The 60,948-nt window shown below is 34.7% G+C and overlaps 1 protein-coding gene across 1 annotated transcript; it reads left to right on the top strand.

Annotated features, from left to right (window-relative positions):
- Positions 1-7,219: 7,219 nt before the first annotated feature.
- On the top strand, positions 7,220-26,351 carry LOC149533159 (uncharacterized). Its single transcript, XM_089802985.1, has 12 exons — positions 7,220-7,326; positions 8,697-8,916; positions 19,598-19,798; positions 20,428-20,498; positions 20,610-20,772; positions 20,984-21,577; positions 22,122-22,502; positions 22,879-22,954; positions 23,130-23,193; positions 23,300-23,435; positions 25,500-25,613; positions 25,830-26,351. The coding sequence occupies exons 1-12, from the start codon at positions 7,220-7,222 to the stop codon at positions 25,893-25,895; spliced, it is 2,193 nt and encodes a 730-aa protein (XP_089659111.1). The 3' UTR covers positions 25,896-26,351.
- Positions 26,352-60,948: the final 34,597 nt, after the last annotated feature.

The following is a 60,948-nucleotide window of genomic DNA, read 5'->3' as shown; positions in this document are numbered from 1 at the left end:
TAGGAATATATTCTAATTATATATTTCTCTCTTAAAAATAATTTTTATTAACTCTAGTATTCCATCGATAATCTTGAAGCAATAATATAATGATGATCTTGATTATTGTATGGATAGGTGAAGGTACGTATATCAAAGAAGGATCACTTTCCACGTAATCCAAGGTCTCACTCTACCCTGTGATCTGATGCCACCTATACCAGTACTATTCGCATGTTGACTTGCAAATTTATTCCATTTTCATTCTTTTCTTTTACTTTGCTAAATTTGTATTAATCCTTACTGTTCGGTCTGGCGGTTTTGCACAGTTGACTTGGTGCCTTTTTGTTATTGCTTTTTTCCTCCATCCTCTATCCATCTGCTACGCCCGTATTCTTAAATAAGTGTATGGGGTGACGTGACCCTTGGTGATGTACTCCTTCGGGAGCTTAATGTATTTGATTAAAATATAATGTGGGTTTGGTTTTAGGCTTGTGCGTTGATCATGAGTTATTATTATTATTATTATTATGATTCGATTTGTCATTAGCCTATGTATGTTAAATGGTATAAGAGTTATATTTAATTAAGAGTATGTGATAGTTTTTTTAGTTCATTTTGTATTTTATTAAATTTATATTTAAATTGTCTCTATGTAAATCTCATCGGTTAGATATATATATTATTATGAATGATAATAAGTAAATTCATATATATATACATATATATATATATTGAATTCATATATATAATAATAAATAACTTTATATATATTATTATGAATGATAATTTATGTTATTATAAATAACTTATTATGAGTGGTAGATTATACTATTATGAACAATTAAGTAGAGTTATTATGATAATAATAATTTATATTATTAAAATTAGATCATAGATATTTATCTATATCAATATTATTTCTTTGGAAAATAATCGATAATAGTATATTAATTAGTATTAATCTTATCCAATTATAATTATAGGATTCTCTTTATGAGGGGTCATGACAGTTACTCAACATATACTAAATATCTCTTGCTTAGCATATACTAACTGACAACTTTTGCTCAACATGTATTACTTGTTCGACATGAACTAAGTAAATTACTTAAGAATATTGTCACTCATATGTCAAAACCAATTTGAGATTAACAATCTCTCCCTTTGACATGAGTGGAAAAATACTTGCTCATGCATGACTAACCTTAAGCCTTTCAAGCATAACTTAGATAATATCCACTGACATACAAAATTTCAAAACTTCAAAGTTTTACAAAAAACTTATGACTCATCAGTCATACCTCAAAATTCAATAACTCCCCATGAGTTAATTGTGTTTTCCTGTATTTGAACCAGAATCATTCCTCCTATTGAGTAGATTTGCATAAGCTGGTTTATGTGCTCTGTTTTTTTCATTAACTCCCCCTTTCCCAAAAATAGTAGCTCCCCCCAAAATATTATCTCCTTCATTATCATACTTCTTTTTCTCTTATTTCTCCTCCTTTTTGATACTTATGTCAAAGGGTTATACACTTATAGTGTCTTTGTCCAAAAATGTTTCATGGACCTTAAGCGTAATTTTTAAAGCAACATTCTAATTGTCACAAGCTACCTCCAATGATTTGATTTAGATGGCCAACTTGGCAGCAAGGTGTACTAAGCCGTCATGAGTAGAAAGATGCAGATCTTTCTTCATGAGTGTTTCATAAAAGGCTAATTCCTACTACAGTATCTCCATATGTGGAGTTAGTTAAGACTGAATGCTAATCAATTTAGCCCTTATGTTTGCTTCATCTGCATGTAGTACTGCTAACTCACTCTAGGAGTTTAGGAAATTCTTGAAATGTTTCTCACTTTGGATTGGAGATCTTGGTAGAGTTATGGCAATTGACTGCATATGACTCTCCAAATATATTATGTGGCTCCTGACTTCCTATGTGAAAAGTGTTGGATTGCACAATTTGGTGTATAAAGAGAAAATTTTTGCAATACCTTCTTCACATTATCAACTTTGGTCACTAACTCAACCTGTAATAGTGCAATAGCACTTGATATCTTTTCAATAACCTTATTTCGAAACTTTGTTTCAGACCATTCAAGTAATTTCACATTTGAATCTAGGTCTGTGTCATTAACCTTCTCAGCTAAGTTGGTTAACTACTCTATGATAGGCTTTGTTTCTTTTGGTGCTGTTAGGCTAAATGCATCAAGACAATTTTCCTTGATATCTAGCAAAGCTTGCTTCTGTCAATGATCCCTTCTAAGCAGTCCTTGGTTTTTCTTCTTTGCAACAGCATCCTGTAGTATGCTCATCTATTCAATAGTGATAGTTGAAGATCAAACTTTGGCAACTCAATCACTTTATCCAAGTTCACATCACCAAATGATGTAACTTCATCTACCTTGGATATGCTTGGACTCGGCCATTTAGGCTTGGATCTGTACTCATATGCTCTATGTCCATACTTTTGAAAACTATAGCAATATCCACCAAATCTTTGTGTGCTTGTAGTCTTGTTTCTACATTCACGTGCTTGATGTCCTTGTTTGTTGCATTTGTGGTGATGACCCATGAACTTCTGCATAGGATTCTAATTTTTAGTCTTGCTCCTGCAAACATTGGCAAGATGACATATCTTACCATAATTATGACAAGTAGGTTTGGAGTTCTTACCTTTGTTACTTTTTTCTTCACCACTTTTGGATGTTTCTCCTTCTTCAATACTAGTGTAACCCAATCCAGAAGTATCACTATTGGATCTAAGAGATCTCATCAATTGCTCAAAGTACTTGATAGCTTTACTAGGTCTATTGAAGCTTTCAACAAACTCTTTTTCTCTTTTCAGATCATTTCTCAGTTGTTCATTCTACAACATTAGTTTTGTGATCTCAATATCTTTTCCATTCACTTCATGATTTGCAATCATCATTTGATTCAATGTTTGCAATTGTATGTGAGCAATCCTATTTACCTCTAATGTTTTCTCTTCTAGTCTATTAGTCAATATCCTTTTGTCATCTTCAATCATGACTTTTTCCTCTTCAACCTTCTTCTTTTGCTCAATCACCTCACACAACAATATTGATTGGACTTCTTGTTTTCTCTTGAGATTTTTGACCTCTTCAATTAGGGCTCTATTCTTTACCATCAAATCTGCAACTGTTGCATCAAATTCACTTGTGTTTCCATTTACAAACAATTTAGTAGTGTCAATCTCTTGGTAATGTGTGTCATTCTCTTCAATAGTTATTTCCTTCCTTCTCTCCAGTGATCTCTTTAACTCATTTCTTGCTTCATTTAGCTAATGTAGGGAAAGTTGTATTTCAATCTTTTGGTTCTCAATAGTCTTTTCCAACTTGTAGACTTCCATCTCCAAGATCTTTCCTCAAAGTTGCAAACCTTTACTTTTAGAGAACTAGGTTATGATACCAATTGTTGGAAATACAATAGGGAAAGTAGACTTTGAGAGGGGGGTGGGGTGAATCAACACTTAAAACTTCAACCTCAAAATAATTCACCACACATCCATCTCACAATCTATATATGTAAACTCAAATACCAAATTAACCATATACATCCATAGCATGAAAGTAAAAATATTCAACACATGTATGACACAAGATATTTGGTTACCCACAAACCCTCTAAGGAGAAGGCAAAATTGGGATGGGGATGAAACCCACAAACCTCCACTACTATTGTAATAAAGTGTATCCAATGATAGTTACAATGTTTTGATCATAAAACATGATCTACCTTGTGAAAGGTATGCACTGTTAAAGGCTTACAAGATTGTTAGATCTTACCCTATTAAAGAATTTCAACACCCTGTTAGAAGTGTGCTTGGTAAAAGGACTTTAACTTACAATGAAACTTAAGCACCCTATTAAAGGATTTACAACAACCCTTTAAGACTACTTTGCTAAGAGATTAAACTAATTCACCTATTAGAATGTCTCATTAATGATCCTTAGGTCAGCACTCTATTGCTTGATGATAGATCACCTCTTTCCTGATGTGTACTTGATCCTTTTTTATCAGATGTCTCTGTTGTCTTCTAATTCCTTTCCTTTGTTCCCTAATTGATTCTGCTATGTATCACAACTTAGTCACCATGAATGCTCTGTTTATGCATGCAAACTTCTCTCTTTTCTCATTACTACATTCATAAAAAGTTTAGGGTTTGTCCTCCTTAAGAAGACCTAGGTAACTTTGGGTTCGATATGAATCAACGATTGTGATTCACCCATATTGTCACTTAATCCTTCCCTTTTTCCAATTTGTTATATGTAATGCATAGTGATTCACAATAAAGATTCATTCTTATCATCTAAGATCGCAAAACAATCCTTCTCGGCTCAAAAATGGTTTACATCAAAGTTTGTGCCATTACAAACAACTATGTCTAAACTGTATTACTCAGCACTTGATGTCCCTGATTCTTAGCATCAACTGCAACTTCAATGTTGTAACTTGGCCTTTGAATGACTCAGCATCCATTAATCACTCAACATTTGAATAACTCAGCACATACTATCTGCTTGGCACTTGAGTGACTCGACACTTACTAGTTACTTGGCACATACTAAATATCTCTCACTCGACATATACTATCTGACAACTTATGTTCGTCATGCATTACTTGTTTGGCATGAACTAAGTAAATGAATTAAGTATATTGTCACTTATATGTCAAAACCAATTTGAGATTAATATTTACTTTTACATAGATATAATGCAATCATGTTATGGCTAGTACGACAATTTAATTTTACTAAGCATATTGCAATTTCATTTAGGCTCGTTAATAGGCCTGTTAAATGACCCAAAGTCTTGAGTTGATATTTTCCCTCTATTTTTATTGCTTTAGAAAAAAATTCATCTTCTAAGATCAATTCTCGTCTTTGACTTTATTAGGTTTGCAAATGGTGAAGTAGGTATCTCTAAAATTACCACCATAATCTCACACGTTTTCTTACCTTTCTAACCATATAATTTTTTTATAATTCTTGGACAACATTAGCATTGTGAAGTTAATTTTTCTATATCAGTGTCTTCATAGTCCTCTTAGACATACGTCTATACAGTCATCTCAAACATACGTTTACCATTTTCCTTAAAAAAATTGATCTACATAACAAAATAAAAAATAAGTTGCATATAATTTTTCTACACTTAAAAAAAGGTGTTGATTTTAGATTATTTTGATGCAAGTTATGCCCAACACATGAAGAGGTACCAAAATTTTAGGATGGGGCCACTTAAAATAATTATAGATAAAATTACTTGTCAGAAAATTACAAAAAATACACAAATTCTCTTATCTATCATCCTAGCAAAGGGTTTTACAAAATACTAAATATAACTATATATTTTCTAGAGCACACAAAAATAACTATGTTATATTTTTTAGTAAACAATATAACAACTATGTTATGTTTTTCTGTATGTGCATAGTTTGACCCTTTAAATACTATCCATTTTTTTAAAAAAATACCTTTGTAGTTTAGAAACTAGATTTAGAGTTGTACAATTTTTGTATTTTACACATTTTCTCAGTTTGAGTGCATGACCCTCAAATGATTTTTCTAAAATCAAGTTTACTTGATTCCAGAAAAAAGGTGTCCACCTATAGCCCCCTTTTTGAATACCATCTTGGTGCACTGACATGCCTCATTCAACTTAACAATGGCCTCTAGCTACTAACAAATTCCTCAAATGGAAATGCCTTTTTATCAAAGACATTCAAATTTTTTGAGACCTCTAGAACCTAATTGGATTTAATTGAAAAAAATGGCATGATCTCAATTCTCAATTCAAGTTGCCCCTTAAACCTCCTATTACTCAAATCCAAGGATTAGATACATCAAAATTATTCTCTTTATTGTCTACCCCTTGCCATGACAAATCTCTTATGGACTGGAAATGGCCTAACAATTACAATTTTTTGTGCTTTCCAGCCACTTATAGTTGTTTACAGACAATTCCTGCCAACCTTTCCTCTATCTATCCACCTTAATCACAAGTAGAACTACAAGTTTAAGCACTCAAAGTGGAATAAGCTTAGCATTTAGATTTGTAATCCAAAGCCAAGCCCAAAACCAACTTATTGCTTGCCATGTTTAGCTCCCCATTGAAGATTGTCTATCCTTCATTTCCCTTACTCTCCCTTGTCCTTTTTGTGCTAACAAAGAGACTGTAAAACATGCCTTTTGGTTTGGTCCCATGTCCTGCATTCACAAAGTTTTTTTTACCAATATTCTTGCCCCTTTACCACAAGCTTGTTCTTGCAAAAAAAATGCTTCTTGGCCTCTTCCCACACCTCAATACCATATGTCAAACCTTTAGACACATTTTTTTGAGAAACCTTTGGAATTTTTGTTGTCTTGCAATCTTTGATGATACCTTCTATTGTATACAAATGGAAGAGATGTTTATCATAATGAACATCTCCCCACACCCTTTCGAGGATTTCACTCCAATCAAACCTTGATCTTCTTATCGCTTTGGGAGAATTTCAAAGGTCAATGTTTTTGAGGCACAACTTATCAATGTTGGAGGCAAGATAAATTAAAATGTTGGTCTTTTCCTAGATTGTGGTCTTTGATGGTCGTGGTGAGACCTACTAGTTATGTGAGTTGGGATTGTAGTTGTGACTCAAACTTTATTTTCTTCCCTTGGACATACATGTAGAGTCACTCAAGGATTTGGTTCTTGCTACATATTTCATTTGAGAGATGGAAAAAGCTGATTTTGTCAATCCTCAAATGCATTTCAGTCTATGTTTTTTTATTTATGCAACCTCTTTATGAATGTTGCGTCTTCTATTAATTTTACTTCTTCAAGTATATTATAATTTAATTATTTTTTTCAATAAATTTTTTTTAGCTCTTAAATAATTTTTTAAAACCATTCCTATAAATTTTATAAAAATTAACTTAAAAAGAACCGCATTTTTTTCCAATTTACTTGTTAGTGAAAACTTAAAAATTTAATCGGACAATTTTTAAGAAATTCATTCCAATAAATAAAAAACTCTAGATAATATACAACTCCCTTTTTTTAGAGAGTATTTCTAAAAATAACTTAAAAGAGTGATATTCGTAAAGCTGTTGAGAGAGTATTTCTAAAAATAACTCAAACGAGTGATTTTCGTAAAGCTGTTTTATAACGAAGAATGGAAGTTTATATGAAGGGTGGTGCGTAAACAATCTGCACCAAACTTACCAGATCAATATGGGATCTTTGGCAGCGGAAGAGTTGCTGGTATATCCTGATGTGAGAAGGGATGAGTCTGTGGTCGACAATTATCATGGTGTAATTGTACCTGATCCCTATCGATGGTAAGTTAGACTTTCTTTGAAGGAAATGTTTTGCATGACTAGGAGCTCCTAATTTAATTAAGAAACAAGCCCAATAAAACTCGATGTAGATATGCTGTTAAGCTCGATCAGTTGAATCCTTGATTTGATTTGTTGAAGGAGAAGATCGTAGTTTTGGCATGGCATTATGCTACGTGATCCGGGGTGCCAGCAATGCTTTTATAATGCTTCCATGACCATCACAACATTTTTGTTAACTATAAGTGGCTAAGGCTTCTGTTGGATAGTATTCTTAAGACCAAAAGTGCAAGGAAGAATCTTCTACTGCATGTTTATTAATTCTGACTGCTGTTTTTTGCTATTTGGACAATAAAGTACGATGCCCTTTTCTTATTTTATGCTAACGTAAATCAAAAAAGTCATACCACCTTAGGGTCAATTAAAGCCAAACATGGCAGCTTAAACAAGCTTTCCAAATCAGAAAAACAGAAAAAAATAAGTGTTAGATGTACTGAAAATGATCATTAATTATATAAGTATCTATTCCTTGTTCCTCTGTTAGTTTGCCGGCCAGGGCTATTGTCCAGCCTGCTATGCTGTTGACAGGGAACATAATTTGTGCCCTGAATTCGGGCTGTTATGTTACCCAGGTGAATCAGGGACCCTATATCCTTATACATAGACAAATTATGTTCACTAGATCGATTGATGTAAAAAACCAACAATGGTGAAGCAATTTTCTTGGTTAAAATCTCCAGCATATACGATTTTCACATGTTAGAAGAATTTACTGTTTGGCTACTGGATCTTTGATCCGATAATATTGACCCACAACCATTCTTGTACATATATTTCTATCTTTTCGACCATGTCTGAGAATACGGGGAAAACTTCTGGTTCAGAATACTGTTTCTGCGGTAGCTCATTGAGCCACTATACTCACAGTTTTCAAAATTGTTTGATTCACATTCTTTTATCTCCAATTTGTGAAACATGCTAGAAAAGGATAATCATTTAACATTATTGTTTCAATATCCGGAATATTTTACTTCAAAGCCTAATGGCCTGAGAGTGGTGTAGCTGGATTTCGTTGCTAAACTTGCACTGACCTCGATAAAAATCTTGCTCAGGATTCCAGTTCAACACCATAATTTTTGAAATAATATTAATGATTGTTTTGTTTATTAATGGTGATAAGCATGTTTGTTGGTTATCTGAAATTAATTCGGTTATTCCTGTTTTAGGGTAAAATATGTATATATTCAGTATGTTTTTTGTCACACCATACCCAGTGCGTTTTTTTTCTGTCTTTTTTGTATTGGCATTCTCAAATCTGAACTGTTAACTTGGCCTTGTTTTGGTTCTGATAAGAATATGTTAACCTGTGACAGGCTGGAAGATCCAGATGCAGATGAAGTCAAGGATTTCGTTGAGAAGCAAGTGAAGTTGACTCAATCCTACCTACAGAATTGTGAGACAAGAGAAAAGTTTAAGGGATGTATGGCAGCCCTTTTTGATCACCCACGATATCATGTTCCATTCAAATATGGTGATAAATACTTCTACTTCTTCAATACTGGGCTACAAGACCAGGATGTTCTATATGTTCAGGTATGATGATCAAGTTTGAAGAATAGGCAGATTCAAATGATTATAAGAGCACAAGTATTTGTGATCAAGTATAACACATTACTATTGCTAGTGGAAATGCTTGATACTAATTGCTTGGTTTCTCTAGCTTTTCTTGATTCTTGTACCCCCATCCCATCTTCCTCCTTGTATTCTTCCTTGGTCTACATTCTTATCATTTTTCTCCTTGAACTCTATCATCCTGATGTTGGATCACACAGTGTGATCCGAAATGTTTATTAGATGCAAAAAAAAAAAAAAAGAAACACAATCTGCCCAGAAAACACAGCCAACATTGTAATAGGTTGTCGAAAACTACTATCTTCGATGCTTGATACATTCTATGTTTAACATCTCTGAGCTCTGACCCTACTCATTCCCCACCTCTTTCTGTTCCTGTTATCTACCACACTTCAGCTGTATACTCGTAAACATGCTGGAAGTTGTACCTTTACCAGTAAACATGCATCTGCTAGAGTAGACTATGGCTTTCTCTATAGGCACTTGATCCCCGAATTTCAGGGCAATTGTAGCAAAACTAATCCAATTTTTGAGACGGCCTGGTCAAGTTCTTGCACAATTTTTTTAATTTACTTTTAGCCAATCCGCCCCAATAGAGAATGGAAATGGTCACTATTTTAGGAGGTCTCACCCAAGCTAAAAGCTACTGTTGAAGAAAACGAAGACTGTATTGTGGCTTCCTAAGGAAAAGATGCTGATTTATAAATTTATAGGGTATTATTGGAAGCTCTCTGGTTTAGTATATCTCCTGATGATGGTAAAAGTGTATTTATGGCCATAACCTTCACTAGATAAGAGAGCAATCAGGGTTTCACCGGAGGACCTTTGTTAATGAAGTAGTCAGGTTTATTCACGAGACCTCAGCTGTCATCTTTCAATTCTACAAAGAATTGCTCGGTACTGCTCTAGTGTGTTAGAGAATAGTAGAAAGAACCCTTTCTTCAAAGGACTGGCAATGCAAATGGAAATCAAATCAACATTTGTATGCTTAACTATGCTGGGGTATTTGTTAAATATATATCATGAGCAATAATTTCCTGAGTTGACTATGCTATAAATGGGAGGAATTGAATAGGAACAACTTACTGATAATGAAATATGCCCTTTAGATTTGTATTTTATCATGAGCATGGGAACCTAGCAACAATCTGTGTCCCACAAAACTCTCATGATAACTATGGAAAGAGGAACAAATTAAAAGGAAACACTAGAGAAATAAAGTAGATCAAAGGAAGCTTAGTAAATCAGCACCACAAAGAGAATAAGGTGGAAGAAAAGCTGTAATGTTCTGATCCCTGTAGTGAAGATGTGAATCCTTTGTATACCCAAATTCATCTCATTTAGAGGGCATCAAACTGGAGACAATGTATGGCCTGGAGGGAGAGTGTTTGGACTGTACGGTAGTAGCTGCTAAACCGCATGGTGAAGGCTGAAGGGGCCGTATGGTTGAACTGGGAGGCCATATGGTTGAAAGTGGGAGGCTATACGGTTGGGATTAGGAAGCCATGCAGTTTATACTGAGGGCCATATGGTTAGGGTTGGGAAGACTGTATGGGGTGATTGGAAGGTCATACAATGGTGTTTGGGAGGCTGTACGGTGTAGAGTAGATGGCATATAGTGTTGGAAATGAGGCGAATGGTAAGGAGTAAGATCCATACAGTGACAAAGGTGGTGCAGTGTGTGGTGTTGTTCTTCTGATTCACTACATTTAAGTCCTCCAGAATGGAATTGACAACTTAAGAAAATTGTAAAAAGACACACCAGAGTATATTGAGATAAACACAGATAGATATATATATATTTCAGACTAAAATGGTGTTTTGGATTTGCCAGATCCGAAGCAAAGTAATACACCGACGGAATAGGGTGAGGGTTGAATCCCCACCGAAACTAGAGAAGCCAAGTAGGAAAAATCTTTCACTTCCGAAATGGCAAACAATGCTGAACTCCAATAGGAATTCGTAGTACAAAGAAATAATCCAAATTGCATACCAACTACTACCTACATGCCATGCTTAAATAAATTTTGGAGGTACTTTTCCAAAGGTTTACAAAGATAGCCAACAGTCACACCTACGAAAATAATTAAATAAAAATGGGTTTGAGATAGACTAAAATCAGTCAGCCCATACACAAAGGCTTGATTAATTATTTATTTTATGACATGAACATTATAGTCCTCCTATCCCAAAATTTTCTCATCCTCTAGCAAATGCAATGCCAGATGCTATAGAATGTGTTCACCTTTCCAAGTCGCGTCGTCCAACAGAAAGTGTTTCCAGCGTACCAAGTATTCCCTCAAGGTATGGTTCCGCAGAGTCTTCTCACATACATCAATGATCTTAGTCAATTCCAATACAAGCTTTCCTTCTTCATTGAGTAGTGGAAGATCCGTAGTTACTACGATGTTCTATCCCATGGCTTTCTTCAGGCAAGAGACATGGAAGACGTTATGGATGCGGCTTCCTTTTGGAAGTTCCAGTTCACAGGCAACTTCATTGATGCAGTGAGCTAGATGATAAGAATCATAAAAACATGGCTTCAATGTTTCTTTCCCTTTTGCCTTCAATGAGGATTGTCTGTATGGGTAGAGTTTGAGATAGACCAAGTCTCCCATTTTGAAACTTCTCTTGATCCGATGTTTTTCGACATACATCTTTTGTTGATTCTGGACCCTTTGTAAGTTCTCCTTTAAGAATCTTAGGATGTCTTGCCCTTCTTGAAGCTAGTCCCTCGCCCTTGGTGCGCAGCTATCACCCAGTACCATGTTGATAAATGTAAGGGTTTCATACCCATATAGTACTTTGAAGGGTGTCATCCCAATGGACATGTGATAAGTGGTATTGTAACAGTATTCCCCCATATGCATCCATTTGACCCATGCCCATTGTTGTGCTGAGACATAGTTCCGGAGGTAGCCTTCTAGCCACTTGTTCACAATCTTTGTCTCTCTATCTATCTGAGGGTGGTAGCAAGTACTTGGCATCAATTTTGTTCTTACCAACCAAAACAATTCTGTCCACAAAATATTGTTAAACTGACCATCCTTGTCGCTCACAATGTTTTAGGGTAACCCATGCAAACAAAAAACCTCTCTGAAAATAAGTTAGCTACCTATGCAACTTGGAAATCTGAGCAGATGGCGAAAAAGTGTGCATACTTCATTAGTCTATCAACCACCACAAAGATACAACCCTTCCCATTTACTTTAGGAAGTCCGGTGATGAAGTCCATGGAGATGCTTTCCCACTTCTGATCTAGTATAGACAAGGGTTGCAGTAACCCGACAGGTAAAGTGTGTTTGAATTTGTTTTGCTGATAGATTGCACATTTCCGTATGTACTGCAATACATTTTCTTTAAGTCCTTTCCACGAAAACTTCTCCTTGATCTGTCTATAGATTTTGAGAAACCTCGGGTGCCCGACCAAGGGTGAGGCATGTATTTTCTTTAGGATTTTCTGCTTTGATTTGGATTTAGGCACAAAGTATATCCGATCCTTATAGTAAATAATGTCATCCATCACCTTGTACCGTTCATCCTAAGTGTTGTCGTCCATTAGCTTACATGCAAATGTTTTTTTAGAATATTCTACCAATAAGTGTGATTTCCAGTTGATTGAAATCTGAGATAGTAGGCAGATGATGGGTTTTCTTGACAAAGCATCTGCAACCACATTGTTCTTTCCCTTCACATATTCAATGTCAAAATCAAAAGCTTGAATCTTACCCATTTTTGTTGCCTCTCATTCAGATCCCGTTGCTCCAGAAAATATCTCAAACTATTATGATCGGTATGAACGACAAACTTGGCACCTACTAGATATTGTCGAAATTTGGTTAGTGCATGCATGATGGCCAACATCTCTTTGTAATAAATGGAATATAAATGCTCTACTTGTGTAAGCTTTTGACTTTAATAGGCTATAGGGTGTCTATCTTGGATTAATACTGCATCAATGCCTTCTCCAGATGCGTCACGCTCTAGAATGAATGTTCGAGTGAAATCAAGTAAGGCGAGAACTAGGCAAGTGCTCATTGCTTCTTTTAACTTATCAAAAGTGTGTTGCACTCTTTCATTTCCATTGGAAGGAGCCTTTCTTCATGACATCTATTAAAGGTGGGTTGAGCTGAGAGAATCCTTTTACAAACCTCTGGTAATAATTGTACAATCCAAAGAACCCTTGCAACTAAGAGAGTGATTTTGGTGGAGGCCAATCAAGGATAGCTTGAATCTTCTCCTAATGAACTTGCACCCCAAATTTACTGACAATGTGCCCTAGGTACAATATTTCTATCATCTCAAATTCACACGTGGATTGCTTGGCAAACAAAGATTGAGCCTTCATGGTCCCTAGGACTTCATCTAGATGCTTTAGGTGTTCCTCCCAAATTATTCTATAAATAAGGATATCATCAAAGAATACTAGCAAGTACTTACACAATTGTTTGTTGAAGATGCGATTCATGCAAGACTTGGAGGTAGTTGGTGCATTTGTTATTCTGAACAACATGACGAGGAACTCATAATGCCCATAATGACAACAAAAAGCTTTCTTCTCCATGTCTTCTTCCCTCATGCAGATCTAATGGTATTTGGAATGGAGATCTATTTTAGAAAAATAAACCGTACCAATTCATCCACCAATTCATTGATCCTGGGAATAGGGTATTTGTTTTTTATTGTTTTCTTATTCAATGTACAGTAGTCCACACACATGCGTATCGTTTTGTCCTTTTTAACCAATACTACTAATGATGTAAAAGGGCTAGAGCTGGGACGGGTCCATCCTTTCTCAAGAAATTCCTAAATTGTCTTCTCGATCTCATCGTTGAATTTTTTTGGATGGCGGTATTTGTTCTCTAAAGCTTGGTTGTAATGTCATCCTTTATTTGGAGTTCAATTACTTGAAAAAGTCGATCCCTAAGTAAAACATTTGACAAACTACCTAAATGACTTGGTTTTTGACATTATTTTTTGTCAATCTTATTGGTAACCCTATTGATATTATCATATTACTAGTGGTTTGGCTATATAAATGCAAAAATAAGATATTTAAATTGTAGCCAAGCCAGTACATCAACTTCTCTATTGGTTACTTTGTTTCTTCTATGATGGATAATCATTCATTTTGTCATTTTATATATGAAATCATATCATCTATACTACAAGTATATTTATAGAGCCACTTACACATTGCTTTGAGAATGTCTGGACTAATAGTATCATCCAAGAGTTTGGATGTGCAAATGTAGAAATGGGATATATAAACCCTAGCTTAGCTAGTGTCTCAACTTTTGTAATGGCTATATAGTTACATCCATGATTAATTATTCAATTTTTCATTTTGTCTATGTAGGTATATCAACTATGCTACAAGAATCCTTATAGAGGCACTTACATATTGCTTTGAGAATGTCTAGGCTTACATGGCTAGCGTTCTCTAGCATAGTGGTTTCTTTATCTTAATTTATTTTATAGTTGATATAAAGAAACAATAATTAATGTATCTAGATAAACAACAATTGCATAAAGTAGCCAAACAATAGGTGTATTTTTCTGTAGTTACCATGTATGTAGTGCAAGATGCTACATAATTTATTCAATACATGTTATATGGTAAACAATTCATACAAAAAAACCTCAAGTGAGAACCACGACACGAAACTTAAAAGAAATTAATTGTCATTGTCATTGAGTTTGAAAACCTTTAACAAAATACCAACTCGAATGAGGGTTATTGTAAGACCAACAAGGGTTTTGACAACACAAAAATAAAAGCCAACTAGAAACTCTAACCAAAGAGTTATAAATATCCAAAGCAATAATTCCAATCAAGGTTGTGCACAATGATCCACATTCCCATCAACAAACTATGTAAATTCATTGTAATCAGCATTCCCCTGCTAATTTTCTTTGAGCCTAATCATGGAGAATAAAATGAAATCAAACCCAGCTACAAACTGCAATCAAAGTATCATGAATATGCAGAGCAATTTATCTTCCCTTTTTGTTTGGCCTAATGAACAGGTTTCTGGATTCAACAAACTCAACCATAAAACAGACCCAAAACAAAATACATATTTTTCAAAACAAATTAAACTTTTTCACAGACCCAAAACAGAAATATAGCTTAAACAAATTGTTATTTACATAATACACTAACTAGGTTTAGTAACCTTTCAATTACCTTAAGCAAGAAACTAGGGTTGTTGAAACAAAATCTTAATAACCTTTTAGTTATGGCCTCAAACAATAACTCTAATATTTTTAACGTTAACCACTACCATGGCCAACATGGAATCTCAAATTGGATTTCGAAGAAATGAAAAAAACACTCTAGCTAGAAAACACAAAATTACTAGTCATCCAAAACCCTCTTTACAACTTTATTTTTGGCAAAAATGACTTTAACAATTTGCTCTCCAATAAACCCAGATTTGTCATAGTTAACAAAAGATTTAAACATAAACTTTCATTGAAATTTTGCAATAAAATAGGTAAGAAGGAAGACTGATAGCAACATTAATCGATGCTCTTAAAGAAACATTGAAACCAAAAGCACTTGTACCAACTTATGTGCATGAAACTTGAAAAATGAGCAAATCCAATATGACTGTGACATTAGAGAAGAGGAGTATTTTTCCCTTTTCCATGTGAAATTGTTTATGAACACTATAGAATGAATTCATAAGCACAAAGACCCAAAACAAAAGACCTCAAGAAACAAACCTGTAGATTAGTAAAACCCAAAAAAAGGAAAACATAAACCCAAATTTGACCACCATTTCTTTTTAATGAGTGGCCTTAGTGAGGAAATAATCCTCACCCAGATCGAACAGTGTGTGTTTTAACTCTCCTATGTGGTCGTCATGCTCATAGTCGATAAATGCACTCCAACAACCTACAATAAAAGCTAGAAAAGCAAAATGATGGCCTGCAAATGTGAAAGCCTGAGTGCAAATGTGAAGTATTTGACATTAACTGCAAAAGGAACTGAGAAATCCCTCACATCAACAAATCCCTATAAGCCTTGGGAAGAGATTCCTCTTTCCAAGCCTTATCGTTAATCCCTGAGGCATATACCTCTTTACATATGCATATGTTATTAACAACCATCAGTATATACTGTCTCTAAGAGAAATTAAAATCTCTCTTTGGATTACATTTTTGGAATCTCAACATTTACCAAGAGTCTCGTCCACCAAGAATGGCCTGGACTTGTTGTCAATTAGCAAACATAAATGATAATGATCTAATGAAAATACCTCTAAATTTTTCCAAAGAACTAAGTCTGAATTCTGATCTTATATATTGTGTTTGCTTTAAACTCCAAGAATGAAGAGGGATTGAACCCTCTCTAATCCTTTATTTTTTCTAAGATAATCGGGGACTATTTGTTGAGGCTTCTGATTCTCCTTTATTAATCCTGATTATTTGCTGGATTGTTCTTATTCCTTGATGCTGCAACGACTAATGCTTGATGATGATTGTTACTCTCCTTATGACTGTTATGTAATTAAGTACTAATTGTCTCAGTTGCCTTGCTCTATGGGAAGTGATTTTTGATCATGCTTTTTGTCCTTCTTATCAACTTAAGGTCCCCCCTTTATATTATTTAGCCTGAATGCTCATCCCTTGGGATCGTAAGACATGCCTTTCAAGAGATGGTGGCTTTTCAATTTTTTTAATGTTTACTAAGACCGATTACCATATTAATCGTAACTTATGTTTAATTAATTTGAATTCTCATTAATCGGTGTTTATGGGCAGTCATAGTAGTCTGTATTATATTTCATCTGGATTGCTAGATGGTTGATACGCCTAGCAGTCTGGCTGATTATGTTCATCAACTGCATTGAAGATTCAATCATTGCTGCATGTTTTGCATATCTACTGTTGCTGCATGTTTCACATATCTACTGTTTATAACTTTATATTCATCCATTGCATTGTTAATTATATTGATGATTAAGTGATTTAATTCTGAATGTTCATATTATTGCTGATTTTTGTAATGCTTTTGTCCCTTTACTTGTACTGATACGTCTCCATCACTTGAGAACTATTCTTTGATTTTAATCGAGGTTCATCACACACAGAAATTTTCTCTCAAAACTTGACCGCTTTTTCACTTTAACCTTCATGACTTCTAGTCCCCTATGACTTGTCTATCCTTGCAATCTCAAAGACCTGGAGGCTTGACCACTACTTAACCCTTTGAAGCTTATAATTGACACTCTACAGCCAAAACACTACATCTAACCAATGAAAAGAGGGGGTCCTCATTTGCGATGGGGAGATGGCGTGTAAAGGTTACAATATGTGATTGTCTATGTCCTATTTGGGATACCCCATAAACAACAAATGCTTTTCTAGTCTACACGATAGCACTATAAGGAAAAAATAAGGAAAACTCCACGTGAGCTAGTGGCTAGTTCATTGGGGCCGTAAGAATTCAACTCAGGCAGGAGTGGCATACCTACTTACCCTTGTTCTTCTGCCCCAAAACAACTGAAGCTTGGATGGTCTAGCTATAACACAAATTGCTGTGGCAAAGGCTAGAAGAAGGAAACAAAATCCCCTCTTATCTTCATCTAAAATTTCTTTTCTTAGAAATGGTAGAGGATTTACCATTTAACTTAAAAATTCAATCTTTTGCAATGAAATGAGCATGGCTATCATGTACACCTCATATGGTTCCATAGAGTCAATTATTAATTATATGTTTCAACTCTTGGTCAACCAAGTCTAGAATGCCAATTGAACTTATTAGGGCTAACTATATACCAACAAATAAAAAAGGAATCCTTTCTTCTCATAGATTCCATAACATGGCAAGTCAATTTTGGCAGCCTAATCTGCTTCTAAGAGGACATCTAGGGCGGGGAACAACCCCTCCAAACTCAGATACATCTTCTGCAACTCAAGAAAAATCGTAACAGACTGCAGTACACATATCTTGCTGCTAATACAAATGATAATAATAAGGACAAGGAGTGAAACTTCTATCCTAATTATATTAGGGCTAAACTGCCTAACAAGTTATTTTCCTTGCTGATGAATTGAATACTTAACATATACACTTTACATTTCAAGGGATCAGATGGAATCAATATCCTCTAAGAACCTGCATGGGGAACTCCACACATGAAGCTTCTGCACACAAATCACTTGAACAACAGAATATGGTCTTTTTGGTCTCTTAATGCTAGGGAAAATATCTGAGCTTTTCTTTTTTGTTGGCTACACAAGGGAAGATTCTAATAGCTGATAATCTCCACAATCAATCTCAATTATCAGCCACAGTAGATTAATTATTCAAACTCCTGTTTCCAAGGAGATCTGACAAACAATGTATAGCCTCATTTCAACAGAAAAAAAATCATAAACTATTTAGTGACAATCTAATGCTAATGCCTTTAACAGCTTGGCGAGACAATTTTGATCTTCTGAACTATTGTCATAGTATGGCACCAAGCTTTGTTACAGAAACATTTGGATGGTAATGAGTGCAGATCTTTTAATTATCAGATATGGACTCTGCAAGAGGTAAGAGGTTTGCTAGCATATCCAAATGCAATTCAAACTGACAATTCTGATCCACTGTGGAAATGCTGTTCTAAGTGGTCAAGCCTTTAATCATGGAAAAGTAGATACTTGTAGGGCCTGAAGAATGCCTTCTCATTGTAGACCTCTGATGATCAGTATTGCAGTGATTGTCAGATTGGAAGAATCTATTTCTTTGCACAAGATGAATTCCGACAGGGCCATTTGCAATCACTAAGAATATGTCATTATTCACAGCGGTAAGTTTATAGTATAAATATGCTGAGATGTGGTTTTCATACAAAGATGTGCTTACGGCCTATTTACACCTAATCACTTAAGTACATTTTTTAAGGAACTCTCAATTCATGATCGTCATCGTCATCTAGACGTCAGAGAGTGACAATAAAGATCAAAGAACGTAGTTATGAAGTTTTCAACATCATTGTTATCTTAAACCCATCAATTCCGGCACTCTTCTTAGAAGAAAAACTTCACTTATTCAACTGTGGTGAAAGAATGAGAAAAAAACAGTTGTCGATTTGCTTGCCTCTCTGGCAGCAGGACCTTGGAAAAAACCAATCTATCAATAAATATGCCCGGATAGCTTCAGACCATGCTCAAATGGAGCTACAAAGGCACTCAATGGCTTTCATGTTTGTGATGTACTTTTATACAGCTACTATATTAAGAGATGCCTTTTTTTTTTAAAGCAGGTGTTAGATTTTGCAGTACAGTTCAAGTTGTCAGGTGAGATGTTAGACTCTGACAGGTCTAACATCAGTTCTGCATAGTTAAAGTTTTTAGCATAGCATTCACTTATTGGTGGTAGTGTTCCTTTGGGCTACTTATTTTTGGAAAAAAATGGAGCATGAGTAACTTCTTTTGAATGTGTTTGGAAAACGTTTTATTTCATTACATTTAGCAGACTTTTCAATATATGTAAATGTAGAAAATTCAAAGATGTGCGAAATTGTGTCTGTTTGGAAACTCTTTCATTTCATCACATTAATTTAGCAGCCATTGACATTTCTAATTTATGTTTAATTGTCAATATCATTTTTAAGATGTGCTCAATCTCAACTTGTTCCAGGATAATCTGGAAGCAGAAGCAGAGGTCCTGCTTGATCCTAACACACTCAGTGAAGATGGAACGGTTGCATTAAATACATATTCTGTCAGTGAAAATGCTAAATACTTGGCAGTTGGTTTAAGCTCCAGTGGTAGTGACTGGGTAAACATCAAGGTTATTTGTATAGCCGATAAGACTACAGAACCTGATTCTCTTTCATGGGTATGTTTAATGAGTTTCTGTTGAGCATACTATAAGTTGTTCTCATGATCAGCAGAATGGTGATAACCAGCAAGAAATGGATTTATGAAAACTTCGACGTAGAAATGAAATGTCAAGCTTATGCACATGATTTTTATGACAAGGCATCATTTTTAAGATATTAGGTAGACTTATGCTAGTGTAATCTATTAATCTCTGATTGTATGCTAAAGAAGAGTTTTTGAGTTGTTATGCTGTATCATTATTTGTTTTATGCCCTTCACTTCCTGCCTTATGCTTTTATTTCATTGAAGTTTTCTGCTACATATTATATGCGCTTTGTTTCTTTGGAGATGTATGCATCATCAAAAACATTCCATATTTCAAAGTGCGCATCATGCAAGTGCACATTTTATCATTGAAGTTGACAAATGGCTTTGGATAATTTCTGAACAATCTTCTCTATGAGAAACAGAATTATATGATGCCTGGGTTCTTCATTCTATTTTACCGTCTGGGATTCTATAGGTCTCATACTCCTGATTGCATTAGGGTTTTTTAATGGTATTATAAAATTGTTCTAGATTGTATTTATTGTTTTCTATTTGTTTTTCTAGTGAAGTTTCATAAGCATATTCATTGTTTGACAGGTGAAGTTTTCATCAATAACTTGGAGCCATGACAGCAAAGGTTTTTTTTACAGCCGTTATCCAGCTCCTAAGTGTGTACTTTTTCTCTGATTATGGCTCCATATTTCTTGTTAAACTTCTTTAATTCAATTTTGGTAAGTGCAGTTAGTTTTTAATTTTTTAACAATCTCATGCTCCAGCAGAGAACAAGAAGAGCTGGATGCAGGAACAGAAACTAATATCAACCTTAATCATCAATTGTTTTACCATTTCTTGGGTACGGAGCAATCTGAAGATATATTATGTTGGAAAGATCCCGAAAATCCTGAGTGGATAGTAGGGGCTGATATAACTGAAGATGGAAAGGTTTTAAATGGCTCATTCTTAACCTTTTGTTTTTAATGAATAGTTGTATGCTTGTAGCAATTGTTATTTTTAATGGAATAAATTTTATCTGCAAAAAAAAAATTGTTTCATCAATAAGATTACAATTGAGCTTATTTTTGGCCATTCTACCATCTATTGCTCTGCTACGGGATGTTAATGACCTGATATCTGTTGCCTATTATTTTGACAGTATGTCCTTCTATATATTACAAAAGGGTCCGCTCCTGTGAATAGGCTCTATTATTGTAATCTTGAAAGCTTTCCTCAAGGTATTGAGGGCTTTAAAGGCAAGGAGGAGATGCTTCCATTCCAGAAGTTCATTGATAATTTTGAAGCAGAATATACCCTTGTTGCGAATGATGATACAGAGTTCACATTCCAGACAAATAAAAATGCTCCAAGGTACAAATTGGTCCAAGTGGATTTGAGGTACCCAGAATCTTGGAGTGATGTTGTTCAAGAGTCAGAAAAGAATGTACTTAAATCAGCTGTGTGTGTCAATGGCAATCAAATTCTAGTAAGTTACTTAAGTGATGTTACGTATGTTCTCCAAGTACGAGACTTGCAATCTGGCAAGTTGCTTCATAATTTGCCAATTGATATTGGGTCAGTCAGTGGAGTCTTTGGAAGGCGTAAATATGATGAGATATTTATTGGTTTTACAAGCTTTCTCACACCTCGTATTATTTATCAGTGCAACCTAAATTCTGAAAAACCATATCTCGTAGTATTCAGAGAGACCATTGTTCCAGGCTTTGATCGTAGCAATTTTGAGACTAAACAGGTATGTTGATATTATAAACAGCTTTTTACTTTTATGATTCTTTGCTTGAACATCTTCTTTGGAAAATTTAAAAAATTGTTCTTTACAATTTAAAATACAACATGAACATCATTTTAAAATATTTGAACTGATTAGAAATAAATAAAATACCACTAGTGTCCAGCCATGTTGAAGATCATGTATATGAAATAACTAAATTACAAGCTTGTGTTCTTTACGTCAAAGTTAAGTGGGTCACTGCAGAGATAAATTAGTAATTTGTATATCTGTCAATCAGTTAAGGTATTTCGCCTGTTTAAGTCAAAATCAAGTAAATTTTGGCAGAGACGAATAAGAAAAGTATAGCTACTATTGTAGTTTTAAACACTGGGCTATTTGCTAGTTTTCATATGTATTTTGGTTGAAATGATGCTAGTATTTTTGCACTTATGTGTAAACCCTAGTTAGGGTTATACAATATATTGTATACTCTTTACCTTGAATTAATTTTTAATGCTTATATGATTTGTTCCTAATGAACTTTCAACAATATTTTATATCTTAGGTTTTCCTTCCTAGCAAGGATGGAACTCAAATACCAATGTTCATTGTATGCAAGAAAAACATCAGCCTTGACAGTTCACACCTGACAATGTTATCTGGCTATGGTGGCTTTAACGTTAATATAACACCATCCTTTAGTGTTCGCCGTATTGTCAGTTTAAAGCATTTAGGAGCAGTATCTGCAGTGGCAAACATTCGGGGGGGTGGGGAATATGGAGAAGAATGGCATAAAGCAGGCTCACTTGCAAATAAACAAAATTGCTTTGATGACTTCATATGTGCTGCTGAATACCTTGTATCAGAGGGTTACACACAGCCAAAAAAGTTGTGTATTGAAGGGGGCAGTAATGGTGGGTTGCTTGTTGGAGCTTGCATAAATCAGGTATTTAATTGATGATACTAATAAGATAGTGATCAATGGAAGTCATGTAAAGTGAATTCAATGTTGAATTCAAAAGCTTTTGGTTTAAATATACCGCATTTCTAGTTTGATGATGGAGCATGGCGTGTGACCAAAATTTGATGCAAAATTTTAAAACTCCCATGCAGTAATAATCCAGAAGCTTTTGACACTACTATTAAGGACTGAGGAAATATTACATCTTTAATTAGTTTAATGTTGCTTTTTCTAGTTCTACAATCTCTACTATTTCACTCTAATCGAACGATATTTTTTAAAGAAGATTATTTCTCACTCATATGTATTGGTAAAAACAGATATGAATTGATTGTTCTTGATCTGTTTTGTCTGAAAACAGAGGCCTGACCTTTTTGGTTGTGCACTGGCTCATGTGGGGGTCATGGACATGTTGCGTTTCCATAAATTTACTATTGGTATTTTGAATCAGTTTATTGAGGAACATTTCATAATGTAGCATAAATACATGTGACATCAAGATATATCATTAATGCATTGCAATCTTATATTGTTCTTTCTAATTAACGTGTGTACTTTCTTAATCGGCATTTACAAGATGATTTACGATCAACTTTATTCTTAAACTGCCAGGGCATGCATGGACGACAGATTATGGATGTTCAGATAATGAAGCCGAATTTCATTGGCTGATTAAGTAAGAGCACAAAGCAAGCATCCATCTTGATTTGTGGGTACAATTCTAAATATACTCTGACATAACAAATAAATAACTGCAATCTGTAAATGACATTTTATTGTAGATATTCACCCTTGCATAATGTAAAGAGGCCGTGGGAAGATCCTAGAGGACAAGGTGTTCAGTATCCTGCTACAATGTTATTGACAGCTGATCATGATGATCGAGTTGTGCCTCACCATTCTCTGAAGTATTTAGCGGTAAGATCTTTGTAGGAGCAATTTATCATGAAGTCCAGTTACTTGCCTCTTTAAAGATTTTATTCTAATTTAACATGCACTTATATATAAGGATCCTTTTTTTCCTTGCACTCTAAAAGTTATATCATAAATGATTATTGTGAAATATTTACAAGGATAGAAGAGACAAGGGAAAGGAGAGGAGGAAGGCAGAGGGGCAAGGAGGAGGGAGCAGCAGGCCATAATGTGAGGGAGGGGGGCTAGAGGAGAGAGTTGGAATTGGAGTGTGGATGGAGAAGGGAAGACAAAGAAGAGGAGAGGAGGAAAGCAAGTAAGAAGATATTAGAGAAAAAGTGGAGGATGGAGATTGGAAGACCAGTGATAATTGGCCTTACTTGGTTCATAGCTGTAATATAACATTTGTCGATAATAATAATAATTTTATTCAATTTAATATAAAATGTTAAATATTACTAAGATTCTAATAAAATATCAAAATTTAAAAACCAAACATTATATAATCCCCCCCGCCCCCCAAATTTAAAATAAAATAAAAATCAGTACTATTCTTTTAAATCAAATATTAAAAATTGAAATCAATCATTATTAAAATAAAAAATACTTTACAATAAATTATATATAGAAACAAAAAATTTATTACAAAGAAATATAATTATTCAATATTTTTAAAATTATATTATATTATGTAAATTCAAAATTTAATTTAAATATACTTATTTATTTTTGATAAAATTAAAATTTCAAACAAATCTATTTAATTTTTAATTAAAATCAAATTTCAAATTAATAAATGATAGAAACCAAATAATAAATTTATGTACCATATTTCTGTTTTCAACATCCAATTTATCTGATATAAATTAATTGTTTTGTTTTAAAATATTATCATTTCTAAAAATAGAATATTAGCAGATGTAGAAATAATGTGATTGAAGTACATACCGATAAAAGCAAATCGTGAATCCTCCACCTGTATTTTATATGTAAACATGCGATGTAGAAGAAAAGTGACCATAGTTCCTACAAAAAAATTTAAGATCCCATGATAAGATTACATGTAGAAAGATCCATATCTTTGAAGAGTGATTTACTTGAAAAAACCATTTTGCATGTTCCTTTGACATGGCTCCCTCTGCTGATTGGACAATGCTTGCTTTGGGCACAGTTCATAGACCTGCAATGTCATGAAAAACAAACTTGACTTCTTCCACAAACCATTGATCATATGAGCACTTTCTTTTGCCAATAGGATGCCATCTCCTGGTATGATTAGCTGATTTATGTACTTCTACGGACCAGACAACGAAGAATATGTACCTCACTGATCAATTCTAAAACTCCTAAATTTTCCATTTATTTTCATGTGCAATTCCAGTCTTGCAACGTCACCTCAAGTATGTGCTGATTTCTGGTGATTTTCATAGTCTTCCATCTAGTGGTGACCACTTAAATATTAATCAGAATAAGGTGTTCTTTGATCTGATAGAACATCACTTTGTTATCATCTCTTTATTTGCCAATGTATTATTTTTCAACTTCCATGTCAAGTTCACCATTGCTGAGGTGCTCATTCATCTTTGGTCTTGGAATAAATGTAACCCCAGCAATCTGTAGGAATTTGTTAGTAGAGCTACTGGACTTTGACATGAAACTTTTCCTTTTGATGGCAAGCAACTATTACGAACTAGATTGAAGAAAGGGATCATTGATAATTCAAAGACGAAAACAGGTATCAAGCACTAACAACATCAGGTCTTGGATGAATACAACATACTTGAAATCGTCATGGATCTAAATGTAGTTTAGTTGTCTCTTTTCCTTTTAAACTCATTTCATTTCAATTCCTGTTTTTCCTTACTTTGAAATCCATATTCTTTGATGTTTTCAAGTCTCATGTTGATTCATGGATTTTCCTTGCATTGAAGGTAGTGGAATTTAAATGCCATAGGGTATAATACAGTGAGATTAAGTTGTTGTTTTTGTCATTGTTAATTGGAAACAGTTATTATGTTATTAGTGATGATTATTTGATTCTGAATTCTGTTCTCTGTTGACTTGTTACAGACCATGCAATATGTTCTATGCAAAAGTATGGAGCACAGTCCGCAAACTAATCCAATTATCGGCCGAATTGATACGAAAGCGGGTCATGGTGCAGGAGTACCAACCCAAAAACTGGTAAGGGGATCGCATTTTGGCTTTGATTTTAAGTGTTTTTGCTAATTAACCGATTTAGTGGGTTAGTTTAGGGGGCGTGGCTAACTGACTTTAAGTGTACAGTTTGCAGATATAAACTTCAAATAATTAAGTTTTGAAATACGAAGATGGTTCTATAAAGATGGTTGTAAAGATGATTAGTACTGATGAGTCCATTGAACTTTTGATTATTTGCAGATTGATAAGGATGCTGATATATTGGCATTCTTAGCCAGGGTGGTGGGTGCCTCATGGATTGATTAGGTTGTCACATGCTTTAAATGATAACCAGTTTAACAATAAGGCCAGTTGCAGTTAAAGGTGGGATAACAAAGAATGATATCATTTGCAGCCAGCGATTCGCTAGATCCTGTTTTTGATTGGCTCTCATTAGCAAAAATATTAAATACTTACAACCGTAGGAAACATTAATAACCTTCTTTTTAGCAGGAAGTTATAAAGGCCACACAAGTGTGGCTAGAATCTGCTTTAGGTGGCTAGGAAAACTTTGTAGAATTTCTAGCTATTTGCAGTGGAAAAGCCTTGTACATTCATGTTTTAATTTAAGATGGTGTTTACATGAGGGTTGGCTTTTATAATAAGGTATTATAACATTTGACCAAGGTATTGTATATGCCAAATCTTGGATTGTATCCAACAAGATGTGCCATGCACGATTCATGTTTGTTTTAAGATGGCATTCATCTGATGTAAGGTAAAGTTACAGCTTTATTTACTACTAATTTATATCTAAATCAGCAAATAATTGGTTTAAATGAACATGGAGCTTTTTCATACAATCCAATGAAAAATAGCTTAAACTAACCACATAATGTGAAATGTTATGTTGCACTTACAATTCTCCAAAAGCAAAAATGTGCTTAGTGTCTACAGGTTGCAAATATGCTACCTAGGGGGTGCAAGAAGGTGCACACCTTCTCGCATATTACGCCATCTTTCATTCCTTTGTATCATGTCTTTTGTCGAGAGTTCTATTTGTTTGGGATTGAAATGTAATTGGAACAACACCTTGTAATTTCTTCATGGGAGCATTATATGCCATTTTTGCTGCTGGTGTTTTATGCTACTGTGAAGGTACATCCTTGAGTTGCTTTCGCCTTTGCTAGTTTCTTCTGGTTTTTCAGTTGCATGGAGGTATATGAATGGGTTCCTTTCACATTTCTCAGTTCCTTTTGCAGTTAATGTCAAATACTTCACATTTGCATTCAGGCCTTCACATTTGCACTCAGGCCTTTACATTTGCAGGCCATCATTTTGCTTTTCTAGCTTTTATTGTAGGTTATTGGAGTGCATTTGTTGACTGTGAGCATGACGACCAGGTAGGAGAGTTAAAACACACACTATTCGATCTGGGTGATGATTATTTCCTCACTAAGGCCACTCATTAACAAGAAATGATGGTCAAATTTGGGTTTATGTTTTCCTTTTTTTGGTTTTATTAAACTACAGGTTTGTTTCTTGAGGTCTTTTGTTTTGGGTCTTTGTGCTTATGCATTCATTCTATAGTGTTCATAAACACTTTCACATGGAAAAGGGAAATATACCCCTCTTCTCTAATGTCACGGTCATATTGGATTTGCTCATTTTTCAAGTTTCATGCACATAAGTTGGTACAAGTGCTTTTGGTTTCAATGTTTCTTTAAGAGCATCGATTAATGTTGCTAACAATCTTCCTTCTTACCTATTATATTTCAAAATTGCAATGAAAGTTTATGTTTGAATCTTTTGTTAACTATGACAAATCTGGGTTTATTGGAGGGCAAATTGTTAGTGTCATTTTTGCCGAAAATGAAAGTTGTAAAGAGGGTTTTGGGTGACTAGTAATTTTGTGTTTTCTAGCTAGAGTGTTCTTTTCGTTTCTTCGAAATCCAATTTGAGATTCCATGTTGGCCATGGTAATTGTTAATGTTAAAAATATTAGGGTTATTGTTTGAGGCCATAACTAAGAGGTTATTAAGATTTTGTTTCAACAACCCTAGTTTCTTGCTTAAGGTAACTAAAAGGTTACTAAACCTGGTTAGTGTATTATGTAAATAACAATTTGTTTAAGCTATATTTCTGTTTTGGTAAGATTGGAATATGTGAATACTAAAGAACAAATTGGAATATTGGAATATCAATTATTTCTAACAAGATAAGAGGTAAGATTGGAATATGTGAATACTAAAGAACAAATTGTAGACATATTCACTAAGCCATTATCTAAGGATGTATTTCTATATCTGAGAGGTAAGTTAGGGGTCATTCCCCTATCTGAAAGCTCATTAAATAAAGTTTAGTGTGCATCAACCAGAGCATGTTGAAGTTAGTTAGTTGATGCAGTATTGACAAGGGCACATTACAAATGAATTAGTACATAAGGTACATTGAAATTCATTGAATATTATCTTTGGCATGAGATGTCAAAGAGGGACAGTTTGGCTATCATATCAAAATAAATTTTGTTTGATGTCAATGAGGAAGAACTTGGTCTGATACCAAAGAGGGAGAATTCACTATTAGAAGAAGATGGTGAAGGTAGAGTTTTTCTAATAGAGGAAGGAACTAAAGGTAGAGGGAGTTGAGTTCTCAAGGATGAGAATCAAAATGAAACTAAGGATATGTTTCTTACTTTATTCTTGCTCTAAGAATTTCATTGTATTATGACATGTTGTGTTGTCATTAATTCCAAAGAGGAAAATTGTTAGAAATAATTGATTGATTGTATATTGTCTTTGATGTTACAAAAAATTTCATATAATTACCAGTCAATGTATGCCAAGCTCACTCGAGTATTGAAGACAGTTTCCTGTGTCTGTCAAGCATTCCAGATTTTTCCTAGTTCAGAAGATAGTGTCTACCGAGTTCACTCTGGTGACAAAGGAAAGTTTGCAAAAGTTGAGTATTAACTGAGCTCACTCAGTTAATGAATGAAATATTGGATGGAACTAGTATTAACTGAGCTCACTCGATTACCAAAGGGACTTTGTAAATATACAGTGTTAAGTGAGTTCACTTGGTTAACATAAGAAAGTCACTTTGAGTTAGTATCTACTAAGCACAGTCGACTAATGAAGATTTTTCTTTTTTTGGCATATTGAGTTGAATTGATTTATTTTTTGATTCTAGACAATTGAGAAGATGAATATTAATTATTCTAAGTTCTATTCAAGACAACTTGAGAATGTGTAAGATATAAATATAAGGTCAAGTTGAGGATTGAAAGCGTGGAACATAATTGAAGATCTGATGATGCTTAGAGGAAGCGAATTAGAAGGATAAGAAGAATATCCTTGTTGAGATGCAAAGATACATACAATCAGGAAGGATCAAGTATACAAGCCAGAATTGAGATATGTAATCACCAATTCAATTGCATCAGAAGTCAGGTCATCTCATTGTTACTCTCTAACCATTGTAGCGGTGATCTAAATCTCTTAACAGAGTTGGTTTAACAACTATTTGTAAATCTTTTAACAAGGTGGCATTTCTATTGAATTGTCTAAAGACCTCTAACAAAGCCACTCCTAACAGGGTGATTAAATCCTCTAATAGGGTCACACCTAACAGTGTGTTTTGTAACCTTTAACATGGATAGCTCCTAACAGAGCTCACTTCAAAAGAGTGAAAATTAGTAACTAGTTGCAATTGGTGGTTTTTTCCAAATTGGGTTTCTACGTTAAAATCTTAGTATCAATTGTTTTCATGCTATTTCTTTTATGTGTTTGCAACTAAGTTAAAGTAAGATCAATCATAGATAATATCTTAAGTTTTTCATGATAAGCATTTATCGAGTTATTTCAGTGTTTATTGAGCTTCAACATTTATTAGTGTAAATCAAGTGCCTATATATTTGCCGAGTTACATTAGAATTGTGTTTTCATTGAGTTTTGATTTTTATTGACATCTAAGGGATCTAGGATTTATTTTTTTGGTAACTGATTCACCCCTCCCCTCTCAGCCACTCCTCTTATATTTCCAATAGTATAATATCAGGGGTTCTTTAGTACCCAAGTTGATTTGCTATGTTAGTTCTATCATAACTGATGATCTATCCTAAAAGTATATTGGAAGACTATCCAATACCTCATCCTTAGGTGCCTCAAAGAGGTTTTCAGCTTTGGATACATATTTTTTTCTTCGTTTTTGGTTCAACTACCATTTCAAGTTGGTTTTTCCCTTCTGAACTCTTATTTTTCATTTTTGTCTTTAATTTGTGATTGAGGTATGTTTTTTTTGGTCATATTGACTATTGGTTTGCTGGTGGGTTCAATAGAATTCAGGTAACATGCAATCTCATAATCATTTGGAACGAGGGTAGCTTAGGTCTTTGATTTTGAATAGACCAATCTATGTGATTCAAGTGCATGAGCGAAAATGAGGCAGAAGATTCAAGGTTGTTGACGTGAGAGGAATAATCTCTAGTGATGAGAGAGATTGAGCCTACACAGAAGGCTCCAAAGGAATCCATATCAAGATACATCCTAGAGGAATCAACATGATCCACTAAGGTAGTTTGTGAATCCAATTCATCTAACCCTACACAAGATTCATCAGTTGTGTTTGGTTGAGAAACATAGACATGTATCACATCCACAACCAATTCACAAGATGTATCAGAAAGGGACTCCCACTCATATTCTTGAGAGTCAATACTTTGATCATGAGCCACAAATCGAGTAATGTTTCTTTTGATTCTCTCTGTGTTATGATTTTCAATCATCAAATTTTGGTTTCCTAGATATAGATGCTTTAGTGGTATTATCATGAAATAACATATCTTCTCCCCAAAGAAGAGAGGTAGAAGGCGTGCTCTTCATGTGTCAAAATGATAGTAGTGGGTTGAATATCATCTTCAAATTCAATAACTATAGGGACCTCTCTATCAAATCCTGACAAGTTATCTTCAACACCATACCCTAGGGCTATAGTATCTTTCTTCTTTTGTCCCTTGGTGTGACCTAGGGGTTCTACAAGAGTATTATTGTTGTCATTCAATGGTCCTTGGCCACAATAGCCCATTTTTTTCAAAAATTGGTAGCCTTTACCATATCTTTTAGGAGAAATGGGGGTAGTTAAGATGACTTCACTATTATCCTCTTCCTCTCTATAGATCCAGTCTCTAACAACTTGATCTTCCTTTTCATCTTCTAAAGAAATAGAAGATTGAAATCAATTATTCAATTGTATGTTATCATTAATGTTACACAAATGTCACACTCTATTTCTAGTAGTAACCAAGCTCAAAAGACTCCAGTATCAGTTGAGTAGGAATCTAAAGGTACCAAGTTCAGAGAGTAAGTGTAAACTAAGTTAGGTCATTCAATGAAGGATTCTAATATAAATTGAGTCAGGTCATTTACCAAAGGAACTCAGTGTTAGCCAAGTGACTCAATTTTTGTGTCGTCCAAGTGATAGAAAAGTAGTTTTTTTTAATGATTTGGTTTATGCAAGTTGATCTAGTGGATATTAATTGTTTGTTTGAAGAGTTTGTTCAAGCTTACTTGACATGGTATTTCATATATATGCAAAGTCAAGTTGTGGAAGAGAATAAGATGTGAACAAAGAAGGATATCTAATTAAAGAAAGAACATCCAAGGACCTACAAAGAATATTCTAATCAAGAAGGATCTAGAGGATAAACCAAAAAAATGATCTAAATCTACAAATCATTTGCTTCATCAATTAGGTCAATCATTATTACTCTCTAACAACTATAGCGATGAAGATATCTCTTAATAGAGTTGACTTAACAGTCATTTTTGTAAATCCTCTAACAGGGTGGAATTTCAAGATCGAAGTGTCTTAAGACCTCTAACAAGTTCACTCCTAATAGGGTGATTCAAATCCTTTAATAGGGGCACACATAATAGTGTGTTTTGTAACCTTTAATAGGGTTTTCTCCTAACAGGGCTCACTTCAAAAGAGTGAAAAGTTATAAATAGATGCATTGGTGGTTTTCCCAAATTGGATTTCCACGTTAAATCTTGGTGTCTCATGTGTTCATTTTATTTTCTTATTGCTTTATGTTTTTACAACTAAGTTACTAAAGGTTTATACACATTAATATCTTAAGATAGCTTTGTTAACCAAGCTACAATGTTTATCTAGTTCTAACTGAGTTGTACAAGGATTTGGAAGAAGTTTGTATTAACATCTAAGGGACTTGGAATTATTTTTGTGGTAACTGATTCATCCCTCCCCTCTCAATTACTCCTCTTATATTTCCAACACTGTTGGAACCTCTTCCTCTCTTTAGATCAAATCCCTTATCAAGAAAGGAGAAAACTTTGAGTTGAAAGACTTTACTGATGTTGATTGGGTTGGAAGCATTGATGATAGGAAAAGTACTAGTGGAGGAGAATTATTTCTTGGAAAGATGATAGTAGCATGGACAATCAAAAAGCATAATTGCATCTGTTAGCCTATAGCAAAGGAAAAATATGTTGTTGTAGTAGTTAATTATTCCAACAATCTAGTTCAAGCAATTGTTGTTAGGAAAGAAGGAATAAATCAAGGATCCAGAGGTTATCTATTGTGATAACACAAGTGCAATTAACATATCCAAGAATCTAGTGATGCACACCAAGACAAACCACATTGCAATCAAGTATCATTTTTTGGGAGAATTAGTTCAAGATAAAGAGGTTAGATTGGAATATGTGAACATAAAGGAGTAGGTTGCTGACATATTCACCAAGACATTACCTAAGGATGAATTTTTGTATCTAAGAGGTAAGTTAGTAGTCATTCCTCTTTTTAATGCTCACTAGAGTACATATTAGCGATGCATCAACCAAACTATATTGAAGATCTTTCAAGTTAATGCAAGAATTCTAGAGCTTATTGCATATGAATTGGTACATTGAAAATTCATTTTTTGAAGTATTTAGCATTTGATGTCAAAGATGGAGAGGTTGTAAAATGATCATATCAATAGAATTATAGGAGAGATTGATTATTTTATGAATCAAAGGAAGTTATATATAAGAGGGAGATATTGATCATATCGAGTCTGATGTTAGAGGGAGAATCTTAGAGGGAGTTCTCATGGATGAAGAATCAGAGTGAAACTAAGGATATTATAAAATTTTATAAATCGTTCTAATACTCTAAGTTTTCATTGCTTATAACATGTTGTCTTTCCATCAATTCCAAAGAGGGAGATTGTTGAAATCAATTATTCCATTATATGTTGCATGTCATTGATGTTACACAAATGTCACACTCTATTACTAGTAGTAACTGAGCTCAGGAGACTCCAGTATTAGCCAAGAAGGGTTTAGAAGGTACCAAGTTTAGAGATCCAATGTAAACTCAGTTAGGTCGGTCAATGAAGGATTCCAGTGTAAACCAAATTAGGTCAATTACCAAAGGAACTCAATGTTAACCAAGTGACTCAGTTTCAGTGTGAGTTGAGTGACAATAGAATAATTTTGTTTATTATTTGGTTTATGCAAGTTGACCTAATAGATATTAATTGTTTATTTGAAGAGGATATTCAAGCCAACCTGACATGGGATTTCATATATATGTAAAGTCAAGTTGTGGATTGAAGAATGATGTTGTGGAAGAGAATATGTTGTGAATAAAGAAGGATGTCTAATTAAGGATGAGACATCTAAGGAGCTATAAAGAATATCTTGATCAGGAAGGATCCAATGGATAAACCAAAATAATATTCTATATCTTTAAATTAATTGCTTCATCAATTAGGTCAATCATTGTTACTCTACAACAATTATAGTAGTGAATAAATATCTTAATAGAGATGACTTAACAATCATTTTTGTAAATCCTCTAACAAGGTGGCATTTTTAGATTAGAGTGTCTTAAGACCTCTAACAAGGCCACTCCTAATAGGGTGATTCAAATCCTTTAATAGAGTCACACCTAATAGTGTATTTTGTAATCTTTAACATGGTTGGCTCCTAACAAGGCTCACTTCAGAAGAGTAAAAAGTTGTAACTAGTTGCATTGGTGGTTTTCTCAAATTGGGTTTCCACATTAAATCTTGATGTCTCATGTGTTAATGTTATTTTCTTATTTCTTTATGTTTCCACAACTAAGTTACTAAAGGTTAATACACATTAATATCTCAATATTTCTTTGTTAACCGAGCTACAATGTTTATCTAGTTCTAACTGAGCTATACAAAGATTTGGAAGAAGTTTGTATTGATATATAAGGGACTTGGAATTATTTTTGTGGTAACTGATTCACCCCTACCCTTTTGGTTACTCTTATATTTCCAATAATTGGTATTAGAGTTGTTGGTCCTTACAAGAAATGTTTCAAGGACCTAAGCTAAAGATCAAAGATGTCTTACAAAAGAGAGATCCCCAAGTTTAACAAAGATAACTTTTCAGCATGATAGGAACTCATGAAGCTACATTTGTAACCATTGGAGATATAGGGCTACACTTCTTAGAGAATCAATATATGGCACCTCCAAAGCCTTTAACTATGGATCAGATGATAGACATGAAGAATTACAATACACTGATGATTTATATTACTTCCTCTCTCAGTTATTCAGAGTTTGATGAAGTCAAAGATTGTCCTACTACCTTTGACATGTGGAACAAAATAGAAAAAATATATGAAGGAGATGACAATGTGAAAAGAGCCAAAACAAAAAGTCTAAGTGGCTAGTTTGATCAAATGAAGATGAGAGAAGATGAAAATATTGCTAAATACATTAAAAGAATCAAAGCAAGTGTGAGCACATTTAGAGCTGTAGGAGGAAAAATGGATGATGGTATAGTAGTCAAAAAGGTATTAAGAACTATTCTTCCTATTTATACAATTGGAGTTTCAGCTATTCAAGAGATCAGATGTGATCCCAAAAATGATATAACTTTCGATGCACTAGTGGGAAGATTAACAAATTTTGAGTGGGATAACTTTGATAACTATCTTCTTAGCTTTCACAACATAGAATCAACATTCAAATCAAAACTAACTCTTGGTAGAAGGGAGGAAACTCAAAACGAAAGCAAAGTAACAATGAAGAAGATGAAGATTCAAATAATGACCTTGAAGCTATTAAAGCCTTGCTTGCAAGAAGGTTACCAAAAGGCAAAGGTAAATATAAAAGCAAAATTCCATTGATTTCTTTCTGTTGTGATGAAATTGGTCATATTGTTGCAAGGTGTCCAAATAAGGAAAACAAAGATGATAGAAAATTAAACAAGTGCAAAGGAAAGAAAGGTTTCAAAATTTGCAAAAACTACAACAATAAAGGTAGGAAATCTTGTTATATTGTTAAAGATTATGATAGTGATGATGAAAATGAAATGGTATATATTTTTGACAATTGGATAATGGAGTTATGTTATTTTTATTTATGGAAACACATGATGTACATGCTTACAGGAAACCTCATAAATAAAGATACTTAGCTTTTGGTAGTCAAAAAATTGTCGAAGTATGGAATTTGGTATACATCAGTGTATTATTTTATTTATAACTTGTTACTGACATCATGCTATGACTAGAAAAGTTAGATGGAGAAAGTATACATGTTGGTGATAATGTGTATAACCTCAAAAGTCAGTACAAACTGAATGGAACATAGATATTTGTGTTTTGATGAAACAGGACAACAGAATTGAAGGAAAGGATTATTTTGTTTACAAAATAATTACTTGTCTAGTTAGGGCCAACATTCTAGATGTTTACTGTAAGTTGGAAAAGTGTATTTTGGTCTTAGCTAACCTAGCAAATTTTTTTGTAAAAGCATGGTATTTATGCAAATGACATCTTATGGATTCAAGTGTGTAATCGTGCAATCTTGAAGAAGTTATGTTGAGCATTTGTATGCAACCTTTTGTGAAAGTGATATATGCAAAGTTTGTGAAGCTATTTTAAGATCTAAGATTGAACTGAGAAAGTTTTTATATTCTAGAAGTCTGATTACTTTTTTGGGAAGTGATCTGTTCTTATAATTGGAAGTGCATGTTTGGGTAGTAGGCTCATCTTGCATTTATTGTACCACAACTCCTAACAGGGACTCTTGTACTAAATTTTCTCATTGACTCCTAATAGGGTCCATCCTCTAACAAGGAACTTATATATTGGTATATTATCTAGTTGGTAGCATCCCCATTGGGGTTTTTCCTTGGCCAAGGTTTCCCAAGCTAACAAAATATGGTGTTATGAGTTAAATATTTGTGCATGGTTCTTGTTACTATTCAACATTACTTTATTATTTTGTTATGTATGGTTTAAAGTAAGAAATAATGTCCAGTTAGTGACTAAAGTTTGTAGATTACTGATTCACCCCCCCAACTCTCAGTAATCCCTATTTCTAACATATATTGCTATTAAAGATGAATCAAATGATGAGGATAATAAAAAGATGCACTTATTTCTCAAGTTAGCAAGAATGGAACATGGATAATAGATAGTGATTGTTCTCATCACATGACTAGTGAAAAGACTAAGTTTGAACACTTGGAACATTATGATGGTGAAAGTGTTAGATTTGGAAATGATGAACCATGTTATGTGAAAGGAAGCATTGCATTAATTGATGGACTCAAATGTGACAATGCCTAGTGGGTTGAAGGACTAAGACACAATCTTTTAAGTGTGGCTAAGCTAAACAAAATTGGATACAAGTTATAATTAATAAATGGAAACGATAAATTGTTGGATGGTAAGGGAAACCTAGTTTGGACTGGACATTAGACTAAAGGTAATCTATTCTATCTAGATCTTACTGAAAGTTCATTCTTTTTGGCGCAAGTAGAGGAAAGTTGACTATGGCATAAAAGAATGTCATGTAAAATTTTATAATTTGGATATCATAAGTAAGAAAAAAAGAGTAAGAGGTATTCCAAACTCAAAGAAACCTAAATTAGCCATATGAAAACAATACCAGATTGGAAAAATGGGCAGGACTAGCTTCAAAAGTAAAAATTACAATACAGAAGAAAACTTGGAACTAGTTCATACAGATCTTTGTGGACCAATAGGTATAGAAAGCTATACTGGAGACAAATATTTCATTTTTTTTGTTGATGAATACTCTAGGATGATGATAGTAATGTACCTGAAAGAAAAATCTAAAGCTTTTCAAAAGTTCAAGTGGTATCTAGCTAGAGGTGAAAAAGAAATAGGAAAGAACTTAAAATTCCTAAAGTAAGAAGGAGGAGGAGAATTCATCTCTAATGAATTCAATAAAATACGCAATGAAAGAGGAATCAAAAGACAAGCATATGCACTAGGTACCTCTCAATAGAATGACATAGCAAAAAGAAGGACTAGATCCATCATGGATTGTGCAAGAACATTGATGATTGAGAAAATGGTTGCAACCAAATACTAGAAAGAAGCAATCAACACAGTAGTTTATACCTTGAACTAAGTGCAAATATTATATCTTAAAAGAGGCAAGAAAAAGAAAGTTTGATGCAAAAAGTGATGAAGACATGTTCCTAGGCTACTCCAACAAGAGAAAAGCATATAAATGTTTAAATCTTTCTTCTCACAAGGTTATAGAAGGTGTACATTTAAAAATTGACAAGTTTGTAGAAAAGAGTGAAGAAAAAAGAAGCAAGGAACCTAAAGACTACATAAATTTTGTTTACTTTGAGCATGTATCTTTAACAAGAGTACAATAAAATATTATTGGGAAATAGTAGTCTTAGCCTGCTTTCAACACCTAAGATTTAAATTTTCAAAGGAAGTCTTTTGGCATCCCAATACCAAGTTGAATTTGAACTTGAACCAAAATTTTCAAGTTCAAGTTTGAGTTAGAGCTTTAGTCAGTTCAAGTTTAACTTCAAATTCAAAGTTCAAAATCAGGCCAACAAGTTTAGTCTAAAGTTCAAATTTAGATGTAAAGGTGAAAAATATAAGTTTGAGGGATGTTTTTGTGATTAACAAATTAGTTTGATGATATGGTCTGGTACTCTAACCTCAACACAATAGGTCCCAAAATTGTAAATTTAGACAAGTTCAAGTTTGCAGAATCAAGGCCCAACCTTCAGGCCTGACGTTCACCTTGACATGTTTTGAAATACAAACTCAAATACAAATTATCTAGTTTGGAGAGTTTAGAATTCAAGGTTCAAATTCATTTTCAAGTCTCAATTCAAGGCTCAAAATGGTCAGGTTCATATACATGATTTAAGTTCAGCCTCAAGTTAGACACCTATTAACTTAGTTATATTGAAGTGTTGCTACTCAGTACAGAAGCTCATAAGATCCGATTCAATTCACAAGGCAATTATCACTAACTTAGTGGCTCTTTTCATGTTTGGGTTCCCAATGGTTAATAAGTTGCTCCTAGCTTCAAATTAATTCATTCTCCCCATCTAATTCAACACGGTCTAAGTGCCAGTAGATATGTGCTATAAAAACTTTAGATGTTTTCCATTATCAACTACCATGCCTGATGTATATGAAAAGTGGACACAATGCTACCTTCTCAATATCTACCAATCAGGTCATCAATCTATGGGAGGTGAACTCAACATCAACTTAAATAAGAAATTGCATTCCCTAGATCATAGCATCGTATGCAGATTCATAAAATCAAAGGCACAAGAGATTGATTATAACATGATTCAAAAGATCCCTCGAGAAATTTTTTTAAAAAATGATTGAGGGGGAAGAACTGTGTCTAAGTTGTCAAGGTCTGGTACTCAAAGATTCTTGATGTCAAAGCTGCTCAGATGATTGGAGTACGAGGTACCTACAAACCCAATTGTGGGAGTGCGTTAAGAAATCTCTTTAGAAGGGATAGTCAACATATAATATCTTCAATTTGTGGGGCATCACATGAAGCCAAAATAGATACTCGACCCAAGCATTAGGTCACCCATACAATGTGGTTATCGGGGGTGGTTGCTTAGTTATCAACATAAAATGGTTTAGATGAAAAAGCATAAAGTCTATGAATTATTTGACAGAATGTCGCAAGCTTGGTCTTATGATCTCATGGACACGCTATAGTAGTGGTGAAATCTATAGAGGGAAAACCTCAGGTTTACCAAGAATCAAATCTCTCAATGACACATGGAATGAAATAGCAAGCATATTGGTTAAAAAAGATAATGAGGATAAGAGACACATCTCCAATATCCAATGACACCTACAGATGACATATGTAAATAATTTTTTTTTAACAAGTCATGGGCCACCATCACATACCAATTAGGTAAAATTAACTTGTCAAGGTGTCATTCAATGAAGATGATGATGTTCCAATCAAATACACACTAAACCCGATTCTCAACGAAGTGATAAGCTCATTGCAGAACCCATATATGATGAGATTGTGTTTGGAGTACCCAATGGCTATCATGTATCCTTGATTGACTCCATGACCGATTGGATCCAAAATGGATAGTAAAATTGGAGGACTCTTCCGATGCAAATGATAATCATTAGCAATAGAATGACACAAGAAATGCTTGTTATATTACATATCAAGCATGTACGTGTTATGTGTGCAGACCCAGTAGGCCTAAAAAAAAAAATCTCTGTAGGCCTAGTAGGCCTAAATTTTTTTTTTGAAAAAATAGCTTTGAAAATAAAAAATAATTGCAACTAAAAATTAAATACAGATTTGAATAAAAATTAAGAAGATTTGATAGATCATACTGGATTTGCAAATTGAGCCTTTGAGTGTCGGTTTGCAATTTTTTTTTGCCTCAAATTCCACTATTGCCCAATGTAGGTGAATTTATAGTTTATTTTCACTGAATCGATGCTCCAGACACAATGGTGAGGTCTGCTTTGGCTCTAGATGCTCCCAATATCTATGGATTCTCTAGATTTGAGTCGAGGTGTCCTCAGAGAGGTGAAGCAAGATTGGTCTCCAATGGCTATGAAATGATGCTCCTATGGCTCTGATACCATGTAAGAATTTTTCTTAGGGAAAAATTCACCCAAGACCAAGAAGCACAATAACTAGCACAAAAGACCAACAGAGTATGATCAGAATAACAATATTCAATTCAATTCAATGTATAGTACACTAAGAATTCTTGTATATAAAGGCCTCTATGATGCATCTAGAATGTCTAGGAGTTAGCAATATGATAAGCTCCATAACTAAGCACATGTCCACCAGGAATGGGTTATCCTCCATTGAGCACAAGAGTTAGTGCGATGATGAGAGGATAAGCCTACAAAGGTGTGTCATGTAAATTTATGTTGTAGAGACCATGTGCTAAATTGAGAGTGAGAACAACTATGTTGTCTACATGACAACTCAGTTGATTATGCAAACTCCAGTGATGTAGACGCCATGTGTTAAATTAGAGTTGCTTACTCCAGATTTGTCAACATGATAACTCATATGAGTACACAAACTCCTAGGTGTCTAACCTACGAAATAATAAAATAATGCATTTATCCTAAGTAAACTTGAGTAAAGTGTAAATAATAATTATTTATAGTAACAATAATAAACTCAAGCTAAGAATATATATGTGATATCTAAATAATGTTCTTGAAACCAAACATTATAAGCTTTCCAAAATACTTGCAAAGAGAGATGATGCAAAAGAATAAGTTTTCATAACTAAAAGAGAATTGACAGAGAGAGGATATAAATATGCTAATGAAAGTCAATCAAAGGGGGGTTCTTTTTTTTTGGGAGCAATATGTTCTAAAGTTGCAGCTTCAGGGAAAGGAGATTGTGTTTTTATGCACATCGATTGTAATAATAGGGATGGAATGATACTATTGCTATTTTATTTTAGTTTTTGAAATAAAAGATATGCATGTGCCTAATCTGTTAGGATAAAACCACAGACAAATAAAAACTACATGCAAATATAACCAATAACAGAAAATAATAGATCACACAGAAATGAACACAAGGCACCAAGATTTAATGTGGTTCACCCAATCCTTGGGCTATGTCCACCAAACAACAAGTCCGATCTTATTACAATTCAGTGATTACAACCTGATTACAATGCGTAATCCCTTATAGATCAATACCGTCGCAAGAACCAATTTCACATCACACTATCAAACAATCCTTAACCCTAAGCCCTTTTATACAAGTATTAAACCACTTTAGGGTTATAACATGTCGGCCATAAATTAGCCATAACTTTAGTGGAGAATCTACGAATAGTACCAAAAAAAAATTTTCATTCCACAAAATTATGGAGTATATACAGTACTTTCTTGATCAGTCACCACAATCTAACAATCTCCCACTTAAAGACTGATCAGGCTCCACACTAAAAAACAATCTCCCACTTGGAGACTAATCCTGTAGCAATACCACTACCACATGGGGCTTCCACTAGATCAAACCACCTTGGACTCTACTATTCTTTTATTCATGTTCAGTCTAGAAGACTAACCAAAGCTGAAGAGGAGTTCAGCTTCTCCCTTGTTACAACCTTTGTCAATATATTTGTTGGATTGTCATTTGTATGTATCTTCTCCAGCTTTAACTGTCCATCCTCCAAAATTAACTGAATGAAATGGTGCCACAACTGTATGTGTTTAGTCTTAGAATGTAGAGCTGAATTCTTTGCAAGATGAATGGCACTCTGACTATCTATGAACAAATAATTATCCTTCTCAGGATGTCCCAATTCTTCCAAGAAGAACTAAAGCCATATCATCTCCTTGGCTACCTCTGTAGCAACAACATACTCTGCCTCTATAGTGGCTAGAGCATTAATCTTCTATAACCTAGAAACCTAGCTCACGGTTGCCCCACCAATAGTAAAGACATAACCTCTAGTACTCTGCCTAGTATTAATATCCCCTACCAAATCTGAGTCAATATAGCCCTATAAACCAGTAGTAGAGCCCCCAAAGTGTAAACACTTATTGGATGCCTCTCAAATATCTGAGAATCCACTTGACAAAATTCCAATGCTCAAATTCTAGATGACTCATATACCTGCTAACGACTCCCATTGCATGGGCAATATGTAGCCTAGTGCATACCATAGCATACATCAAGCTTCCTACAGCTGAAGCATAGGGTACCTTGGACATCATATCCTCCTCTTCCTGTGTCTTAGGACACATCTCCTTAGTCAATTGCAAATGACTAGGTAAACATGTGCTGACAACTTTAGCATTCTCCATAGAGAAATGTTGCAACACTTTCTCAACATAATCAGCTTGAGATAGCATTAATGTTCTGTTCTTCCTATCTCTGCAAGTCTTCATACCAAGGATTTTTTTTGCTGCCCCCAAATCCTTCATAGCAAATGCATGTGCTAATTGGCATTTCAATCCCTTAATATGATCCATGTTAGACCTAGCTACAAGCATATCATCAACATATAAACATAAAATAATGTATCTATCATCATCCAACCTCTTAAAATAAACACAATAATCTAAATGACACCTGTTATAGCCATGCTCATGCATAAACTTGTCAAATTTCAGATACCATTTTTGAGGTGCTTGCTTCAAGCCATATAAACTTTTCTTCAATTTGCACACTAAGTTCTCCTTACCTTTGACCTCAAATCCCCATGGCTGAGCCATATATATTTCTTCATCCAAATCACCATGAAGGAAGGTTGTTTTAACATCCAGCTGCTCTAAATGCAAATCATCAGTAGCCACAAGACTTAAAACACTATGGATAGAAGTCATTTTAACAACAGGAGAAAATATCTCATCAAAATCAATTCCCTTTTTTTGTGCAAATCCTTTTACAACTAACTTGGCCTTAAATCTTTTCTTACCTCCTTCCTCTTCTTTCAACCTGTAAACCCACTTATTCTGTAAAGCCTTTTTACCTGCAGGCAACTTGCACAAATCCCATGTATTATTCTTTAGCAAAGAGTCCATTTCATCTTTCATTGCAGACTCCCACTGAATCTTAATATCCACCCACACAACTTCATCATAACTTTCAGGTTCACCAGCATCAGTAAGTAAAATAGAATACAAAGAGGGAGAAAATATTTGTGGAGGTCTAATTTGCCTCGTTGATCGTCTAACATTCACTGGTGTGTGTGGTATTTGTTGTTGCGGTTGTTGCACATCATGAGGAATGGCTGGAACATTAGCTTTTCAAGTATCATCCAACACCACATAATCATCTTCTTTCTTCTCATGTTGTTGCAACAAATCTTTGTACAACATTTTCTCATTGAATATGACATCCTGCCTTGTAACGATTTTATGATTTTTAAAATCCCAAAGCCTATAACCAAATTCATTAATGCCATATCCAACAAAGAAACATTTCTTTGATTTAGCTTCTAGCTTGGTTCTATTTTCAGAGTCTATATGAGAAAAAGCTTCACAACCAAAGGTCTTGAGAAAAGAATAACTCACCTTCTTACTAGTCCATGCCTCCTCTAGAATACCATAGCCCAAAGGAGTAGAGGGACCTCTATTAATCAAATATACTACAGTATTGATAGCCTCCACCCACATGTGTAAGGGCAACCCAACATGCAACCTCATGCTCCTTGTGCACTCCATTATAGTCCTGTTCATGCGTTCAACCACTCCATTTTGCCATGGAGTCCTTAGAACAATTTTTTGTCTGCGAATATCATTAGTGGAGAAATAATCTTCAAATTCATTATTGCAATACTCACCACCATTATCAAAACTGAAACATTTTAATTTCATACCAGTCTCATTTTCAACCGAGCATTTCCATATCTTAAAAGTTTGAAATACATCAAATTTCTGTTTAAGGAAATAAACCCATACTTTTCTATGCATCATCAATAAATGTAACATAATAATGAGAGCCACCAAGGGAAGATACTTGAGCTGGTCCCCATACATCTGTATGCACAAGCTCTAATTTCTCCTTTTTGTTTTCCTTCCCAGTCTTTACAAAACTCACTCTCTTTTATTTTCCATACACACAACTTTCACAGAAATCCATATTAACACATTTCAGACCTGGTAAAACTTTATTTGAATGAAGTACTTTCATACCTTTCTCACTCATGTGCCCAAGTCTATTGTGCCATAGCACTGTATCAGTATCTACAACAACTATTTGTTCTCCCTGCTCAACTGCAGCAATTGTTCCTGAACATTCATTTTTCTCTGAAACAATCAAAGTAGAAGGAACGATATGACCTGTACAAAGATATAAGGTGCCTACTTTCACACCTTTTGCTACTACAAGGGAACCTTTTGAAACCTTCCAATTTTTATCATTAAAAGTAACTACACAACCCTCATCACCGAGTTACCCTATTGAAATTAAATTCCTACTCAGCCTTGGAACATGTCTTACCTCATGTAGTACTAGCCAATGATTCCCATTCTCCAACTTAATCTTAATTTTTCCCTTTCCAACAATCTGATAGGGTTCATTATCCCCCAAATAAACAAGCCCAAAATCCCCTTGGACATAATCAAAGAAATAACCTCTATGAGGTGTAGCATGAAATGAAGCACTAGAATCTAAAACCCATGAATCATCAACACTTTCTAAAGACAAAAGCAAAGCATCCTCTTCAGATTTGTTACGTACCACATTTGCCTCCTTGCCTCCATTTGATTTATCTCCTTCATTTTTCTTTCGATTCCAACAATCTTTCTTTTTATGACCTAGTTTTCCACAGTACCAACAGTCATTTGGTCCTCTTGATTGAGACCTTTTCCCCTTTGACTTTCCTCTTGATTTCCCATGATTTCTAGAGTTACTTCCTCTCTCAGTTTTTCTGCCCCTACTTTGTGCATTCAAAGCACTTCCTGATGTAGATCCACCTGAGGATTTCCTACGAGTTTCCTCACTCAAAACAACATCGATCACATCATCATATTTTAGGGTACTAGATCCAGGAATAGAATTACTCACCACCATTACCAAGCCATTCCATCTTTTAGGCGAAGAACACAAAATCAAGAGAGCACTAAATTCTTCATCAAAGTTGATACTCACAGACGATAATTGACTAGTAATAGTATAAAACTCATTTAAATGATCTACAACAGATCCACCTTCTGCCATTTTCATATTAAATAAATGCTTCATGAGAAATACCTTGTTTGAAGTGGAGGGCTTTTCATATAGTGTCTCTAGGGTTTCCATCAACTCTTCTTTTGTCTTCACTTTTGTAATATTAAATGCCACTAATGGTGCCAGGCATAACTGAATGCTTCCAAGTGCCTTTCTATCCAAAAGATCCCATTCATCATTTGACATAGTTCCTTGATTCTTGGCTTTGCCTTCCAATGGCTTCCATAAATCCTTCTGATACAGATAGTCTTCCATTTTCATCTTCCATAATTGGAAGTTCTACCCATTAAACCTATCAACCCTCAGCTTACCCTCATCTACCATCACTCCCACTCAACCATGAGACTCCCACTTAATCGTGAGACTTTCTTGCAGAGGATAACTGAAAGACAACTTTGGCTTTGATATCACTTGTTAGGATAAAAACACAGACAAAAAAAAAAAAACTACATGAAAATATAACCAATAACAGAAAATAATAGATCACACAGAAATGAACACAAGGCACCAAGATTTAACGTGGTTCACCCAATCCCTGGGCTACATCCACCAAACAACAAGTCTAATCTTATTACAATCCAGTGATTACAACCTGATTACAGTTTGTAATCCCTTACAGCTGAACACCGCCGCAAGAACCAATTTAGCATCACACTATCAAACAATCCCTAACCCTAAGCCCTTTTATACAAGTATTAAACCACTTTAGGGTTATAACATGTCGGCAATAAATTAGCCATAACTTTAGTGGCGAATCTATGAATGGTGAATCTACGAATAGTACCAAATCCCCGAACCTCACAAAATTATGGAGTATGTAAAGTACTTTCCTGATCAGTAACCACAATCTAACACAATCCTATGGTTTTCACACTAGTATATCTGATTTAAGAAGATCTTGTGGTCCTCTATTTCTTGTTTTATATGTAGACTTGTATTACTACGTTGAATGTGATGTATGTAGTCTTGTGGTCATGAACTCATGTTTTTGCATAAAGATCTCTCTCTCTCTCTCTCTCTCTCTCTCTCTCTCTCTCTCTCTCTCTCTCTCTCCTATAATATGAAAGATTGGTTAGGTAGTCCTATGGCTACTTATTCACCTTTCTTCTTCTATATAATTTTAAAAAAAATCTAGAAATCACATTCAATCCATGTCTATGAATGAATGTTGTAAAACCTTAATTACCTTCAGGTTAAAGGTACATCCTATCATTTAAATTTTTTGCAAATTTGTAAATGAGGGAGCTATGCCTCTTAATTTAAAGGATAGTTATCAATCAACGATAGCTAATCCAACTGTTAGTTAGTTTTTTTCTTCCTAATTGGGCATGTTGAGTCATTATTTATGTTTCTATCCGAAGGAAAAAAAATTTCACTAATAGATTTTTGGTTACTCTACTAGAGAAAGAAAGCAAAGTTCAAGTGCTTTCTTTTCTTGGATATTTGAAGGTTACCTCCTCGAGGACAGAGGTTGGAAACTCTAATCTTTTTGGTAAAAGAAGTCTAGTATAATCATGGCCTTGACTGTGACTCAATCATGGAAGCCAAATTTTGGTCCTTTCAGCCTACCTCATTTCACAATTATGCCTGTTGGATCAAAAAAATACTTTCCTGAGTATGACAAAGGGGATGATCAAGATCTGGACAGCCACATTTGAGAATTCAATACAGCCTATGGGGTTCTTGGTGTTTTAGAAGAAGATTTGTATGTTTTCCTATTTGTTAAATCTCTTGTTGGTGATGCTACCATTTGGTTTCAACATTTGGAAGATGGCTGGTGCATCACCAGTTGGAGTGTCTTGGAGAATAAATTCCTTGTGCATTTTAAACTAGCAGTCAATGTGGACTCCCTATTATGCCAATTCTTCAAAATTCAAAAAGAAGAGGATGAAGAGATAAGAAGCTTTGTGGATAGATTCAATCGTACCTTGACAAAGATTCCACAAGTTGACCAGCCCAGCCAAGCTAACTTGTTGTCAATCTTTATTGCAACATTGTATCCAGAAGTCAGATTTCATCTCAAAAGGAGTAAGATACATAACCTTGAAATTGCTAAGCAAGAGGCTATTAGAATTGAAGATGATTTATTTTTATCTGGTTGGTTTTGACAAGACAACATTGCAAATTCCTCAGGTCCAAATTTGAAATTAAAAGATGAGCATACAAGTGATAAACCTTCACAAAAAAGAATTTGCCTCTATGAAAAATAGTATCATTCAAGGGTAAAAAGCAGATTGAAAAGGCTTGTCCTCAAAATAGTAAAACCAATACCCTTTATTTCTGATTGTCAAATTATGACAATTTTTGGTACAAAAGATTTGGTAATACCTCCTTTATTTGAAAGAAATCCTCATGATACAATAGGGTCATATCACTTACATGTCAAATATGATGATGAGGATTCTCAAGAAGTCACACTTGAGGAAGGTAATTCTTTTGATATGACAAGGTGTTGTTGTTCACAAATGGAAAATAATAGCAAATGTATTTCAAAATCAGATGATTCTATGAATCATGTAAGTATGCCTCCTATAGAGGAAGAGATGACTGAAAATGAGTTAAATGCAACCTTACCAATGGCTATCTCTTATCCCATTTTTGGATCCTTGTATTTTGAAGCTCCTAATGTAGTTTTAACCATAACCAATAATTAAGAAAGTATGGTAGATCAATATAACAAAGGAAGGATTCATGGAGAAGAAACAAAGGACATCTTTCAAGTTGATGAAAAGGTAGAAAGTGAAACTTTCTTGTTTCATTACTAATCATCTCAAGAGGAATTATCATGACCTGACACACAAGGAGACTTCTTGATGCAGGAGCATCCAGTGGTGTAAGGGAAATCCTATATCACCCAAAAAATATGCTTAGAGATAGTTTCTGTTTAATGTGTTTTCATTTTTGGATACCCATTTGGGTCAATAAAGGTTGCAACTCTCACAGTTCCACTATTAGTTTTCTAGGTTAGAGTTTTATTAGTTTTTAAGCACCTTGGGGATACATGTAAATGTTGAAAATGAGTTATTTTGTAATTGAGCCAAAATTATGATGAGTTAGAGGGTGTAATTTAGAGGGATGATTTTACTTGTAATTTAAACACTCCAGAAAAGGAATCAGGTTAAAAGGCTTTACGATTAGAAAGTTATTGCAGTTTTAATTTTCCTAGAGACCTCCCAAGAGCACTTCAAAGTTAGATATGGGGCAATGGCCTCATATGGGCCAAAAAATGGGGGACAAGTGAAGCTGGTCCATAGGGCTATAGAGCACTTCGAGAGCTTTCCAAAAATGTAAATGGTTTGTCAATCAAAATTATAGTTCAAAAGTTATGCCTCCCGAAAGTTGGACTACTGTTTTTGGATTCTTCTAATTTTACACCAACTTCTAACGTGATTTCTAGAACCTCCTATTTTGGCCATGGATGCCAATTGGCATATTCTAAAATGTATTCCTAACCCTAAGCCATTTGGGGCTTATTTAGGAACATTTCTAGCATTGTAAAGGCAACTCTAATGGAGTTAGAGAGAAGGTATTGTGTGGAGGATTTCTTTCTCCAAAATCATACCGTTGTAAGCCCATAGGAAATTTTTCATTGATAATAATATTTCTCTTTTCCTATGTGTTCATTCTAGTCTTTGGTTATGTTCCCATCAAGTGGTATTAGAGCGGGAGTTCCTGAGCGTGTGGACAGATCGCCGAACATGAGGCAATTTGCACTAGGATTGTGTGGTTGTGGGTTTGAGACAAGAAGATGTCTCCACAAAGGGAACATGGTGGAAGGGCTGGAGTTGTTACTCCTAAGGTTAGAGCCCTCCAGAGACAAGTTCAAGCATTGTAGGAGGAGATCCGTACAGGACTAAATATTACCACAGGCAACAAAAGTGAGGAAGAAAATGAAGAAGAAGAAAATATTGGATAGGAAGGGGAGGACGAAGGGGAAGTCCTAAATAAAGCAGAGGAGAGGCTTTTTAGGGCCATTTCTAAGCTTGGAAAAAGATCTAAAATTGATGTGGATATGTTTTCAGGAAATCTAAACCTGGATGAGTTGATTAACTGGATCAATGAACTAGAGGAGTATTTTGAGTATGAGGATATTAGGGATCTAGATAGGGTTAAGTTTGCGAAGGAAAAAATGAAAGGCCATGCCAAAATCTTGTGGCAAGAGATTTAGCTGGAAAGAAATAGAAGAGGAAAGGAGAAAATTACAAGATGAGATCACATGGTGGACAAACTAAAGAAGCAGTTCATTCCTATTAACTACGAGCTTGATTTGTTCAAGAAAATGCAAGGATTAAAGCAAGTAGGAAAATCTGTCTAGGAATATATAGAGGAATTTTACCAACTTCTTATTAGGGCAAGGCATGCAGAAGCAAATAAGGAGAAGGTTTCCCATTACCTCAGTGGGTTACAACCTAGCATTCAGGAGGAGTTAAGTTTGGTTAGAATGAATAGCATTGAAGAGGCATACTAGTTTTCCCTACAAGTCAAAGAGAAGCTAAATAAAAGGTTTGAAGGAAGGCAAAGAGGGTGTGGTCAAGGATGAAGGGGTGGCAGTAGGTCATCTAGAGGTTGAAATGAGACCCAAAAGAATAATGAAGATGTGGGTACTAGCAGAAACTAGAGAAATGAGGGTTTCAATCACTCTCGTGATCAAAACTTTGGAGATTAGAGAGGAAGAGGTAGAGTATGTGGACAAGGATCAGGAAGAGGAGGCTTTCATGGTACCTATTTTCATTGCAATGAAGAAGGTCATCATGCCTTTGAATGCCTTCAATGACAAGGAGGATAGATAGGAGAGTTGATGGCCAAGCAAGGGTTGCTCATGTGGATGAGGATGCATAGTCATCACATTTCAAGGATGCAAAAAGAGGAGAGGTTCTCGTAAATGAAAGGGTCTTACTAAGTGGTGAAACTGAACCTGGACAAAGGGGGAGTTTGTTTAGCACCAGGTGCAAGTGCGAGGATAAGTGTTGTGAGGTGATTGTTGATGGTGGCAGCACTGATAAATTGGTGTCTAACAAGATAATCACTAAGTTAAAGCTCAAGAGGGAGAAACACCCCCAACCCTATCAAATTTCTTGGGTGAAGGATGATCATAAGGTCTTGGTCAGTGAACAATGTTTGGTGAAGTTCAAGATTGGGAGTTACCATGAGGAAGTTCTTTGTGACATTATTCCAATGGATGTCTACCATTTATTGTTGGGAAGATTGTGGCAATTTGATAGGCATGTTGTACATGATGGTCATGCAAATACATACTCTCTAACAAAGGATGGAGTTCGCCACATACTGAAGCCCTTGGTAAAGGAAGGTGAAAAGGTATGTAGTAGTGCTAGCATATGTCTTGTTGATGGAAGAAATTTTTTGGATGGTCTGAAACATTAGAGTATGTGTTATGCTTTGATTCCTAGAAAAGATAAGGTAGTAGTGAAATTCCACCTAAAGTTTTAGGCATATTAAGTGAGTATGGAGACATCATCTCTCATAATGTTCTAGAAGGGTTGCCACTAGTGAGGCAAATCAGTCATCAGATAGATTTAATCCTTAGAGCTAGTTTGCCTAACAAGGCTGCTTATAGGATGACTCCTACTGAAATTGAGGAGCTAAACAGACAAGTTCAAGAGCTATTAAGGAAGGGGTTGATTCGAGAAAGCCAGAGTCCATGTGCAGTACTAGCAGTACTATCACCAAAGAAGGATGGAGAGTGGAGAATGTGCACAGACTCTCAAGCTATAAACAAAATAACCATCAAGTATCAGTTCCCTTTGCCAAGAATGGATGATCTTATGGACTGCTTGAGTGGGGCTCAGTACTTCACAAAGATAGATCTCAAGAGTGGCTAAAACTACATATGGATATGAGAGGGAGATGAGTGGAAGACTGTAGTCAATACCAATGAGAGTCTATATGAGTGGTTATTCATGCCTTTTGGACTGACCAACATGCCAAGCACCTTCATGCGGCTTATGAATGAGGTACTAAAAAAATTCTTGGGAAAATTTGTTATTTTCTATTTATATGATATTTTAATTTTCAGCAAGACTTTGGATAAACATTTATTGCACATTCATAGAGTCCTTGAAAGGTTGAGGAAGAGAAAATGTTGATTAATTTGAAGAAGTGTAGCTTTGCAAAAAATGAGTTAGTCTACTTGGGGTTTGTTGTATCATCTAAGGGTCTCAAAATGGATCCAGAGAAGCTAAAATCCATCTTGGAATGGCCTACTCCAAGGTCTACTACTGAGGTGAGATCATTTCATGGTCTGGTTAGTTTTTATAAAAAGTTCATCAAGAATTTCAGTGGCATATGTGCATCCCTAACTGAAACAATAAGGGGGGATAGGAAAGAGATCAAGTGGACTACAACAACTGCACGGAGTTTTGAATTGTTGAATAAGAAGGTGATAGAAAAACTAGTGTTGGCACTTCCTAATTTTAGTAAAGTGTTCTAGGTAGATTATGATGCTAGTGGCAGTGCTATTGGGACCATATTGGGCCAAGAAGGTAAGCCTATTGCATATTTTAGTGAAAAATTGAATGATGCAAAGAAGAAGTATTATGTTTATGATCAGGAGTTCTATGCAATCATTTAGGCCTTAAAGAAATGGAGGTATTATTTATTTTCAAAATAATTTGTCTTGTATATTGATCACCAAGCATTGCAGTACCTAAATAGCCAAGGTAAATTGAACCAGAGACATATGAAATGAGTAGAGTTCATGCAGAGCTATACATTTGTGTTGAAACACAGAAGTGGAAGGTCTAATAGGGTTGCAGATGCATTGAGTAGGAGATAGTTGTTGCTTACAGTAATGCAGGTAGAAGTGGTTGGGTTTGATGAACTCAAGAATTTGTACCCAGAGGATCCTAATTTTGTTGAAGCATGGAAGGCTTGCAAAGAACCTGTTACTATAGATAGAACTAGGTGGCTAGATTATTTGATTCAGGATGGTATGTTGTTCAAGGGCAGTCAATTATGTTTTCCAAAGAGTTCCATGAGGGAAAATTTGATCAAGGAGAAGCATAGTGGGGGGATGGAAGGACACTTTGGTTGAGATAAGACCATTACAATTCTTAGAGAACATTATTTTTGGCCTCAAATGTCACAAGATGTGAAGAAATTTTTGTAGAGTTGTCAAGTATGTCAAGTAGCCAAGGGATTTAGTCACAATACTGGACTCTATTAGCCATTGCCTATTCCATTGAAGCCATGGGAGGACATAAGTATGGATTTTGTTCTTGGATTGCCAAGGACGCAAAGGGGTAATGACTCAGCATTTGTGGTTGTTGATAGGTTCTCCAAGATGGCACATTTAATTCCATGCCACAAGACTCATGACATTGTACATATTGCAATTTTTTTTTCAAAGAGGTGGTGAGACTACATGGTCTCCCAAAGAGTATTGTTTTCGACAAAGATACTAAATTTGTGGGGTGTTTCTGGAGGAATTTATGGAAGAAGTTGAGGACAAAATTGAAGTTTAGTTCTACACATCATCTGTAGTCTGATGGACAGACATAAGTGGTAAATAGAAGTTTGGGCAATTTGTTGAGGTGTTTAGTGGGAGAAAAGCCTGAGGGATGGGATTTGATTCTACCACAGGCAGAATTTTCTTAGAATAATTCTATAAATCAGAGTACTGGTAGATCACCATTCCAAATTGTGAATGGCAGTAGCCCAAGGACTGCACCAGAATTAAGGAAGATGGAGCAATGGAAAAGGACAAGTGCCAAGGCAGAAGAATTTTTTGAACATGTCAAGAGCCTACATGAGGAGGTCCATGCACACATTACCAAGATGAATCAATAGTATAAAGCTAGGGCAAATCAAAGGAGGAGACATAAAGAATTTCAACTAGGGGATATGGTTATGGTACACTTACAAAAGGAACAGTTTCCAGTAGGTACTTACAACAAGCTGAAGATGAAAAAATTTGGCCCCTGTAAAATTTTGCAGAAACATAACTCAAGAAATGCATATGAGGTGGAGTTGCCAAATGGGATTCACATTTCTCCTATCTTCAACATTGCATACTTAACGGAATATCATGATGATGGTGTAGATGAGGGGTTGATTCTAGAACCATGGCCAATTCCTACTTCTAAGGAGGAGGAGATAGAAGAGATTCTGGATAGTCATATGGGTAGGAGTACCAAAAATAAGCAGTATGAAGAGTACCTAGTGAAGTGGAAAGGATGACCAATAGAGGACTCAACTTGAATATCAGCACCGGAGGTTTCCCATTTGGGTTTTCCTCTACCATAAAGTGACAGGGTCACTTTTCAATCTACCCTAGGTGTTTGATGCAGGAGGATCCAGTGGTGTAAGGGCAATCCTGTATCACCCAAAAAATATGCTTAGAGATAGTTTCTATTTAATGTGTTTTAATTTCTAGATACCCATTTGGGTCAAATAAAGGTTCCAACTCTCATAGTTCCACTATTAGTTTTCTAGGTTAGAGTTTTATTAATTTTAAGCACCTTGGGATACGTGTAAGTGTAGAAAATGAGTTATTTTGTAATTGAGACAAAATTATGATGAGTTAGAGGGTGTAATTTGGAGGTATGATTGTACTTGTAATTTAAAACACTCTAGAAAAAGAATCCGGTCAAAAGGCTTTACGGTTAGAAGGTTATTAGAGTTTTAATTTTCTTAGAGACCTCTTAAGAACACTTCAAAGTCAGATATGGAACACTAAACAGCCTTGTATGGCCAAAAAAATGGGGGACAAGTGAAGCTTGTCCATAGTGCTTTGAGAGCTTTCCAAAAATGTAAACGGTTTGTCAATCGGAGTTACCATTCAAAAGTTATGCCTCCTGGAAGTTGGACTACCATTTCTAGATTCTTCTAATTTTACACTGACTTCTAACATGATTTTTGGAACCTTCTATTTTGGTGGTGGATGCCAACTGGCATATTCTAAAATGTATTCCTAACCCCAAGCCATTTGGGGCTTATTTAAGAACATTTTCGGCATTGTGAAGGCAGCTCTAGTGGAGTTAGAGAGAAGGTACTATGTGGAGGATTTCTTTCTCCAAAATCATACTGTTGTAAGCCCATAGGGAATTTTTCATTGATAATAATATTTCCCTTTTCCTGTGTGTTCATTCTAGTTTTTGGTTGTGTTTCCATCACTTCTACACTCCTATGAGATGCTTAAAAGGCTCAAATGTTGATTTGCGGCCTAAGGTTAGACCCCAGTTGGGTAATTCCCAAGATTCAAAGGCAATCATATTCATTCATGACAACAAGGATTCCCAAAAGGGAAAACCTTTCACATGCTCAACTAAAGGAGGCACTCTCCAAACAATGGATGGATCAGCCAGTGAGACAAAAATAAAGTTTGAAGGGATGAATGATAAGTGGACTTGGAGTGAGCTTAACCCACTATACTTACCAATGGGTTTCCATGAGGATGTCACTGTTAGAGAAAATCCTCTTTTCCAAATACAAAGATCACCTTTGGGTGGGAAATACTTCCCTTTGGAATAGAGAATTCTGAAACAAGTATACTACAAGGAAAGTCCCAAGGACCATTAAAAGTTTCAGCATATGTATTATCTCATAGTGAAGAAGTTCTATCCCACTTTCTCTCAGCAAATGAATAAAGAATTACTCTCATGAAAAATCTAGGTATAAGCCTTTCCAGTTCCTTTGCTTTTAATAAAAAGTTTTCAAACTTATTAACAAAAAAGTATAATAGATTTTTCATAACCGAGAATGATCTTATGCTTGAAAAGGCCCACTTCTATCTTGAGGGTATTTTAAACTCTAAAAAGCCTCTTGCTTGTGCTGATTCCAAGAGTATATGTGCTGAAAATAACACATTCCATTTCAAAAAAGTATTGTTTTAGTGGATTATTGGTAAGGAAATTGGAAGTTCTTTGCAGAGTACCCAAGAAAACTCAGAATTTTGTGATGAGAGATGGCTCTTTGGATGTGATGATTGGTCAATAAAATTCTTACACATGATCAGTCTGAGTTGCCAAGAGGGAGAATTTTTCAAATGGAGATGGAGTTGGGTTGTGCCATGTCAATGTAAACCATTATTCAAGAAAGGCTCTTTCTTCTCACACCCAGTGAATGGCTTCATGTAAGTTTTTCCTCAACTCTAGTCCTATGGTGAGTTACATTTGTAAATTTTGTTTCTCTCTATTTTGGTGGTGTTTAGTTTTATTTGTTAGTTGTTTTGGTGTTGTCCCTTGTTCTATCTCGCTCTACAAGTAGCCCCTTTTCCTTTGTTCCCTAGACCTTTTTCTCCCAATGAATAAGCACTAGTCTTTAACTAGAGATTGTTGGATTCTTTGTGCCCCTCACAATCCACATCCTCAGTCAAAGCTAGCTGTTAGCTTGCTTTCATCACCCGAGATTTAAACTTTCAAAGGAAGTCTTTTGGTGTCCTAATACCAAGTTGAACTTGAACTTGAACCAAAGGTTTTAAGTTCAAGTTTGAGTTAAAGCTTTAGTCAGTTCAAGTTCAAGTTCAAATTCAAAGCTCAAAATTGGGCCAACAAGTTCACTCTAAAGTACAAATTCAGATGTAAAGGTGAATAATATAAGCTCGAGGGATGTTGTTGTGATTAAAAAATTAGGTTGATGATATGGTTTGGTACTCTTACCTCAACACAATAGGTCCCCAAATTGTAAATTCAAATAAGTTCAAGTTTGCAAAATCAAAGCCCAAGCTTTAGGCCCCAAGGTTCACCTTGACATGTTTGAAATACAAACTTAGATACAAATTCTCTAGTTTGGAAAGTTTAGAATTCAAGGTTCAAATTCATTTTCAAGTCTTAATTCAAGGCTTTAAATGGTCAAGTTTAGATACATGATTTAAGTTCAACCTCAAGTTAGACACCTATTAACTCAATATTGAAGTGTTGCTACTCAATACAAAAGCTCATAAGGCCAAGTTCAATTCACAAGGCAATTATCACTAACTCAGTGGCTCTTTTCACGTTTGGGTTCCCAAAGTCTCCCCATCTAATTTGACATGGTCTAAAAGCTAGTAGATATTTCCTCTAAAAACCTCAGACATTTTCAATTATCAACTACCACACTTGATGTATATGAAAAGTGGACATAATCCTACCTTCTCAATATCTACAAACTGTGTCATCAATCCATGGGAGGTGAACTCACCATCAACTTAAATAAGAAATTGTATTCCCCATATCATAGCATCGTATGCAGATTCATAAACTAGAAGGCACAAGAGATTGATTATAGCATGATTTAAAAGCTCCCTCGAGAATAATTTAAAAAAAAAAGATTGAGGGGGAAGAACTATGTCTGAGTTGTCGAGGTTTGGTGCTCAAAGATTCTCGATGTCAAAGCTGCTCGGATGATTGGAGTACCAAGTGCCCACAAACCCAAGTGTGGGAGTGTGTGAAGAAATCTCTTTAGAAAGGGATAGTCACCATGTAATATAGTTATTGGGGGTGGTTGCTTAGTTATCAACATTAAATGGTTTAGATGAAAAAGCACAAAGTCTATGAGTTATTTGATAGAATATCACAAGCTTGGCCTTTTGATCTCATGGACATGCTATAGCAATGGTGAAATCTATAGAGGGAAAACCTCGGGTTTACCAAGAATCAAATCTCTCAATGCCACATGGAATGAAATAGAAAGCACATTGGTTAAAAAAGATAATGAGGATAAGAGACATATCTCCAAAGGCCAATGACACCTGCAGATGGAAAATGGAAAGAATTATTTGTTTAGCAGGTTGTGGGCCACCATCTCATACTAGTTAGGTAAAATTGACTTGTCAAGGCATCAGCCAATGAAGAGGATGATGTTCCAATCAAATACACATTGAACTCGATTCCCAATGGAGTGATAAGCTCTTTGCAGAACCAATATATGATGAGATTATTTTTGGAGTACCAGATGGCTAACATGTATCCTTGATTAATTCCATGACTGATTGGATCCAAAATGGATAGCAAAATTGGATGACTCTCCCGATGCAAATCATAATCATAGGCAATAGAATGACACAAGAAATGCTTTTTATATTACATGTCAAGTATGTACGTGTTATGTGTGCTTCATATAATAAACTCAAGCTAAGAATATATATGTAATATCTAAATAATTTTCTTGAAACCAAAAAATATAAGCTTTCCAAAATACTTGCAAAGGGAGATGATGCACAAGAATCATCTTTCATAACTGAAAGAGAACCAACAGAGAGAGGATATAAATATGCCAATGAAATTCAATCGAAGGGGGGTTCTTCTTCTTTTTTTGTGGGGGGGGGGGAGCAGTATGTTCTAATGTTATGGCTTCAAGGAAAGGAGATTGTGTTTTTATACACATCGATTGTAATAATAGGGATGGAATGATACTATTGTCATTTTATTTTAGTTTTTGAAATAAAAGATATGCATGTACGTAATCCTATGGTTTGCACACTAGTATATCTGATTTAAGAAGATCTTGTGGTCCTCTATTTCTAGTTTTAGATGTAGTGTTGTATTACTACATTGAATGTGATGTATGTTGTCTTGTGGTCATGTACTCACATTTTTGCATAAAGATATTTATAGCTCTCTCTCTCTCTCTCTCTCTCTCTCTCTCTCTCTCTCTCTCTCTCTCTCTTGTAATAAGAAAGATTGGTTAGGTATTCCTTTGCCTGCTTATTCATCTTTCTTCTTCTATATAGTTTTTTTAATTTTAAATCTGGAAATCACATTCATTCCATGTCTATGAATGAATTTTGTAAAACCTTAAGTACCTTTAGGTTAAAGGTGCATCCTATCATTTAAATTCATTGCAAATCTATAAACGAGGGAGTTGTACCTCTTAACTTAGAGGACAACTATCAATCAATGATAATTGTTCCAACTGTTAGTGCATTTTGTTCTTCCTAGTCAGGCATGTTGAGTCATTATTTATGTTTCTATCTGAAGGACAAACATGTTCACTAACAAGTTGATATGTAATGAACCCCTTTTTGAATATACCTTAAAACACTCTTAATTTCAATTTAAGGTTCTATGAATCACTTTGAGGATCTACTCTTTGCTTGAAATTATACGAAATTAACATTTATTTCCAAGTTCTTGAATAGTGTATATACATATCATAAATGTTAACTTCACATATAAAACAAATAGGGATATAATCTCTCCTATTAATATATGGATTTATGCCCCTTTATAGATAAACCAAATCTATAAATTTATTATCAATAGCCACTTCACTTTGGGTTCTTCTTATAACATTTATCTTTTTCATTTAATGTTAGTCTAACACTCCACTTGCATACATCTCTCCCAAGGTGGCAATATGTACGATGTTTGACCACGTAACCAGATGGTGATGCCAAATCCACGTCTTCCTAAGCCACTACATCTTCTACCTTATCCCATACGTGATGGATTCTTTGTAGATGTAATTTGTTTATTGTGCTCGCTGGTGTAAGTGTTTGGTTCGACGTTAACTGCCAATGCTCACCTTATCCTCCATTAAAGCTGATGTGGAGTCAGTTTTGAATGTTTGTAATATGCTTCAGGAATGTGTTGTTGTTGTCACTATGGTTATCTCTGTGGAACCCCAATCCTTATGCCTATGAATACCGATGTCTTATGTAACTCGTGCACTGCAGTCGTATCTTGTTGTACTGACGTGGAATCTGATGGAGATCCTCCTGCACATTTCAATGCCAATTCATATACTCTTCTCCTTCCATGCTTCTTATTTGTAATCCCATTCAAGGCTATGCTTCCAATGCCCCTCGGTCCTTCCCATAAATATCTTTGACCTACATGCGAGTAGACGTGTCCTTGAGGTAGCGTCATCGATTGATAAATTATGTTTTATTTAACTTATTTAATTATATATGTTGATTATATAAATGTTGGTTACTTGTGTATTGATTGTATATTTGTATTCGTAATAACATATGTTATATTAATAATAATATTCGTAATATCATTGTTTATTATATAGTATATTAATAATATTTACTTCTCATATTTTTAGTAATATATTATTTATTTCTATATTTATAATTATTCTTCAATATGTTCATACATTATAAAATTATTATTGTTATTTGATATTATTTATAATTAATTTCTTTATTTGTTATGATTATTATATATCTCATAGATTATATACATTATCATTATATATTATATTTTAATATATCAAAATAACTGATTTTACATAGTATATTTATCTATTTATATTAATCTCATATTATTACTATTTAATTCTTATTTTCTATTAAAATCTATTCTAATATTGGGGACATCACATGATAGCACTACCTGAGCAGTCAACACCACCCAAGTCACCTAAGTTTGTAGTGTAACCTAAGTTGTAACCAGAGAAAACTGAGCAACAACAAGTGCAACCCGAGTTAAAACCAATAATAAAGGAACCCAAGTCACAATTAGAGGAAATTGAGTCTCAGACAGTGGGACTCGAGTAGAGTTCATAATTTCATAGAACTTTTGAGCATGGTGAACCAAGTGAAACAAGTCTAGAATTTAAAAGAAAGGAACCTGTACTTGCTAGATATGTAAGAATGCATCACGCACTTGAACAAATAATTGGACATTAGAAAAAAGGCATAATAACAAGGATCAAAGTAAAAAGTACATGTTTGCTTACTGAATTTGAATCTAGAATTGTTAAAGATGTATTGAACAATGAATGTTGGATAGAGGCAATGAATGATGAAATTGAGCAAAATGAAAGGAACAAAACTAGGACTCTTTTTCCTAAACCCAAGGACAAAAATGTAATTGGTATAGAGTGGGTATTTAGAAATAAATTGAATGAAAATGGTGAAGTATCAAGGAATAAGGAAAGACTAGTGTACAAAGGACATGCTTAATTAGAAGGTATAGAATATGGATAAAAAGTTTCTCATGTTGTTATACTTGAAGGAGTCAGAACACTACTTGCATATGCTACATTTAAAGGATTCAAAGTATATCAAATGGATGTAAAATCAGCTTTCTTGAATGGAATTCAGGAAGAGGAAGTCTACATTGATAAGCTTGAAGGTTTTATTGATCCAAATAAGAGAGACATAGTCTACAAGTTACACAAAGCATTATATGGTCTAAAACAAGCTCCTAGAGTATGGTATGAGAGGCTACATGGATATTTGGTAAGGATTGGTTTTCATAGTGAAAAAATGATAACAATAGTCTATATATTAAAGAAGGACCACATAATAAGATATTGTTAACAAAAATATTTGTGGATGATATCTTATTTATAGGTCATGATTATTTATGTAAGTCATTCTCTAAAGAAATTGGGAAGGAATTTGAAATGTCAATATTTGGAGAGATGAAATTCTTTGTTGCTTTGCAAGTTCATAAAATGAAGAATGACATCTTCATTACTCAGTCAAAGTACATCAAGAATATATTAAAGACTTTTAGAATGGAAGATTCCAAACTAGTTGGAACACCTATGTCTATTGGACATAAGCTATCCAAGAATGATAATTCAAGGAGGTAAATCAAACTACCTACAGATCCATGATTGGAAAACTTCATTATATGGATCATACAAGGCCTGAAATTACATTAGTTGTTGGTATAGTTGCAAGGTTTTCTATAAATCCTAGAGAAAACCATACAATGGCAGTCAAAAGAATCATGAGATATCTAAAAGGCACACAAGAATATGGTTGATGGTACAAGAAAGGAGGAAACTTTGAGTTGAAAACCTTTACTGATGTTGATTAGGCTAGGATCATTAATGACAGGAAAAACACCAATAGAGGAGAATTCTTTCTTGGAAAGGGATTAGTATCATGGACAAGCAAAAAATAGAATTATATCTATTAGTCTACAGTAGAGGCACAATATGTTGTTGCAGTAATTAATTGTTCCATCATACTTTGGTTCAAGAAATTATTGTCAGGAATGAAGGAAGAAATCAAGGATCTAGTTGTGGGTAAGTGCACCAAGTTGTGGTGCCAAAAATATGACACACAAAAATAAAATTTTTAAATTCTAAAAGTGGGCATGCACTATAACGTGCACACATTTTGGCTTGGGCTCCACAAGCCCAAGGTTTGTGGAGCCCAAGACAAAGCGTGCATGTGCTATAGTGCATGTGCATTTTTTAAAATCCAAACATTTTATATATCTAGTGGAAATTTGTGGTCATTTTATTTGTTTTTGGTTGGTGCATTCTTTCTCCTCAACAACATGCATGCAGGTTGCAAAACTTGAAGAATTTTCTCACCCACCTCCTCAAAATGCCTCCTCATCATAAAAGATAAAGATTGGGATCATGTAGTATGTTTTCTACTCTTGTTTTTGCATTGCTTTGTAAGTTTTTACATTATTTTGTAGGTATCTTCAATTTTTCTTTAAATTTGTTTAT

The sequence above is a fragment of the Cupressus sempervirens genome, chromosome 10, assembly GCF_028749045.1.
Source record: "Cupressus sempervirens isolate cs-2001-9-10 chromosome 10, ASM2874904v1, whole genome shotgun sequence".
NCBI lineage: Eukaryota > Viridiplantae > Streptophyta > Pinopsida > Cupressales > Cupressaceae > Cupressus > Cupressus sempervirens.
Note: the sequence above shows the minus strand (reverse complement) of the source record. Positions and strands in the feature narration are given on the sequence as shown.

Excerpts from the sequence above, each read along its gene's own strand:
- LOC149533159 (XM_089802985.1), top strand. The coding sequence starts at position 7,220 with ATGGGATCTTTGGCAGCGGAAGAGTTGCTGGTATATCCTGATGTGAGA. Across the intron at positions 7,327-8,696 it reads GTACCTGATCCCTATCGATG|GCTGGAAGATCCAGATGCAG; the intron begins GTAAGTTAGACT and ends AACCTGTGACAG. Across the intron at positions 8,917-19,597 it reads AGGATGTTCTATATGTTCAG|GATAATCTGGAAGCAGAAGC; the intron begins GTATGATGATCA and ends AACTTGTTCCAG.